This window comes from Plectropomus leopardus, chromosome 17 (genome assembly GCF_026936395.1).
Source record: "Plectropomus leopardus strain MGB_pleo_1.0 chromosome 17, ASM2693639v1, whole genome shotgun sequence".
Taxonomy (NCBI): Eukaryota; Metazoa; Chordata; class Actinopteri; order Perciformes; family Serranidae; genus Plectropomus; species Plectropomus leopardus.
This window is the reverse complement of record NC_142192.1, coordinates 1,574,855-1,646,943: the sequence shown is the minus strand read 5'-3', so window position 1 is coordinate 1,646,943 and position 72,089 is coordinate 1,574,855. Positions and strand designations below refer to the sequence as shown.

The window sequence follows — 72,089 nt, the reverse complement described above, 5'->3', positions numbered from 1 at the left end:
TTTACTCCTCCTCGACAATACTCATGCATATAAACACTAAGCTTTCCCCCAATTGTTCGTGCTTTAATGGTGAAATCATATTTTCCCTGCTCATATTGTCTGTCACTAAAGGCATATTTCAAGTAGCCCTTTTATGTATTTGTGGTCAGTGAATGGTGAAAATGAATGGAGCGTTTTGAAAGTAATCCTTCATCGAGAAAAAACACTGAATAATAATTTCTACTGTGTTCTCCAGTCCTCAGTGCATAAATCCAGCTGACATTTCATTAGCTGTGTAAATGTGGGATGTGCTGACAAACCACAATGTGCCAGGAAAGAGACGCTGTCTGAGCAGTAATGTGACACTACAGACACCCAATGAATTCAACAAAGACACTGGCCACTGGCATGTTTCTAGCCTTTTGTCATATTATTTTTGATTCAGTGTCATTAATGACTTAAGATCACATTCTACTAAGTTTCTTTTTTTTTCATTTAAAAGGATGTGTGTTTTTAGTCATTCCGACAGTTGAACTCAGCGCAGTTGATAAATATGAAAAGTATTTTTCCAGCTTCACCAGCCACACAGCCTGATCTCTGCAGGTCAATAACTATGTATATTTCATCATCACTAGTTCCTTTTTTAAACATCAAGTCCAGAAAAAACTAATAAAAGTGCTGTGGCTTCTCTGAGTGCCAATGAAGTTAGAGCTAGGAAATTGGATTTGGGTTAGGCCGCTGGCAGCTTCACTGTATCCTTTCGAAGTGTTCAATCTGTCAGTCAAAGCTCCTTTTCTCCTGGCCGGGACGTTAACTCGGGGGAATCGGAAAGTTCTCAACTTGGCAACAGTTCAGCGCTGCTCGTCAGCAGGGCTAAATGATACACATACAGTGCCTGCTAAATCTTCTGGATATATCCTGGACATGATGTGCTCTTTTGTGTCCTTTAACCATTCATGGGAAGCACATGTGTGCAGATCTTTAAATTTGATGTCAGGAGGTTAGGTTTTATGCTGCTGATGCATCACCTACACTTTCACACACTAACTATTTCACCAGGGAATCCCACCAACAACATGGATGAATTTGTTCAGGGCCGCAGTTGAAGACAGTCAGGTCATGACCTCTGTGTTTTGTCTGGGATTTTGGGGATTTTAACAATCTGGAGGAAGTTTACATTAAGCCTTTGACTCTTAGGCCAGCATTGCTTTTCTTGTGCTGCATTCAGACGCCTTTTATTAGCGAGCAAACCGCTAAATCCTCAGAAAATTGGTTAGATTTCTCTCAAACCACAGGAAAAAAACATAATAAGCAACTTGTCCTGTTAAAAAAAGGTGACAAAGAAAATAATCTGGGGGGATGATTAGACATCATCAAAAAGTCGAAAAATGTCCAGAGAACTGTATTTATAATTGTCTTAATTATATATTTAAAATTATGTCAAAGGGAAAAGAAAAATACATATTTTTAGTACTTTCTTGGGGTCATTTTCTCTGTTTTTGTTTTGTCCTTCTCTTTCTTTTTTTCAGTTTTTTACTAATTTTGGCTCATTTTTGGGCCATTTCTTGTTCAGTTACTCTTTGCCTATTTGCTCAGCTTTTAAAGTGAAAACTACTCAGAATTCTAGCTCATACTGACTAATAAGCAGTATATTAACATGTATTATATGCTACATAAATTCCACTGTTGCCTATTATACATTAGATCCAAAATAACATATTTGCTATTCACTTAAACATGGAGAAAAAATATATGGAAAATGAGCATTGGCTCTCACTGTTTATTAATGTTGAAAAATTCTTCAGCATATATAGTTTAGCTGATGTTAACGTTGGGATGTAAATAAAGGTTTAAGTGCTCAGTAACATTTATAGTTTCAAGTGAATTGAGAATTATAACCAAAAGTGGCACTACATTTTCATACATTTTTGTTTGTTTATTATTTTCCAATGACATTTAAATTGACTAAAAACAATTTTCAGTCTTCATCATCACTTTTACAATTAATAACTCTAATGTCATCAGACAAGACACTTGTCTATTTAATCTTAATATTTAATCCTATACTTGAAAAGATTTACAATAGATTTATACTTTATACTTTAAAAGAACCCAACAACAAATTCAGCAACAATATAAAGTACAACAACAAGAACAGGACTGAGATCATTTAGTTGCTTCTGTCTCAGGAATATTTAAAAATGAAGAATGACTAACGGGATATCAGTTCTTGAAAAATATTTATGCGATTTTTTGGCTGTCTTTTTGTCTTGTTATTGGTACATAATTATTTAGGACTCAATAATAAGCTGGATAACTTGTTAAGATGAATATTTGTTTCAAAGTAAACAACAGAAAATCCTCTTAAGACCAGTAAGCATAAAGTTGTGGTGCTTGTACTTTACTTGAATGTGTTCCTTTAATGCTACTCTACACTTTACTTCACCATGTTTCTTTTAATTTCACTACATTTTTCTGAAAGCTTTGCTTACTAGTAAACCAAGAACTTTGCATAAAAAACAGGAAGTGTTTATATATATATATATATATATATATATATATATATATATATATATATATATATATATATATATATATATATATATATACACATATATATATACATATATATATATAAGGATGTAAAATTGGAAATCTTACTTCATTCAGGAAGCAGGTTATGTAAGGAGACTCATATTTTTGCACAGTAGTGAAAATTGATCTGTATATAAAAATACATTTTTTGGGGTAACTGTTCAAAGTTAAATACATAATGGACTTCCTGATCTTACCTGAGCTATCATTCTTGCCTTTACTCCTTCTGTGCGAGTCATCTGAAGACAGACTCTGCCGGCCATATTCCTCAGACACGCACGACGCCCCCATGGGGTCACCGCTGCCGCAGCCGGGGCTGGTACCACACAGGTTGGGGCCCCCCGAGTACAGTTCTGGGGCTGTGGCCTCGAGCGGTGGTAGGCAGACTCCATGCCGAGTGTTAGGTGAGAGCATCTGCGTTGGTGCAGGCCAGCCAGGCGGGTGCTGAGGGTGGAGGGGGTGCTGCTGCTGTGGCAGGTGGTCTTGGTGGGCTGTACTGCTGAACACTCCGTTGTCCTCTCCTCCAGAGTAGCCGCAGGGGGGCGAGGAGCTGGGTACATCCAGGTAGGAGACGTGGTCGCTGCGGCCGTGCAGGGTCAGCGGTGACTGGGTGATGACAGGGTGCAGGCCCTGGGCTGGGGCGTGAGGGCTGCGCAGACAACCAAACAAAGAGTGATCCATGGTGGGAGTCCTCTGAACCCCAACTCCTGCCTCACAGACTCAAGCAAAACTCCCAAAACAGCTACAAGAAGAAAGGAGAAGGAGTCAGGGATGTCGGCCGTCTAAATCCCAGCTCCTCTCTGCAGCCTCTCTCAGTTTAGACCTCCAGACCCCCAAACTTCCCAAAGAAAGCCTGTTGTAGGAAGGCAGAGATGGTGGCATTGAAAAAAAGGTCTCTGGTAATCCTGAGCATGCAGACGGCTGACAGGCGGATGGTGGGTAAACAGTGAGAGGCGGAGGAGGATCTCAGATGACAGCAGAGAACGCCAGGACCAGTGTAGAAGGACAGGGAGCTTCCAGGGAAGTTGTGCTGGAGAGGGAGGAGGGAGGGCTGGGGGTGTTATATATAGTCTGTAACCTGAGAGGTGGGCTGGGTCACTGGCTCACTGCTACTGACCACATGCATGTGATCATCCTCCAAAATGCAACGCACAATAAATCTGAACCATTCCTATAGCACTGCCTCAGAAAAGTGGGCAATTTATTTTGGAGCTGAGCTATTTGACCCTGCTGGAACTTTTCTAGGGACTGCGTTTTATCAGCTTTTGTTTTTTAGGCTGTGGAGCTGCAGAACTTAGAAACTGTGCTTTCACAGTCTGTTGATCGTTAGATGGAAATCCAATGAGCTTTACTCTGAAATTATTTGGTAAATTTGCTGAAATATTGCAAGTGATTAAATACTAATAGATGGTTTTCTGAAGTTCTACTCAAATATCTTAGATCAGTGCTGTGGATGGATTTTCCACTGAATAGCAACATTAGGAATTCATGGTAACATTTCACGGCAGATCCACTGAAGACATAACTTTGCCTCATCAGACTTAAGTCTCAGACTTAAAGTATTAATACTTGACTTGAACTTGACTGCTGTGGACCTGACCTCCAAAAGACTTTAACTTGTGACTTCTTCTCAAAAGGACCAAGGTCTGCAAATCAGATCGAACAGCAAATCCAACATGTTCTCATCCCAGGTCATCACATGTTGCCACTTTGCAGTGGACTTCTAAGTCTACATATTATACTCTAAGTATCCTTCTGCGTCTGTATTTACGTTCTGCGATGCTGCTACCATGATGTCAACAAATGCACATGGTGGGATTACGCTGAATATGGTTATGTTTAGGCAACAAATGCACATGGCAACAAACGCCAGGACATCAATAAATGCACATGTTAGGACAGATTAACCATCTGTCTGGATTAAAGAAGGAGGTGCATGATAAACCAAAGATAGAGGATTCATTTTGATAGAAACTGCTGTTACAAATCACCATAAAGCCAGAATTGAACCCAATGCTGGTCATAATAATAGAAAACAACCAACACTGTGTCTTGTATGCTTTGTGATGTCCTGAGAGAAGGTCTCATATGGGGCTGTGTTAGCACCCATAGCATCATGGGTAACTTTTGAAACAACACCATTAATACTGAAAGGTACATACAGGTTTTGGAGCAACATACAAAGCCATTCAGAGGTCTCTGTCAGGGACCTCACTGCTTATTCCAGTAGGATGATGCCAGGTCATGTTTTGCATGTGTTACAACAGCATGGCTTTGGTCATCAGTTTAAACATTAATATAAATATAAACATAAATATATTATCTTTGGTTTGTAAACATAGATCCAAAAGCATTTGCCAATTATTCAGGTAGTAAATGGTTACTTAATAAATACAAATTTATTGCAGCCTGTGACACACGCTTTTCTTTGTCCTTTAAGTGGAAGCTGTTAATGTGTTAGTATGACTATGTACGTAACTTGTATGTACTGGTGGTTGGCTAGTTTTGTCATCCTATAGCCAGAAACACTTACACTTACTATAGTTAGAAATTTTAACCCTTTGTGACCCGGATCAACGTCACTTTTCTTTTTTTCAGATCTCAGATGAAGTACCTTTGAACCTTTGAAATCTGAGCATATTGGTTTTGGTTGTGTAGAAAACACAGGGAAAAGGACAATGAGCAACTTGGCAAGAACATATCTGCAAATTGGTATATTTGGAAAATAATTTTTAGAAAAGATCAGGGAAAATGCAAAAATTAAAAAAAAGACTAGATTTATCATTATCATAATTATATATTTTACAGAATTATCATTATTTCTAATTACTTTTTCAGGTCATTTCTTTATTGCTATTGTTGTTGTTGTTGTTTTTAACTTTTTACAATCATTTTTCTTTGTTTCCCCCCTATTTTTTTGGGACAAATTTCTTGTATTTTTTACTCTTTCTTTTTAGTTAGTATTTTGGTCAAATCCTCTTAACCTGCATTTGAATATTTTTTCCAGTGTTTTTAAAAGAAATCAGTTGAAATTCCTCAGGTTTCAAAGGGTTAAATATAAAAGCAGTTGTACTTATGTACACAATATGGTCTAAATGTGACTGAATGTTCACATTTAGACCATATTTGACAGGATTTGGATTTGCAATACAGGCTTTCAACCAAGAAATTTAGACGTGGTTTCTCAATTAGGCTCTAAAATGATCGGCTATAATTAGCACATTGTAAAGGATGAAAGATCTCACCAGTAAATCCCAGTTAAATTATTATGGGATACAATCAATATCAGCTGGTGAAAAGTGCTCACTTCTGATCCCATTTGAGTGTCTTTTATTGGTGACCACAGTCATTCTTTAAACATCTTTTCAGCAGAAAAATGCTTGCAGGGATAGTCCAAGCACATGCACCACATCCGGTGGTCACGTTAAAAGTTCTGCAGCAAAAATACTGTGTTTACCTAACAAATTAGGATAATTAGTAGCTCTGTAAAGTAATCCTTCAGCGTGGGCCCACAGTGCATATTAATACTGCTCATATGGTTTTATTTGTGCCTTAGCCACAACTGGACTGGCCCTTCAGAGGTGTGTGTTTCTCCTCGCTGTGTGTCAGCTGCCCGAGGCGCGACTAATACCCAGCCTCTAATTTGACAACTCCCAAAGGGGAGGAAGTTTTTCACAGTTGAGTTCACTTCATACTCTACTACTCAGTAATCATTAGGGTGTGTGTGTGTGTGTGTGTGTGCTGAAACATTAGATGGTGTACCTTTCAGATTTTTTTTTTTTTTAACTGCAGACGACATCCCTTCACCTGGCTGTGTCAGCTTTACAGTGTAGTTTGATTTAATCCATATGGAGTGATGAAAGTTAATACCACACCAGTATTTTTTGATTAAAACAGAAAATAACCAGCAGTGTTTCATTTTATTTTTCATGCCAAACAATTCCACATATTTATTGTTTGTTCAGACTCTACTGATTAATGCTGACACAGTACCATGTAGGCAGTTAACAGGCACATCGCTACACCTGGGCTGGGGGAGCTACAGCCATGTCACAAATCTGTGAAGCCCCAGTTAACCCTTTTAACACCTGATCAAAATCAGTTTTCTAGTGTCGAATTCAGATGCCTTTCATCAGCTTTTAAACCTCTGAAACCTGAGAAAAATGGTTTGATTTCTGTCAAATAAAAAGCAAAAAAGATAATGAGCAACTTGTGAAGCAATGTCCTGAATTGCAAATAATTCATAAAAGGTGACAATAGAATGATCTGAAAATGAGTTTGAGGGAATTATTTGATATTATGAAAAAAATAACAACAAAAAAACAGGGGGAAATGACCAAAAGAATATAGATATTATTAATTATATATTTACAATTGTGTTGCAGAAAAAAATTATACATACATACATACATATATATATATATATATATATATATATATATATATATATATATATATATCTTAGGGCTGTCAAACGATTACAAATTTTAATCAGATTAATCACAGTTTAAAAATGAATTAATCATGATTAATCACCATTCGAACTATGTCCAAAATATGCCATGTTTTTTGTATATTGTTGTGGGAATGTAAAAATAAATGACAGAAAGCAGATATATACATTTAACATACGTATGTTTATTTATTTATAACTAATCCAATGTGGTAGGATGGTGTTATTATTATTAACACATAAGTAAAACCACAGGAGGAACAGAACAGAGCTTGAACTGTTTGCAATAGTTTGAAAGGGTTTAAAACAGTACTCAACTGAACAGTCACTTAATGTAGTTTTTAATCATCTGAATCTAGCCTACACTAGGCACTATGGTTCATCCATATACATTTTTCAGTTCACAGAACACACTTTAGATTCATCAATCAGCTTAACAGAAACTATATGCTCTCAGGCAAAGACAAATAAGAGCTCCATTAATTTTTGACGCAGAGCATCAATGTAAATAAGATTAAGACAAACATTCTTTCTGTCACAGACAATACAGTTTTCTTTTATATCAGACCAAAAGAACATGGCTAACACAACATGGCCTACACATACATGTGGTCCTCTTTTGTATTCATACTTCAGCCAGTTGCTGAGGCAAACCAACTTGTCCACATTTTCTGAGAGCAAGGCTGACCTCTTCTTGTTCACAATGTGACCTGCAACAGAGAACAGCCTCTCACATGGGACTGAGGATGCAGGAGTGGTCAGATATTTGCGAGCCAGCAGGGCCAGCTTGCCATGGGCTCCTGCATGAGATGCCCACCACTGCAAGGGACAGTCCTCCATGCTAGTGGTGGGCTCTGCCCTGTACCTTTGTATGGCTCTGTCAGGCTGTACCACTTCCTCTGATTCAGAATCTGAGTCCATCTGCAGGAGAAGGCTCATTTTCTTCTTGGGTGGCCCATCTTCAGAAGTGTGTGGAGGTCTTCTGGGTGATTCTTCACGCAGCATGCCAGCAATCTTGCACTCCAACCATTCTTGTATATAACTTTAATTCCATGGTTCTGTTTCTTGCACTGTTACACTGTTACTTGTGTTACTTGTTTTGTTTTGCACTGCTAGACTCGTACTTTTTATATTTTATATTTTATATTTGTATCTTCTATTTTATCTGTTTTTTTTTCTATATTTATGTTGCACCAACCCACCAGAACAAATTCCTCGTATTGTGTTAACTATACCTGGCAATAAATCTTTTTCTGATTCTGATTCTGATTCTGATTCTCTCTCTTGGGCACACTCTTTAAGTCTTTAAAATGTGGATCCAGGGCTGTTGCAATCTTGAGCAATGCATTGTTGGTGTGTTCCTGGCGAGAGGCTAGGTCTAAATCTCTAAATCTCACCACATATGCAGGGTCCTCATCAGAGACTTCCATACACAACGCAAGTGGCAGAGGGCAGGTAGTACCACAGAGCAGGAGACATAGGCCTCCCCACCCAGAATCCCTGTTAAATATCTGCAGTGGAATAAACACACACACACACACACACACACACACACACACAAGGAGGGACAGAGAGAGAGAGAGAGAGAGAGAGAGAGAGAGAGAGAGAGAGAAAAGGAAAGACAAGTAAATTACTTGAACACAAGTTGTTACATTTAATAATAGATTAACCATTAATAGTCATTTGATAAATTTAATTTCAGCCTACAATGAATGGTCACACTATGATGACGGGCTTACCGGCAGGGCTCTAGAAGGGTCTCCAGTCACTGGAGTTTGTCCCATTCAGGTGGCGTCAGCATAACAAGTTTCTGCTTTTGTTTATCCAGGGTGGCTGTTATTGCTGCTTGATTGCGGATCAAGCACTTGACCATTTCCAACGTGGAATTCCACCGCGTTGGAACGTCCTGTGTAAGTGGCTCCTGCTTCGGTCCAAGTGACAGTTGCTCTGCATTCAGCTCCGCTACGTTTGCTGGGCTTTGCTTGAAATGGCCCACAATTTTGCAACACTTGGCCAACGGACTGACAAATCCGCTGTCAGCGAGACTCACAGTGATGCTTCTCTGTAAGATGTGAGCGATACAGGGCATGTGATCGAATGGTAGAATACGAGCCGCAGCGATCATAATGCGTGCACTGTCAGTCCCTACTGTTGTAACCTTTTCTTCAATTCCCCACGTACGTGCTACAGTTTGGAACTGTTCTGCACATGCCTCCGCAAAGTGACGTTCTTCTGTTTTCATTATAGTTAGTGCAAAGGACGTCAGTTCCCATGCTTCAGTGATTTGATGTGCAGTTACTCCCAGGTAATTGTCATTATTCACTGACGTCCAGTGGTCTCCGGTCAGGGCGACATATTCCGCTTGAGCTAAAACCGCTTCTTTTTTCTTTTTTTCAGTTTCATACAGTTTGTGGATTCTAGTCATTATCGTGCCTCTTGTTGGTGGCTTGGAGGACGTGTCAAGGGACGAAACTTTCAAAACAATGGCGAAGCCCTTGTCTTCAACGATGCTAAATGGTCGACAGTCCTTTGCAACCCATTTGGCAATTGTGTTGGTTAATCTGTCCGAGGAGGACTTGCTTAATGGCCTGCGTTCATTCAGGGTGGTCTGACGCAAGCCAGGCGTTGCACTGGAAGCCCCAACAAATGCATACTTAGCACTGAGATGATACTTTAAGCTTGAACAGCTTCGGTGAAACTGATACTCCTTATTGCAGTGTGTGCAAATTACTATTTGTTTATTTATAGTTCCATCTTTGTTCTTTTGAAAATTTAAATTCCCCATTCAGACGGCCAGCCTGTTCTTGCTCCATTGTAGAAGGATGCGGTGAGTTGAGTGAGTGGAAGTATGGGATTCATGGAGCGGGTCATCTGCGCATGCGTTAAATGCGTCAAATATTTTATGCCACTCCTGTCTCTCGTTCAGGAGTGGCTTGACATTAAGAATGTGACTGTTGTAGCCCCTTTCCCAAAGACGTCTTTGTGTGGTGGCTCTTTATGCACCGACACCAGCCTCAGTCCACTCATTGTGAAGCTCTCCTAAGTTCTTGAATCAACTTTCTTGATAATCCTCTCAAGCCTCATCTCTGTTGCTTGTACACCTTTTCCTGCCGCACTTTTCCCTTCCAGTCAACTTTCCATTAATATGCTTTGATACTGCACTCTGCGAACAGCCAGCCTTTTCAGCAATGACCTTCTGTGGCTTATGTGGTCATTTTGGATTTAGTTTTATGTTTGTTGTTTACTTTTTACACTTATTTTCTGGTAATTTTTGGTATTTTTTAAACTTATTTCTTGTTCATTGTCTGAAATTATATTCTAAGAAAACTGCATAACTTTCCCAGAGAATTGGGGAATGTTATCTAAGATCAGTTCATTTGGGCAGTTTCATCTGGCAAAGATGTTTTTCAATTTAGCTCTTGTGGTCTCATCTGACATATTTTTGAGGAAGACTATCTCGATATAACGTGAAAAATAGTCCACAACTACCAACCAGTTCTGTTTGTTCAGTTTGCATACGTCAGCCGCTACTCTTTCCCACGTGCAACTGGGTAATGGAGTACTGATCAGGGGTTCTCCTTTCTGAGTGGGTTTGGACTTGGCAGTGTTTACAGGTGTTTCCTATTTCCTGAATGTCGCTGCTTATTCTGGGCCATCGCACTCTACACTCAGCTCTTTCTCTGCACTTCATAATACCTCGGTGTCCATCATAAATGAGTAACAAAATCTCAGGCGTTATCTGTTGTGGCACCACTATTCAATCACTGTACACCAGGGGTCTGGTAATGTGAGAGAATGTCTGGAGGTGTAGGAGGCTTTTACCTTGTCTGGTACCCTCACTGCATATTTGGGCCATCCTGTCTGCACAAACTGCTGGACCATCTGCAGTTCCGCATCCTATAGAGTCTGTCACTTGTAAGTTCTGCAGTTTCTATTATCACACCCTTGTTATGTCCAGAAAGGGTATCTGCTCAGCACTTTTCCTGCCACATGCACAGCTGTGGGGTTGGAACGCATCACATGTAGAAATACTGTCTGACACCTCACAGGAACTGTGTGCAGATCTTTATAGTTTATCAGGGGGATCAGGGGTTTGTGATTAAATGAAGTTGCATGAAATTTAAATTAGCAGAAAATGCAAATACTCAATTAAGTGCCAGTGCCTCACATTGCACTAAAGTACTGTACTTGACTAAATGTACTTTGTTAGACTCCATCACTGGATGTTGCTCATTCATCAGTCTGAGCCTGCGTTGTCCAGTGTTGTGGCTCCTCAGAAGAGAACTGTTTTTTCAAAGAGCTGATTAGAGCTCTGTGTGTGTGTGTGTGTGTGTGTGTGTGTATATGTATATACATACATATATCCATGGAATACTACAAAATCAGTGGCACATTTGCGAGTGATGTGCGTAGATTAGATGATACTTCTGCATCATAATCTTTAAAGCCTCTAGAAACCCAAATCACCAACAACTTTCTTAATATGTAATTTAGGGTCTTACATGCATAATAAAAAGCATAACATTAGCCTCAATCCAAGTTTTTCACAGTTTCTTGAAGCTGGGTTGATTTGGATTTTGGTTTGAATTTGATTAAATTGATTAAAGTCAATCAAAAATTCAGCTGTCAGTTGATAGTAATTTAACATGCCAAACTGAAATCCCTCAACTCTCCTTTCAACAGGGTGCGTTCAGAAACACTCACTTATAGCGTTAGAGCGCACTCTGGCACAAACTGGTCGGAGCGCTGTTGGAACGTACCATTCAGTTATCCAAAGCAGTGCACTCTGGGAGTGTCAGAGCGACTCTGAAATGTGATTAATTCATGGAGAAACAGAATGCTCCCTGGCTTCTAACAGCAGCTCTCTCATTTTAGTGCAGAGCGTCAGATTGGATTTAGGAATGCAGCCAGAGTCAGATGGCTGGAACAGATAGAGCTGTACCACGCAGACTCTGCTCTGCCCCATGGCTGTCATCATGGAGACAACAGACAGTTGACAAAGGTGGGATCTGAGGAGGTGTCAATCAAAACCTGATCTGTGTCAGCCACATATTCTGCAGAAATGCTCTTATCCTCAAAATGAGCTGTTTTCAACTTGCTTTTCTAATAGTTTGGGGACATTCTAATTCAAAATTTTGTTGATATTTACTGAGACACTCAGTTTTAATATAATATGTGCATTCTTACTATTTCAAGACACATTTCTATAGGCTTTTTTAAAATCTCATTACTTTCTCATTATTCTGGGGAGGGGAATTTTAAGTGAAGCTTATAGCAGAGTTTCAGGAATAGGACCACACCTCTACCGCACCTCAACCGCACCTCTTCCGGCTTAAATACCCTCCTAACCCGATCTCCCCCTTTCGTTCTCGTTATTCTGCACGAGCGCGTACCGACACACCACGTAGCGTTTCGCTCTCAGTCGGCTGCGGTTCGCTCACTCGCCCCTATTATGGATTCTGTCTCTCTGTCCCCATCGGATGATAACCTTCGGTCGAAGCCGTGACGATGGCCCTCGCCGTCTCCATCTGGCCGTGCAGGCGTCCTCAGGGTCCGACGCCGACAACTTCTCTGCCGCATCCGTGCCGGAGACGCCGACTTCGGCAGCGCAACCGGCCGCCGGCCCCTCGGTTGCCTCCATGGTCCATGTTCCACCTGTAATGTATGGAAATTCCTACAGTGATAGGCGACCTTGAATGCATCATTGTAGATGCCGCGAGGATACACAGGCACGGGAGTTCGGTGAACAAGGTGTGTTTTGTTGGTGTTGTATCATGGCAGCTTGCGTTAATAAAGCGGCAATGAGTGTTCCAAGTTACAAGCGTTCTTCGTCTTATTAGATGTCAGCAGACATTACATGGTGTCAGAAGTGACGGAAAGTGACCAGAACCGATCGACATGGCGATTTAATCCTCCAGAGGAGTTTAAGTTTGCAAGCCCGGGGAATGGCGGAGTGGAAGCTTAGCGGTTTTGGCGCTTCAGGACAGCGGCTAAGCTAAACAGAGGGCGGGGAAGTCCAGGTCTGTTTCGCTCATTTCTGCGATGGGCAGTGAAGCAGAAAATATTCAGCTCATTCCAGTTTGAAGAAGAGGATGACAAGAAAGACTACAACGCCGTTTTGAAGAAATTCGACGACTACTTCATTCCTAGACGGAATTTAATACCGCGAGCAGACATGCTTTTATCAGCAGCCAGCTACCGGTGAGAAAGCAGAAGCATACATAAGAGTACTGTATGAGCTAGCAGAAAACTGTGAGTTTGGCGACCAAAGAGATGAACACATCCGAGATAGACTGGTCGTGGGCATTAGAGACAAGGAGTTGTCTCAGAAGTTTCAGCTCACTGCAGACAGCGCTAGCACAAGTTATCCAGCAAGTCGCCAGCAAGAGGAGGTTGCTAAACAGATTAGCCTCAGACCAACCCACGGAGCTACAGGTGGCTAATGTTAACCGGCAGACAAGGACAGGAACAACACAGGAGAGGAACCACTGCCGCAGCAGACTACAAGCGGTCCCTAAGGGCGTACAGAACTGTGGTAGAGTGCGGCTGTACTACAATAAAAAGAAATGCCCGGCTTTTAAGAGCACCTGTAAAAGTGCAACAAGAGAGGACACTGGGCACGTGTGTGTCGTACCAAAACACTGAGCAGTCACAGAAAGCATGGGACAGTTTCAGTTTCTGGGCGAGGTTAGTGAAGCAGCTATGACAAATGGACTGTTACTCTTATCATTGGAAATGCACCCCTAGCCTTTAAAATAGATACGGGGGCAGATGTGACCGTCATAAGTGAAAAGACATTTAAGACTCTTCCCAAAACCTATAGACTGGGCCCTGCAGAGATACCCTTTGTTGGACCAGGGGTGAGCTCAAATGTATAGGTTGGTTCAGAGCTAATACAGTCTACAAAGGTAAAGAATACACTTTTCCTGTGTATGTGATTAAAAGAAACAGCAACAGTTTGCTCAGCCGCCCATGAAGCAGTAAATATGGGTTTAGTTAAGAGAGTGGAGCATGTCAGCACTGTGTTGGAACCAAGCGGCCTGCTAAGGACTGAACCTGTTAAAATCATGCTCAAAAGAGGATGCACAGCCCATACGCCGTGCATACTGCCAGGCGTGTGCCACTCACACTTATGCCTCTAGTAAAGAAGGAGTTGCTCCGGTTGGAAAATGAGGGCATCATCGAAAGGTGGCCACAGCCCACAGAGTGGTGTGCTGCCATGGTCCCAGTTCTAAAGCCTAACAGGAAAGAGGTCCGGTGCTGTGCAGACCTAAGGAAGCTAAATCGTGCAGTGAAAAGAGAAAAGTATGTGCTACCTACCATAGAGAAATCATGCCACGGCTCTCAGGGTGAAAGTGTTCACATCACTGGGCGCGCCAGTGGATTTACCAAATTCCCCTGCATGAAGAAAGCATAAACTGACCACCTTCATCACTCCCTTTGGGAGGTATGCTTTCATGAACTACCCTTTGGAATAACAAGCGCTCAGAAATATTCCAGCGGAAAATGGCAGAGAACTCTACAAGGGCTGGAAGGAACAGAGGTCTACATGGGCGACATCCTAGTACTGCGGAGAAACTGAGAGATCCACAATAGACGCTTGGAGCAGGTACCCAGAAGTGATAAAGGCGCCGGCCTCAAACTGAACAAAGAAAAATGCAAGTTCAGACAGCGGCAGATTCGTTTCCTGGGGCACATCTTTGATGAAAGCGGTGTGAGACCTGACCCGGAGAAAGTGATTGGCATCCAAAATTCCCACAACCCCAAAATGTGTCAGAGCTCAAGCGGTTTTTTGGGAATGGTCAACTTCATGGGCAAATTCATCCCAGAGCTCTCTACAGAAGGACAACCACTCTATGCACTGCTGAACTCGAGGGTGGAATGGCTGTGGGGACCAAGCGCAGCAGACTGCCTTCCAGAGACTGAAGACAGCCTTAACGCATAAGCACCTGTACTGCTTTCTGATGCTAAAAAGCCCACAGTGGTGTCGGCTGACGCCAGCAGCTATGGGCTCGGAGGAGTCCTGTTACAGCAGCATGATGAGGACTGGAAACCTGTAGCCTACTGCTCCAGGAGCCTCAGGGATGCCGAGACCAGGTATGCCCAAATAGAAAAGGAATGTTTGGCTAGTGTTTGGGCATGTGAGCACTTTGACAAATATCTGTTCGGACTTGACAGCTTTAAACTGATTACAGACCACAAGCCCCTAGTACCCTTAATGAACAGCAAAGACCTTGATAACGTCCCATAAGGTGCCAGAGACTGTTGATGAGACTGATGCGGCTTTAGCAGAGGCTGTGTATGCACCTGGAAAGACATTGGCAGTAGCTGGCGCTCTATCCGGGGCCCTGTGCAGAGTCCGGGTGATGAGAATCCAGCGGACGATGTGGATACACATAGACTCAGTCCTGAGCCATGTTCCAGCATCACCACACAGGATGCAAGAGATCCAGAGACCACACAGCCACCGACCCGCAGCTGCAAGCAGTGAGCCAGTTCATCCAGTTAGGGTGGCCAGATTATGAAAAGACAGTACCAGCATCAGTCGAGGGATTTCTATAAGGTGAGAGGGGAGTTATCAGTGATAGATGGGTTAGTAATCAGAGGAAAACGTATTGTAATCCCCACCTGCATGAGAACAGAGATAGTGGAGAGGATTCATGATGGTCATCAAGGGCTAGTTAAATGCAGAGAGAGAGCCAATCAGTCAGTATGGTGGCCAAGAATCTCACAGGACATAATAACTAAAGTAACTCAGTGCAAGTTTTGCAGGGAGAACAGAAACACACAGAAAAGAGCCATTAGCCAACCGAGCTACCTTCAGACCTTGGCAAAGAGTAGGTGTAGATTTGTGCGAGCACAAGAAACAGTCTTATCTGGTAGTGTCAGACTACTATTCCAGGTATTGAGAGCTCCTGCACCTACCTGTGACCACCAGCAGTCAGGTGATAGAAAAGCTAAAAGCCACATTTGCAAGGTATGGTATTCCAGAGGTTCTAGTAAGTGACAACGGACCACAGCTAGTCTCAGAGGAATTTAGGCAGTTCAGCGAGAAATATGACTTTATTCACATAACATCCAGTCCACATTACGCTCAGAGTAATGGACAAGCCGAGAAGGGCTGTACAGATAGCGAAAGGGATTCTTAGGCAGGAAGACCCCCTCCTGGCTCTGATGGTCTACAGAGCCACGCCGTCATCATCCACTGGAGCCAGTCCTGCCGAGTTGCTGATGGGTCGCCAAATCCGGACAACTTTACCTACACTGTCTGGAAATCTGGACCCGAACTGGCCTGATAAGGAGGAAATCAGGCAAGCAGATGCTGCAGCCAAGCAGAGACAAGCGTACCACTCACGACCGAAGGCAGGTGGGCAGTCTCCCCTGCTGAACCCAGGAGACAGAGTTCTCTTGAAACTGGACAATGAGAAACAATGGTCAACACTAGGTACTGTTAGGTGGAGTCAGTTCCACTCCTAGATCTTATGTGGTGGACACAGCTCAAGGAGGACAGTACAGGCGAAATCGACGCCATTTGTTGAGTGTTCCTTCAGTACCAGTGCACGCCCCTCCATCCACAGAGCAGGCTACTGTGGAGATGACTGAGGATTCTGGGACTGAAATAGACATGGAACAACAAGCACTGACACCTTGGTGGGAGCAGCCCCACGCTCCCCCAGGGACAGTGTGACTGTGACTCGCTCTGGTAGAGTGAGTAAGCCAGCCCCACGGCTGGATTTGTGAGGACATATCTTAAAAAAAACAAAACAAAAAAAAAAAAAAAACTGTGATAACAGTAAAACAAATGAAAGAAATTGACAGAGAAGTGTGTTGTAAATTAAGTAAGATAAGTCAAATGGATAAATCGTATTGTTCATAATTTGTAGTCATGTTCTTATGTAGATTGCAAATTTCATGAGAGATAGAAAAGATTGTTAAGTTGTAAAGAGCCTCTCAGACTAAAGATGTTATTGAATTTGGCAAACATAGGGAAGAATATATCCTTGTGGGGAGATGTAATGTATGGAAATTCCTACAGTGATAGGCGACCTTGAATGCATCATTATAGATGCTTGAGGATACACAGGCACGGGAGTTGGTGAACAAGGTGTGTTTTGTTGGTGTTGTATCATGCGCATAACGTTAATAAAGCGGCATGAGTGTTCCAAGTTACAGAAGCGTTCTTACGTCTTATTAGATGTCCAGCAGACATTACACCACCGGCTCCTCTCTGCTCACCATCCAGATGTACGGCTCGGCCGATGGTTCCTCTGCATTTCCTGGTCCGCCACCCTCAGCGGAAAGACGAGGACGCGGTCGCCCCCGTGCAGCCCTGCGCCGCTGCGGTTCTCCTACTCCATCGCAGCGGAGGATGGTGGCGGCTTCCCGCCGTTGTCTCGACTCTGCCGGCTCGGCGGCCCGATGTCGAGCGACGAGCGCTGGAGCGCCGTGTGGAGCGCGGCGTCACCACGCTCCAGCGAGGTCTCCCGATTGCCAGCCGCCTTTGCAGACCGGGGAATACCGTTTCGCAGAACTGACAACAAGCTTGACATCCTGACATCCGAGCGCTGCTCTGTCAACATCGGCGCTCTTTCGGGTGACGTCATCGCGGCGGCTCCCGTCGTGCGCCATGACGTCAGCACCTCTGTTAAAGGGCCGGTTCGTCTTCAACCACTTCCGGCGGCCGTGCTGAATAGGAAGCGGGGACATGCTGCCACGGGCGTCTCAAGTCAAGTCTAGTCAAGTCAATTTTATTCGTTGAGCCCATTATCACAAAACATGGTTTGCCTCAGTGGGCTGTACAGTTTACAACATCCCTCGGCCCTTAGACCCTCACATCACCCAAGGAAAAACTCCCCAAAAAAAAAAAAAAGTTGTTTTGCCTCGGTCCCACTGGCCGCGGAGGTCAGGTTTGCCTGAGGCGTCTGATGTGTCGTGGCGCCCTCCCACTCCCGCCAGCTCACCTGACCTGGGATTCTCGACGCTGTGTTGCCTTGACTGTTCTCCCTCCTCAATTTGAGCAGCCCACTCATGTTGGACCGCCTGGCACCGGGATGCCAGCGCCACTTCCTGGCCATCCACAGCAGATCTGTCCCCTTAGGGCACCTGGCACCGGGCTGCCGGTGCCCTCTACTGCTCAACCTCAGCAATTGCGGCATTTGTTTCTTGATGGAATTTCTGGCACCAGGGTATCGGTGCCCTCGGCCGCGTATGCTCGACAATCGCACCACTTCGCTCTCGCTGGGGCACCCTGCACCGGGATGCTGTTGTCGCCAGTCGTACACCCACAGCTTCCTGGTCTGTTGGGTTGTCGGCGCCCCCAGCCGTGCAATCCCAGCCACTGCACCAGTTCGCTCTCGCTGGGGCATCTGGCACCGGGTTGTCAGTGCCCCTCACCGTGCATCCGCACGACCCGCAGCAGCCGGCCTTGGTTGAGACTCCCGCCTACGCCTCCCAACCCGTGTGGGCCGGGGTTGTTGGCACCGGGCTGCCACCGAATTTTCCCTCTCATCCTGTGCACCATGTCGTTTCGTCCACGGTTCTGGTCTCCTTTCCGATCATTTTTCGTCGCGGCGGCCTTTGCCTACTTTCACCCTGGCCACGGCCGATCCTCTTTTCCGCCCTCCTGGCGCTTTCGTCTCTTGCCCTCGACCGCTCTCTCACCTCCATTTGAGTGGCCCACTCGTGTTTGGCTCATCTGGCACCGTGATGCTGGCCCTGTAGTAGAGGGCACTGGCACCGGGCCGCCAGTGCCCTCTACTGCTTAACATCGATGCCTGCAGCGGTTCGCTTTGCTGGGGATTCCGGCATTGGGATGCCATTGCCCCCAGCCGTACATGCTCAGCAGCCGCACCACTTCACTCTCGCTGGGGCATCTGGCACCGGGGTGCCGCTGCCCCCAGTTGTACGTTCACAGTGACTTCGACAGTTCGCTCTCGTTGGAGCTTCTGGCACCAGATGCCATGCCCCCGGCCGTACGACCTCACCTGCTGCGCCGTTTCTCTCTTCTTGAGGCATCTGGTACCGGGCTACCAGTGCCCTTTACTGCTTGACATCGACGCCTGCAGCAGTTCGCTTTTGCTGGGAAGTCTGGCTTTGGGATGCCATGGCCCCCGGCTGTGCACGCTCGGCAACCACACCACTTCGCTCTCGCTGGGGCATCTGGCACCGGGGTGCCGCTGCCTCCAGTCGTACATCCACAGTGACTTCGACGGTTCGCTCTTGTTGGAGCTCCTGGCACCGAGGGGCTGTGCCCCTGGCCGTCCGACCTCGCCTACTGCACCTTTTCTCTCTTCTTGAGGCATCTGGCACCGGGCTGCCGGTGCAGCGGTTCGCTTTTGCTGGGGAGTCTGGCATTGGGATACCATTGCCCCCAGCTGTGCACGCCGCAACCAAACCACTTCGCTCGCTGGGGCATCTGGCACCGGGGTGCCGCTGCCCCCAGTTGACGTTCACAGTGACTTCAACAGTTCGCTCTCGTTGGAGCTTCTGGCACCGAGAGGCCGTGCCACCGGCCATGTGACCTCGCCTTCTGCGCCGTTTGTTTCTTCTTGAGGCATCTGGCACCAGGCTGCCAGTGCCCTCTACTGCTTAACATGGACGCCTGCAGCGGTTCGCTTTTGCTTGGGAGTCTGGCTTTGGGATGCCATTGCCCCCAGCTGTGCACGCCTGGCAACCAATCCACTTCGCTCTCGCTGGGGCTTCTGGCACCGGGGTGCCGCTGCCCCCAGTTGTACGTTCACAGTGACTTTGACAGTTCGCTCTCGCTGGGGCTTCTGGCACCGAGATGCCACGTCCCTGGCCGTTCGACCTCGTTCACTGCACCATTTCCCTCTTCTTGAGGCATCTGGCACCAGGCTGCCAGTGCCCTCCATTGCTTAACATTGATGCCTGCAGCGGTTCGCTTTTGCTGGGGAGTCTGGCATTGGGATACTATTGCCCCCGGCTGTGCACGCTCGGCAACCAAACCACTTCGCTCTCGCTGGGGCATCTGGCACCGGGGTGCCGCTGCCCCCAGTCGTACGTTCACAGTGACTTCGACAGTTCGCTCTCGTTGGAGCTTCTGGCACCGAGATGCTGTGCCCCCGGCCGTATGACCTCTCCTACTGCGCCGTTTCACTCTTCTTGAGGCATCTGGCACCTGGCTGCCGGTGCCCTCTACTGCTTAACATCGACGCCTGCAGCGGTTCGCTTTTGCTGGGGAGTCTGGCATTGGGATGCCATCGCCCCTGGCCGTGCACGCCCGGCAACCGTACCACTTAACTCTCGCTGGGGCATTTGGCACCAGGGTGCTGCTGCCCCCAGTTCTATGTCCAGTGACTTCGACAGTTCGCTCTCCTTGGGGCATCTGGCGCCGAGATGTCGGGGGGCCCCAGACGTACGACATCGGCTACTGCAACGGTTCACTCTCCTTGGGGCTTTTGGCACTGGGCTGCCAGTGCCCTCTACTGCTTACCCTCGAAGCCTGCATCCGCATTGTTCCCCGGGGGGCGCTTCCTTTCTCATCCGTTGCCTGTCGCTTCTTCCGTCCCGTCGCTCATGGCCTCCGTCTCTCTCGTTGCGCCCAGCCGCGCCGAGCTCTGGTTCTGGCTCCGTCTGCTCGGCGATTGGAACGATTCTCCTTCTTTATGACGATCACCTGTCTCATCCTCAGGACGTCAACTTTTTCGATGACGCGGCTCCGTCTGCCGGTTTTGGGGTTTTTTTACGATGAAAGTTGGTTCGTAGGCAAATGGCCCCAAGAGTTGGAAGGAGACTGCCAGGTCACTTTATCTGCTCTCCCAAGCTTATCACCGTTACGTCCGTTCCGACCTAAGAGATCTCAAATCGGCTTTTTCCTCTCTCATATAATGCACGCTTTTGGGGATCTGTCGTGCCCGGGAGCCACGGCGGATTCCCACCGAAGCTTCCCCACACCGCACTCAACCATCCATTCCAATAATCCAACATCAATGTTTATACCAAATCTACATTCACGTCAATAAATTGTTAAAATTAATTCCGATTGATGTGTGGTCCTTGCTAGTGAAAGCATCTTTATAATATGGATTACTGAGTGGACACACTGCCCTCTGCTGCTGTGCTCCACACATGGCAGCAGTCTTAATATGACCCACAGTGCAGTAACATAAACAGCATATTTCCATATAATACAATAACTGATCATCGTTATCAAAGGCTAAAGGTTTGATTCCCACGACTTCGTTTTCCTCTCACAGTCAACTGTACTGAGACTGTCAGATAATAGCCTGTAGATGTTAAGGGGATGTTATCCCTGTGGCTGGCCAGTCCTGACTGGCTGTATGCTGGCAAAGCTCAGAGAACGCAGCACACCAGTAAAGATAATGATGATAACACACCATCAGATTAACTACTACAGCCGGACATTTTTATTAATAGTTTTCTGACCTTCACGTGGTAAAAGTGATCAGGAGAAGGGCCTTGTTGCAACCATTGTGTTCACCATCACCCCACAGTATTCACACAGTGGGCGTGTGTGCAATCCATTATAAGATCTTTTTTGCAATGATTAAGTTTGAATCACACATAAAATTATACATAGACTATAACATAGGCAATACACAGGGAACAGAAAAATGGGTTTGTCCATTTTGGGCTACTGTGGACCATGGCAGAAACATGATACATTCCCAGTCCAGAATTTTTACGAATTGGTAAGACCAGAGGTATCAAATTTTGTATATTGAAAAGTCTGTAGCTCTAGATAATCAAAGCTTAGTCACAGTCATCAGCCTTTAGAGACACCAATCGTTGATCCACAGAATAACATAAAAAAAAATCTACCTCTTTCATTTAAAGTATTAAAACTGATCATCATCATAACAAATATTAAACTGTCATATCACTATCCATTCTCAAGTATTTATTTATTTATTTATTTTATAATTATTTTATTTTGATTTTCAAACAACAAAAAACGATTGATACACGATACATAATTATAATAAAAATATCCAAAACAAGAAGACAAACAAAAGAAAGAACAAACAAAAACCCAGACACAAACAAAACCAAACAAAAACAATTACACAAAAACAATAAATAAATACACAACACAAAATTATAACAGACTCACCGTGAAAACTAACAAGCTCAACCTCCTAATTTCATGTCCTTTATCATTACATTAATCTCTATCTTTCAGCGAATTAAATTAACTCCTATTGAACAGTTTAATAAATGTCCCTTATTTTAAGCCATGCTATTTATTTATCCTACTGGATAAATTAAATATAACAACAGCACAAATAATTCATATCCAAACCGTGGGAGGAGCAAAATTACTATGTTAGATCAACACCTTTGTTAAACATATAACTTTATGAACTCAACACTTGTAATACATTTCCCCATATGTTTTCGAATTGAATTGTTTTTTTCAGTGGCTATAAGCTTTTCCATGTTCAAATAAGAGAGGGAGGACATATAAATTTCCAATGTTGTAGAATAAGTTTCTTTAATATCAAAGATGAGAAAAGAATGATCCATTTTTGTGGAAAATGCATATTATTATTAGAAACATCTTGCAAAATACACAGTGATGGGTTGAAATGAAGCTTCGTACTAAGAGCCTCAGATAGCCAATTCTCTATTTCCAACCAAATCTTCTGAATTTTATAACATTCCCAGAACGCATGAACCAGAGAATCTGGGGTTCCACATTTTAAGCAGTTATTTGAGACTTTTCCATCATACTTATGCATTTTATCCCTGGTACAATATATTCTATACATTATTTTATACTGAATCAGGCGTAAATTTTCATTGACTGTAATATCTCTTGTTATATTCCAACATTGTTCCCACTTGGAATTTATATCCTCCCTTCCTAAATCCTGGTTCCATAAACAAGTTCTAGATTTCAACAAATTATCAACCAAATATGACTTCTGCAAAATTTTATAGACTTTGCCTGTTAAGCTGTGACATGTTTCAGAATTGAATATAAGTTTTTCTAGTTCACTATGTTGTCCTGAAAATTCTAAGTCAAAACTATGGAATAGGCTCCTCAACTGCATGTACCTGAAAAATTCCCCATTAGAATGATCATATCTGCTTTTAAAGTCAGTCCAGGAAATGAATTTGTTACCATTCATTAAATTTTCAACTGTTTCAATACCTCTTTCTCGCCATGTAGACCAATTTAACACTTTATTCTGGTGAGTTATCCAAGGGTTATTCCACAATAAAGTTTGCTTCGGCAGTGTTATAGATTCACTTAAAAGACTCTTCATTTTTCTCCATGATGCTGCTAGATTTCTAACCATAAAATTGGCAGAGCTATTTTTTTTAATTTTGGAAAACAAATATGAAAACAGGTTTTGAGGGCTGACCTGAGCATTTTCAACCTGAATCCATTGTTCTTCATCCGTATGTTTAACAATATGGTGTAGGTATAGTGCCTGATTTGCAAAGTAATACAATTCTAAATCTGGGAGGTTAAATCCTCCCATACTTTTTGATATATGTAAAACTTTTCTCTTTATTCTTGGAGTTTTCTTTTCCCAGATGAATTCTGAAATAAAAGAATATGCTTTTTTAAAGAAAATTTTTGGTGGGGTTACAGGGACTGTAGAAAAAAGAAAAAGAAATTTTGGAAGCCACATCATTTTAAATAAATTAATTCTTCCAGTGATATTTAACGGTAGATTTGACCATTTATTCATTTCAGATTGCATGCTGTTAAGTAGTGGAATATAATTATCGTTGTAAATCTGTTTCTTACTAGTATTAATATTACATCCCAAGTACTTAATTTTAGATGTCCATTTAAATGCCTCTCTTAGCGTATTTACTGTATTTTTGGATTTTCCTATTACTATTACTTCTGTTTTTCCTAAATTAATTTTATACCCTGAAACCATTGAATATTCATTAAATATTGTAAGCAAAGGTTGAATAGATTCATCGAAATTATTTAAGTACATCAAAAGATCATCAGCAAATAAATTCAGTTTGTATTGTTCTTCTCCTATAGTGATACCGGTGATTTGCTGATCTTGTCTAATTCTCTCTGCCAGAGGTTCCATTGCTAAAGCAAAGAGAAGTGGGGACAGAGGACAACCTTGTCTTGCACCTCTCTCCAAAGTAAATTCCTCTGAAAGAACACTGTTGGTAAAAATTCTAGCTTTAGGGAATTTATACACAAGTCTCACAAAATTAAGGAATTCCCCTGGGAAATTAAATTTTTCCAAAACTCTAAAAAGAAAAGGCCACTCGAGGCGGTCAAACGCTTTTTCAGCGTCCACTGCCATAACAGTCAAATTTAAATTGTGTTTTTTAGCATGCTGAATGATACCAAAACAAGTTCTTGTATTTGTCTGCAGACACCTGTTTTTAATGAAACCTGTTTGGTTTTTATGTATCAAGTCTGGTAGAATCTTTGAAAGTCTATTGCTCATGAGTTTAGTTAATATCTTATTATCACAGTTGATTAAACTAATGGGTCTGTAGTCAGCAGGTGATTCCCCAGATTTTCCTGGTTTCAGTATAACAGAGATAATTGCTTGATACATAGATTTAGGCAGTGCCTGATTTTCTAACATATGTCTGGTCATTTGAATAAATATTGGAGCCAGTTTACTCCAGAATGTCGAATAAAATTCAATTGGAAAACCATCCATGCCTGGTGCTTTTTTTTAGTAAAAATGTTTTAATTGTTTGTAATATTTCAGCTTCGGTAATCTCTGAACTTAAAATTTCCCTTTTATCCTCTGAGAGTTGTTTTAAATGGATTCTATCTAAGAAGGAATTTGGATCGCTTAAATTGCCTTGTTCAGATTTGTGCAGCATTTCATAGAACGATTTAAAAGTACTATTGATAAGTTTATTGTTTCTAATAAGTGCATCTGACTCGTTGTCTCTGAGAATTATTGTTGGTCTAGACTGTATTGTCTTTACAAGTGATGCTAAATGTTTACCCGATTTATTTGCCATTAAATAAAATGCTTTATTTGAATTAAATCTATAGTTATTGGCTCTTTTTGAAAGTAAAAGTTCATACTCTTGTTTTGCTTTGGTCAATTTGTCCCCCAGTCCTAAAGACTTTTTATGACATGATTCCAGTGTCTTAATTTCTCTTTCTTTGTCTTTAATTTGGGAGTCTAAATCATTTTTCTTCTTTGACGAAAATGAAATTATCATTCCTCTCATGTAGGCTTTAAACGTGTCCCAGATTATATCAGGGGATGGTGTATCCTGTTGTCCATTATTTACATTTGTGTTGATAAAGCTATCAATGTTTTCATTAACATATTTCACAAACTCTGCATCGAGTAAATGTGCTCTGTTCATTCTCCATATGTGATTACTCTTTTTATTTTCCATCGGCACAATTAGACAGGATACAGGGGAATGGTCTGAGATAACAATTTCATGAATCTTTGAACTCAATACATTTTCTAAAGCCGTTTTTGAAATAAAAATATAATTAATCCTTGAATAACTGTTTTTACACTTGGAATAGTATGTTTAATCCTTTGTTGTTGGAAATAATATTCTCCATGTATCTTCCAATCTATTTGTCAATAAAAAATCTTTCAATTTTTTTGGAGGGTCTCTGAAGCCCCCTTTTTTATTCTCAAGTATTTATAATCTGTTTACTTGTCATCACGTCATTACAGTCACAACAGCTTCTACATCCTCCTTGTTTGCTCCAAGTTATTTCTACATACACAAAGACATTGATTTGATTTCAATTTCACAGGAACTTTGATGGATAAACCAGGTAGAGTGACCATAACAAGCTGGTATGACCAGATAAATCATCAAAAATTAAACAAAAACACAACTTAAGCCACCCAAACAAGCTGCTCAATCAGTTTAACCATCGTCAACAGGTAAAGCTGGACTTTTTCAGAGGGGTGATGTATTTGGTCCGAGTCTGATTTTGAATGGCTGAAACTATGTTTAGTAAGGAATTGTTCATAAACGTATACACTTACACTATCATCCATTAAGGTAGCTGTAGACCATGTTTATTTCTCATGCAAACTGTCCAAAAATAAGGATTTATTTTGTTGAAGTGTAAGTGTTGTGCTATTCCTGAGGGTTAGTTCGTGTGGTACACAGAGGCAGCGCTTGGATTTCCAACAGCAGTGCCTGGATTTCCAACATTAGTGAAGGCATCATTACGCCAGGCTGCGTGAGGCGTGTGTGGCCGGGCAAGGACACATAGGACTAGAATGACATTTGTGTAAGTTAGCTATGTAATGTCTACTAGCTTGTTACGAGCGTTAACTCACCGGTGACTACTGTGCAGAACCTCACCTGCAAAACCTCTGCATCTCCACTGACTCCAGCGGGGTTTTTCGTGTAAAAGGTAACATTAAAGGGACGTTTGCTAAGCCGGTAGCTAGCTCGCTGCTAGCCGCTAACTTGCTAGGCTAACTAGCTAGCAGCTAGCTAGCTCGCTGCTAGCTGCTAGCTAGTTAGCCTAGCAAGTTAGCGGCTATCGTTGGCTGTCATGTTAGGCAGTGAGCGCTAGCTAACAGCATGGAAATGTCAACGTTCAAGGGAGAGGAGGAAGGGGAGATATCTTCAGTCTCATGTTATTTGTAGAGAAAACAGTCTGCCACAAATGTGACTAATTAAAGTCATCAGTAGCTGATGCTGTTTCCAGTATGACATAGATGGTGATTGGCATTAACGTTACAAAACTGATCATGCTAATGTAATAAATAGTGGTGTCAGTCTATCCATATTTGTGCAATATATTCAAACAATATAGTAGCCTGATGGTAATGATTTAGCCTTGTTCTTGCCTCAAATAATTATTTTTCACGCTGTTACCATTTGTAATTGTTGCCATGTCTAGAAATCACCAGCACTGTGTCATTGTCAGGGAGGACTCAGTAATGTCACATGTTACATGTTAGGACTGCGACTTTATTTTATTATATGAATTATTGCTTAAATGGGTTATGTCTGATCAATCCTCTTGTTGTCAAATGTCAAAAAACACGACATGTCCTTCTCAATTTTCAAAGTTATGTCTTCAAACTACTCTGCAGAAGTAGCTGTTATTGGTAACGTTACAGCCTGTTCACTGAAAACACTTAGACTTGTGTACATTAGATGCATTGTAAGGATAGAGGCCTGTGAGACATGTCATGTGTGGCATGTTGATGTCCGATTCCTTCAGCCTCAGCTGTCACTGTGGAGTCTCTGATTGTTAACTTGAGGTCTGCTGCAGGTCATGTGCTCCTGGCATAGTCTGTGAAAACCTTAGTAGAAAGACCAAGATCAGGGGAAATCCATCAACTACAACTGGCTTGACTTTTCATTTCCCATATTCACACCATAATAATAAAATGAAACATATATATCCATAAACAGTAAATAAAATAGATGTCAGTTGGCACACCCCAGGTTGAAGAAGCAGCCTGAAGTTCAGTATGTAAGCTAAGCAATGTACTGATGTAGAGGGGTCAGCAACTAAACATATTTTAGCCCACTAAAAAAAATCCCACCCAAAAAACAATTAATATCAGATTAATTATACGTAGGGCTGGGCAATATAAAGATATTATATTGTATCTAGAGTATATTTTCTCTTAGATTTTGGATATTGTTATATTGTGATATGAAATAAATGGTGTTTTTTTTCTTGATTTTAAAGGTTGCATTACAGTAAACTGATGTACTTTTTTTCAACTTAGCACACAGTTATACTTTCAAAAAATGGAATTGCGTTAGTATCTTGTGTAAGTACCACAGTCATTTCTACAATATTGTGTTATCGAAGAGGGAATTTGGTAAAAAAAAATAATAAAAAAATAAATATAAATATATATATATATATATATATATATATATATATATATATATATATATATATATATATATATATATATATATATATATATATATTATATTGCTCTCTTCAAAGCCAGACTCCACTGAGAAAAACAGCAATTTAACATTAAGCTGCTGGTCTACCGCTGCCTCAAGCAGTTGTTTTATTTCTGTTATTCTGTGAATGTGGCATTTAAAAGAGTTAGTTTGGACTTGTAAAAGTCACACAATAACAAAAATAAAATAACTGCTTGAAGCAGCAGCAGATCAGAAGTTCCTGTGTTCAGTGTGCTAAAATTATGATTTTTGACAATGGAGTCAAGTAGTTTTAATGAGAGCATAGCTGGGAAACTGGAGAGGTTAAGGGCTTGCATGTCAGAGGGGAATGTCTGATTGGAAGGTAAACCAGTGAAAACACTCTCTATATAGTGTACACTTAAACTAATATTGATTTTTTTGTTGTTGTTGTTGTTATTGCTAAAATACCTTCTGTTGCTGATTCCTATCTAAATCAAAACATTGCTTAACTTCAGTGTCAGACTTCAGCCTGCTTCTCCTAACTGGGCATGTGCTAACTGACATTTACTGTAGGTAATACACTGAATATGCTTAAGTCCCCAGTACAACCTCACTTCAAATAATCCAAACTGTCCAAGTATCTGCTAATGTGATACCAATCCGGTATTAACTGTCAATCTTTGAAAGCTGACACAATTATTTTCATGGATCGAATGACCGTGTATAATGTGAGAGGTGTTCAATGTCGAGAGAAACCCACAGAGAATTCACACCAACCCTGCAGCTCCCCTCAGCTTTACAGAGCAGCTGTGGGTGTGTGTATCCTATCCTGTATCCTATGAAATACGATCCAGGAAAAGCTGGTCAAAAATAGCTGAATAAAAGCACAGACCTCAGAGTGATTGATAATTAATTATCCAATTGTTGCAGCGCAATGATTGCCCTGTAAACAAATCCTCTCATCTCATAAATTGGTAACAGCAATTATTTTGCCTTTTAGCTTGATAAATGACTCAGTATGCGTTCAAAATCAACTCATTAGTTGAGCAATACAATTTCAGTTAACCCATGAATTTGATAACTAATGATTATATACAGCAGATATCAATATCTTTTTAGGCTGCACCACTTGAGCACCCCTGAGTTAGAAACTCAGTTACCAACACCGCCCTCTCTTTTTTTGTTATAGGTTGGAGGTGGAGAGCCTGCTCCTGTAGTTGGGAATCGTCCAGAGTCAGGGTCTGTGTGTCTTTGCGCTGTCCTCCGTGCTGTGGGAGTAAGCTGGTACCTGGGTTTGCCCCTGTGGTGGATGGCTGTGAGCAGAGGGGGCGTCGCCTTCTGGGTGGGTTGTGTCCGCAGCCATGGCAGAAGGCAAGCCATCAGAAAACAGAGCTGGAGTCTAAGTCAGGTAAGCTGCTTTATTCTGATATCATCTCTTCCATTTTCCATTTGAGTCGTGTTTAAAGGGATGATTTTGATTTTGTGAAGTGGGGTTGTATGGGATACTTCTCCGTAGTTAGTGTATTACCCACAGTAGATGTCAGTCAGCACACCCCCACTTTGGAGAAGTAGGCTGGAGTACCACTATAGAAGCTAACAGTGTACTGCTGTGGGCTGCGCAATATGACGAAATATATCATCTGACGACAGAAAGACTTCTACCATTTCATATTATGCTATATCGTCTATTTTGTTTACCCCATCTGGTAACGCTTTATGTCCATCCGTGTGGCCGAGGGGGCGTAACCACAATTAAATGCAAATCTACCAGCATGGATACTAGGCAAAATACTACTGTGGACGGGGCAGCGGCAAAACATATTTAATTAATTTTAATTTACAACCACTTAAGGCCATTAAGGACAAAATTGTCCACTTCCAAAACCTTTCAGAAAAATAATATATATAAATATGTTTTTCCCAAATATTTTGGCTTGAATCTTTTAATCAACTTCAGTCCTAATCAAAGCTATCAAATGATTAAACATTTTTGGGATTTTAACCCTTTAAATGCCGGTTTGAATACATGATGTCACTGCTGTTTTTGATGAAAAAAAAACAAAAAAATGAATTATTTTCAATATAATAAATGAGGAGGGGCTTTTTTTTTTAAATCACAGTCTTGAATATGTCAAAGATTAGCAACAATATTGATTTTGATGCATTCATAGTTTTTGTGCAGAGTCAGATTTAAAATTTAGGACCCGATAAAGCCACTAAGGACAAAAATGTCCACTCTCAGAAACTGCTATAAAAATACTACAAATTATTATTTTTTTCACTTTTTGGCATTAAGTCTTTTGATCAACTTCAGGCCTGATCAAAATTACCAAACATTTATCTATTTTCAGGATTTTATTCTTTTAAATACCAGTCTGATTACCTGATGTCACTGCTTTTCATGAAAAATACACACAAAAAATGAGTTATTTTTTCAATATAATAAATGAGGGGAGGCTGTGGGATTTTTTTTATCACAGTCTTGGATATGTCAAAGATTAGCAACGATCAGCAGAGTCAGATTTATAGTTTAGGATGCGTTAAAGCCATTAAGGACAAACATTTCCACTTCCAAAAACTGCTATAAAAATATTACAGATTAATATTTTTTCCCAATTTTGGGGTTAAATCTTTCAATCAACTTCAGTCCTGATCAAAATTACCATTTATTTTCAGGATTTTAAACCTTTAAATGCCAGTTTGAATACATGATGTCACTGTTTTTCATGAAGAAAAACATCACATGAGTTAATCTCACAGCCATTCCAGAATATTACAATGCATCCTGTAATGTCAGTGTTTTTATCTTGGAGGAAAGTAGTAAAATTTGTCATTTTTACCGTATACTAGCAGATGGCAATGTTTTCCCATCATAACCCTAAAGCATGACATGCTTGTTATTTCGTAGTTTCTGTGCCTGTTGAAATTTGGAGCCCTGCCAGGCACTGAAATAAATCTACTCAAATAATATGATGTAGGTGTGTTGGTACAGAAGGTCCCAACAGAGTGGCACCATGTGACGAGTTAGGAGTTAGAACATGTTGGGTATATTGAATAATACCTTATGTGCAAGAATGTATGAATGTGTGTATAAGGGGGTGAATGAGTGAAAGAGTGTGTGTGTGTGCGCGCAAGAGAGAGAGAGATGAGGTGAAAATTGGGAGGAGGTGAAAATTATGAAAATATTTCTGTCTCTTTACATGTACACTAGACACACACACATACACACACACACACACACACACACACACATTTCTCAGCTGAAACCACTCTTACCATCTGTAGCAACACACCTACATCATATTAGTTGCTATATATTAGTTGTTTATTGTAGTGCCTGGCAGGGCTCCAAAATGCAACTGAAACGGAGATTAAAAGCATTTCATGCATAGGGTTATGATGGGAAAATGTTTCCATTTGGTAGTGTACAGTAAAAATTACCAATTTTACTACTTTCCTCCAAAATAAAACCCTGACATTACAGAATGAATCATTATATAAAGGACATTTTTGTCCATAATGGATTTAACATGTTTTTAATTATAAATCTGACTCTGCACAAAAAAACATGAATGCATCAAAGTCAATGTTGTTGCTAATCTTAGACGTAACCAAGAGTGTGATTTAAAAAAAAAAAAAAAACAGCTTCCTCTCATTTATTATATTGAAAATAACTCATTTTTTGTGTGTTTTTTTCGTGAAAAGCAGTGACATCATGTAATCAGACTGGCATTTAAAGGGTTAAAATCCCTAAAATGTATAATTATTTAGTATTTGTGATTAGGACTGAAGTTGATTAAGAGATTTAACCCTAAAAAGTGGGGGGAAATATTTATATATAATATCTTTATGAACATTTTTGGAAGTGGAAATGTTTGTCCTTAATGGCCTTAAAGGGTAGTACATTTGTACACAGTGTATTGTAGACCCATTACAAAAGTTGAAATTGGAATTTTAAAATTTATCAAGGAAAACACCTTCTTACAAAAAATCATGTCATATGCACCAACACAGCCAAAATGATTGCAAAAAAATCAATATCAGTGTAAGTGAACACTATATTTGAATATTTGTTCTGCTTTACCTTACACCAGGCAGGTCCAAAGTCTGGCCCGGGGGCTTCACTATAGCAGGGTTATAGACATGCATAAGGTAGGAACAACACAGGCAGATCTAAGGTGTTTTCATAAGCAGATAGTAAACAAGCAAAGAAATGGTCAGCAACAGATATTTCTTGCTGGTAGCAGTGGCAGGGCTAGGTAGCACTCTCTGGAGCAGATAATATTTTTCCCTGAAAGAGGAAACAGTTGTGTTTGTTTCATTTGTATGTGATTTTTAATTTTTAAAATAACCCATATGATACGAGAAACAGTTGGAGCCCAGGAGGAGTGTAGTGGCTGAGGTAATGGTTTCAACTCAGCAAGGTAAATCAGTAAACATATTCTAAATCTAGCATTCACTTAGACTGATATTGATTTTCTTATAATCATTTTAGATGGCTAAAAATTTATTGACACAACCTCTGCTCAGCACCATCTGACTATATGTAGGTAATGCAAGGATTTCCCCCCAATAACTTTAATTAAAGCCCTTCAAAGTCTTCACTACATATTTTAGATGCATCTCAATAGACATGATTGTTAACTGCGACTTGACTGGTTGGCCGAGGCTTTAGGCGGTAACTCTGGTTACTGAATGTAATAAAATACAACATATTGGGCATAGGCGGTATGTAATGTATGTACCTGCATACTAGGGATTACACGGTTTCTGGTTATCATGATAACCGCGGTGAAATTCCCTGACGGTTAGTAATATTTAATTATCATGATGACTGTGCGTGATCACCTTGCTTTGAAATCAAGGTAAAAACTGATGGGCGGAGTCCCAAATGAACATCCGCCAAGCACCAAATGTAATAAAATCTCTGGAGGTTATTCACCACACTGGTGGGTAAACTTTTGTGCCAAAATAGGCACGTATTAAACTCTGATGAGAGTCTCCGGTGCGTTTTTAGGGGTGTGTGGCTCTGTTTCTCTGTGCAGCTGTTCCTGTGCTCCCTGTGTCACTCACACACCTGCGTGCTGCTGCGAACTCATCTCGAGCGCTAGTAGTTCCGCGGCTCTATATACAGCAGGAGACATCAGCTGATCACTAAACTATCACCAGCAGCTGGTCTGCTGGGAGCTAACGCTGCGTGCATACTGATGAAGGTTATGACATATTAAGACGGAAGCCCCGTAGTTTGAACCAACACAGCAAACTCTTTCTGCATCTCACATTGACAGCATCCATGCAGTAGCTGCATTTCTTCCGTTCTTACCTTTCACAATAAAAGTCCTAGATGGACACACAGCATCACAGCTTGCCAGAGGGAACTCATTTACACACCAAGGCTGTGGTGATGAGATGTTAAATATATGCATTACTTTTACTTCAGATTTTGCTGTGGCCTATTCTTTACGTTTGCATATTATCTCAATTAAATTTACTGTGTTTTTATGAGGAAAAAAAGGCAAGTTATTATTTTGGCTGGTAAAAAATATGCTTGGCTGCTAGATTTTTTTCTAACAGCCAAATTGGCTGATGAATCAAAAAGCTAATTATGGCCACTGTCAGATTGTAATGCCTCCAGCGAAGTTGGCAGAAACAATCCACTACAGACGCAGAAACTTTGAAGAGTTAACACCCCCCCACCCCATTAGCTTTTCAGACTTATGGGGTGGCTGTGGCTCAGGGGTAGAGCGGCTCGTCTTCTAATCAGAAGGTCAGTGTGTTGATCCCCGGCTCCTCCAGGCAACATGTCGAAGAATCCTTGGGCAAGATACTGAACCCCAAAATCACGACGCTGCGTTATTAGAGTGTGCTTGCGTATGAATGGTTGCTGTACCTTGTACGGTAGCTTTGGCCGCCAGTGTGTGTATGTGTGTGTGAATGGGTGAATGTTGACATGTAGTGTGAAAGCACTTTGACTGGTCAATAGACTTGAAAAGTGCTATACAAGTACAGTCCATTTACCATTTACTAATCAATTTAGAAAAGTGATTTTATCTTCCTATTTTCCTTATTAAACAGAGAAATACCTTTTGAATTAACTTTATCTCGGTTACTGAAGACTGACGAGACTTGATTAAGCTGTTTTTGGTCTGAAATGTTGACTCCATATAGGTTGGGAGGGGCTCTTCTGACTGTTCCAAAGTCCAGGCTTGAAACTAAAGATGGCCGTGCCTTTGCCATCAGGGCCCCTCAGTTTTGGAATGAGGTGCCTGAGGAGATAAGGCTGACAAAGTGACTTATTTTAAATCAGTTCTTCAAAACACATTTATATAGCCTTGCTTTTGTGTGTTGTCATCTAGTTTAGTTTGTCTTTTAGTTTATCTTTTAATTTATTCTTTTATTCTGTGTTGATTGTGGTAATTGTATTATAAGTGGCCTTAGTTCAGCATTATGTTTGGCTGTTATGTTGATATTGCCACTGTAAGAAATCCTCCTTGATTCTGCTGTGTTTGTCAAAGCACTTTGAAAACTCTGTTTTTATAGGTGCTATAATAATAAAGTTATTATTAATTAGGGCTGGAGCAATGCATCGACGTAATCGACGTAACTTGCGAGAAAAATTTTTTTGTTTTGGCGCTCATGTTATCAAGTTAGAGCTGCACACTGCTCACCTGAGCAGCACCTGTCAGGCGCGTCTGAGCTGCGTGTCAGCTGCAGCACATCTAGAGAAACAGTGCCTCGCCGTTTTTTTATGCGACGCTCTCGTTTGTCGACTCTATAAGATTTTATACTGCAGTTTAAAGTCTCTCTCTGTCACAGAGATGAGGAAATACAAAGATGTTTGTTTTACCTCAACTTCCTTGTTTCCCTTTCAAAACAAAAGCTATCTGATTGTGTCTCTGTGGACTGAATGCCATCAGTTGCTGATGCAATGCAGGACGGGGTTGTAAGCTGTGCTGGAGCTTGTATAACTTCATAAATGAGTGGAATATGTGCTTATTAATATGAAACTACAGCACTCATATCAGCAGGCAGCGGTGTGCCTTAAGGCCCAGTTAAGGCTGGACTATTCTGATGCAGAAAGAATGTACTAGTTATAATTATTTCTGTCAGAGAAAAGTTAAAGTGTTATTTAAATAGCACTAATTTTATTGTAAGATGTTTTGTTGGACTGCTAGATTTGAGGTTTGTTACTGTAACAAAGAGTAACTGTTTTTTTACTCCTCTGAAAAGTAACTTGAATTTTACATTGTTTTATTCATTTTGATTTTTGTTTGCTTAATGTAGATTGCACTACATTCCTTTTACTTGAGTGGAACAAGCTCTTGCATTGATGTTATTTTGGAGGGACTTTGTATCAGACTGTAAAACACAGATTACCAGTTAAGACTGGGCTATTTTTTGTTGGGGAATAACACCCTGCAGTGTATGACAAGTTTTAAAATGTTATTTTTGGTAAATTTGGTGTTATATTAATCGAGTAATAAAAGAATAATAGTTAGATCAAAAGAAAAATAATCAATAGATAGATAGATAGATAGATAGATAGATAGATAGAATCGATAGAATAGAATCGATAAAAAAATAATCGTTAGGTGCAGCCCTATTATTAATTGCTCCATTCACTCATCAGAAAACACACAGAGTAAGTCATCTTGGTTACTCTTGTTAGTAATCTAGTTAGTAGGTCTACTGTTCCAGCAATCACCAGCTCTGGTTTGGTCCAAATAAATCCTTAATTTACCAAGTTGGATGTAAGACACATGCCGTTCTTCCCCATGCTCTCTCTGCCTGCTGCCTGCTGGCTGTTTTCAGTCCTGTAACTTCTCCCTCTAGCACTAGGTGTTGCTGTGTCTTTCAGCTCAGCTGCCTGTTCACCAGTAGAGACCGAAGACTGAGCTCTGGTGGTGCGTGCTGTGCGCAACATACAATGAGTTCAACAGAAAGAGGAGGGCCTGTATTTATGACAGTATTACAAAAAATACATTCAGAATTTCTAAATGCCCTGGTACACTGTAATACTATGATACTGCCCAAGCCTATAACACATCAGTCAATTTATAGCTGCATATAGGTGTATTTTCCTGTATTTGACAGAGATTGGGTCGCTGTTTCCTGCCAGTTTCCTCCAAGTCTTTGTGCTGAGATAGCCTAATCATTATCCTTGACCTCTCTCTGTGCTGGATGCACAGGGATGAAACAAACAAATCAAAAATAAATCCCTTATTTTCTAATTTGACTATATAATAGCCAAGAATAATTGCTGATAACTTTTTTTTATTTATTCTTTCAGAATAAATCTTTTGATATTTTGAAAATATGTTCACCCTGAGTCTGCTGTGATTCTTGGGTGCAACAAACACAGTATGTATTAACAAGTGTTGTTCTTTTAGCATTGTATGTAGAGGATATTCTTATCATGTCCTTTTCCCTCTTTCAGGCAGTCGACTGGCAGTGGATCCGTCAGACACGCCCCCTGAGCAGTGCATCATGGGCCCTGGTGCCCCCCAACAGCCTGAGATATCAGAACATTAAGCAGCCGCTGCTGTCCCACCCGTTCCACCATGCTAGCCAGCCTCACGCAGGAGGTTACAGCGAGGAAGACTGGGAGGAGTCTCTCAGTGTGTGTGTGCTGGTGCGGCAGGGCGAGTCAGACGCCCTTCATACCCTGCTGGAGATCCCTCTCTTCAATCACAGAAAACTGGGAGATCTCCTTGCTCCTGGGGCTCACAAGTCCTCTGAGTTCTCCTTCCCGCTGACCACGGTGGATGGTAGCAGAGAGGATGACATCAGCGTTGACAGCCTAAAAGGGAACAGTGTTGATGCTGTAAAGAGAGAACATGGCTGCTTTAGAAGCCTGTTTGAAGCAGAGAGGTGTCCGGCACCCTTCATGTATGGCTCTCAGTTTTATTGTTTTCATTGCCCCGGCACGGAGCCGCTATCAGGCAGCGGGCTGAAATCTAGGCAGGATATTGGACATGACGACAAGCTTGTAGAGCTGCCTCTGCTGCCTTTCACCTCTCTATGTAGCCCTGTAGAGAGAGCAGAGGGGGAGACTCAAGGAGACAGTGAAGGAGAGGAGAAAGTGGCCCACATGTATGAAAGACTGCGGATAGAGGTAAGAATACACACTGTGTGCACACACATGAATTAGAGTTGCACATGGCACTGTGACTTCGAAACCCAAACATCCTGTGACATAAAATGAATGACGTGCATACAGAAAAGCTATGGTTATTTAAATTTTAGTGTAGCTTCACAGGTGTCATTAATTAAAGGACTTTATCATTGCTAACCAATGTTAGTCTGATATTCGCAGTGTTACAGTTTTTTTCCCCTGTATGTGTTTTTCAGATTTATAACTGTCAGTGCCTTACATTGTATGTAACAGTAAGGGAAAAATCTGAAAATTGAGGATAAACATTGAAATATTTGGAGAATTAGTGACTTTAGAAAAATATTTGCAAAAATAATAGTTATTGCAAAGATGTATTGTCTTGCCTCCACGCTGGCAATAGCATAAAGTCATTATGCTTTTGGGTTGTTTGTCCTTCCGGCCCATTTTTGTGAATGCAGTATCTCGAAAATGTCTTGAGCGATTTTTTTTTTTTTTTTTAAATAAGCAAATATGTCCACTTGGAGGTAAGGATGAACTCATTAGATTTTGGGGTTCATAGGTCATTATGACCTCATCTGTCTCATTCTCCTTGAGGGATTTGTTTTCAAATTTGGCACAGATGTTCAAGTGAATTCAAGGATAAACTAAATAGAGTTTGGTGTTTAAAGGTCAAAGTCACTGTGACCTTGCATTTATTTCGTTTTTTGTGAACACAATACCTGAAGATGGTAATTTCCTCAAATTTAGCACAAACGTCCACTTGGACTCGAGGATGATTGATAACAATCCCATAGTCAAAGGTCAAGGTCACAGTAACCTCATAAAACATGTTTTTAGCCATAACTTTTACCCTCAAAGTTCACACAAATGTCTCCCAGGATATAAAGATGAAGTTCTGGCATTGTATATCCAAGACGTCAAAGGTCAACTGTGACATCATAATGTTCTGCAAAATCACTTTTCTGCTCATGACTCAGCATCATAACTCAGGAACAGACAGGGAGACAGCGTCTGAGGCATTCAGCATCTGAGGGATTCGGACACTGAATGCTGACACTAATCTTGGGTGCCCACCTTGAAACTGTGCTGATTGTAGAGATCTTCTGTGCTGTTTGGGGAAACATTTGTGTTTTCACAGACATGGATGTAAACTGTAAGTGTGACTTGACTGGTGTATGGAGGCATACGACTGCATGGTGGTAATTCTAGTTTTAATGCACATTGTCTGTTTCTGATTTTCTTTTTATTAAGATGATAAAAAGTTGTCTTCTGCAGCATTTAACAACTAATGCTTAAATGCATTCTAAGACAGGTATGTGAGGGTGTTTTTGTTATTCTAAATTTCGACACTAGGATTTTCTCTTTACTGCAAATGATCTGTATCTGTAATTACTCTACTTGAATACTAATAATTGGTATAGGTATAAGCCCTGACAAAAACATATTGTTGGACCCCAAGTAGAATTCATAGGCAAGCTCTTGTGTTGAATTACTTTAAATGCAGTTGTGCTAAAAGCACTAACCACTTACAGTAAAACTGTACCTCAATATTGTTTTGCAGCTTCCAAATTTCTTTTTGAAGAACCATGATTACAGCATGTACTCAAACGATATGGAATTCATCAACGGCCTCATAAATACCAAGACCAGGTAATGCTGCTTGTTCAGTTTGGGCTGATAATGATACATCACAGAAACACTCTGACCAAATACTGTATATAAGTTTTCACTGTGATGTTTTAATCACTTCCTGTGTGGCCTGACCTTTGCGGTGTGTGTTATTGCAGGGGCCGTAAGGTGTACCAGCTGACCCTCACCCTGTGGCGCATCCTGTGTCTATGTTACTACGCCAAAGCTCAGCTGGAGGTGCTGAAGCTCACCAAGCACATGGAGGACGGGACCATTAAGGCTCGCTGGAGGATCAGGGGCCTTCCCTTCCACACTCTGATGCTACGCTTCTATCGCAAAGACAAATCTCGTCTGTACAGGTAACACACAGCAGACTGGAACTGGTGCTGTTACACAACGGGGGGACTTTAAATTCACTGTTTTTGTCTTTTCTGTATTAAATATGCAGTATACATAATGATTGATTTCAGGTATTAATGTTATTTTTTTACTTTTGTCACAATGGTATATAATCTAACCTAGTTCAATTGTCATCTGTTATAGGTCATATGATGCATTCTCTACTTTTTACATTGGACAAGATGGACTCATACACTGTCATAAAGTTGAAAAGGTAAGTAGCAAACTTAAGTACTCGCAAACATACAAACCCAATTCCAAAAAAGTTGTAACACTGTGCAAAAGCTAAATAAAAACAGAATGCAGTAATTTTAAATCCTGTATGGTGTATATTCAATTGAACGCAGTAGAAAAAAAAAATTTAATACTAAAACTGGTAAAACTTTACTGGAATAAACTCCAGGCCGACAATAGCTGTGGCCAGAGGCAACATGTTTTCATGTTCATCCATCTGTCCCATTTTCATGAAAACAATCTCAAGAACCCCTTGATGGAATTTCTTCAAATTTGGCATTAACGTCCACTTATACTGAAGGATGAACCGATCAGCTTTTGGCGGTCAAAGGTCAAGGTCATTGTGTCCTGGTCCGTCCCATTCTCATGAATAGAAAACCCCAAGAACACATTGAGGGAATTTCTTCAAATTAGACAAAAACCTTTACTTGGATTTCAAAATGAACTGGGGCTGGGACAATTCATCAGCGCAATTGACATCCCCCTTTATGGAAATTCAACAATTTGCAAATGTGCATTGACGCATTGCAATGTAGTAGGCTGCACCAGGATTTCACCGGAGAGCCAGCAGCAGCCCCCGGCTGCAGCTGAAATGACTTCTCACAGGAGTACACCACCTCTGCACAGACACATGAAGTCAGAGCAGCCGGAGTGCTTTGACAAGACGGCAGCAGACAGCACCGTCCTGTTTACTTTTTGTCCCCCAATCAGGCATGATATATTAGGATTATCAACACATGGAACATGTTTCTGTGTCACTTTCTGCACTGCCACTAATGTTATACCATGCGTTACTAAAGGTTATTTAAAATAATAAGAACAGGACATAATGACACAAATGACAGTTTGCGTAAATCATCTGGTTTAAGCTAGTACACCGGACCGGACCAGCAAAGCAGGATGCCCAAGTATAATTCAACATTTTGACTGTAGGAGCCGAGGATTAAGCTGCTGCGACAGGCTGTACCTTTGAGCCGCAGCTGCAAATTAAAAAATCTCATTGTCATCCTGTCAGCATCTCTTGTTTTATTGACCCCTTGAAACCTGGAGCGAGATAACTTTTCTTGTGCAGCTTTCAAATGCCTTTCACAAGTCTTTAAACCTTTGAACCCTGAGAAAAGTGATGTGAGTTTTTTAAAAGGACCCTATTATGTTCATATTCAGGATCATATTTTTATTTTAGGGGTCTACTAGAATAGGTATACATGCTTTAATGTTTCAAAAACAAATCATGTGTCTCATACTCTACTTATTGTACTTACACTTTTTACTAATTTCTTGCTAATTTTTGTGCTATTTTTCCTCCCATGGCTTGGTGCCTTCATCCCATGTTTTTGAAATGAATTAAGCCAATTTGCTCAGGTTTCAAGGGGATAACCTGTAATATCCCAGTTATAGATGAAACTTCAGTGTTTGTTCAGTGAAGATGTCTTAGCTGTACAGCTGTTTATGCTTCCTGTGTGACTGTCGTCTGTCTGTGTTTTGCAGGTGATGCCGGTTCAGCCCCCTGTCCTGCCCAGAGTAACATCTCTGTTGGCGGGGGCTCTGGTGGCGCTGGGAGTGCAGGAGCACCGACCTGCTCTCAACCTGCTGCCCCTCCTCCTGTCTTCGCTGCGACAGAGCAGAGACTGAGCTCAAGATGATGATTAGAGGAACAATTGCCAGTGGAATCCGCACTGTGTCCAAGGTCCATGTGACTCTGAAAAGTTTCATTCATTCTCAACATAGGAACACATTAAAATGGAGGGTTAGGCTCTCTATCCTAAAGTCCCATAATGTTTCCCCCGAATTAAATGCTAAGTCAAGACGTCACATTGCTTTTCCCTGGTCTCATTTTCATATAGCCTCTGTTTGAAATAATGACAGCGGTTAAAAAAAACCCAGAATTGGGTTTGCAGGTATGAGTCACATGACAGTCATCCTGCCACTGCTTTTCAAAGTTTCAAACTGAAAGTACCAAACAAAAACCAGACCTTTTTCAAAGACTGTTTTTTGTCAGATCTGCCACTTTGAAATTTGAGGATGAAACTCACCCTTTCCATTCTTAGTTGTGAATACGATGTTAAACTCAACATTGCAGATGTTGACAAACATCAGAACATGATGACAGAAATCTCAGATGTAGGTCTGAGGGGGAACATGTGCAAAAATTTAAAAAATGTTTAGGTGTGGTCCAAATAAATCCTTAATTTACCAAGTTAGATGTTAAAAACTTGCTTGTTGCTGGCTGTCAGTTGTTTACAGTCCTGTAACTTCTCCCTGCACCACTAGGTGTCATTGAGTTTTTCAGCTCAGCTGCCTGTTCCATCAGTAGAGACCAGAGAGTGAGCTCTGGTGGTGCATGCTGTGCCCTACATACAGTGACTTTAAAAGTAACAGGAGCACCTGTATTTATGACAGTATTGCAAAAACATACCTTTGGGATTTCCAAGTTCCCTGGTATACCATAATACTGCCCAAGCCTCCTGACGACCTGTATGTTGGTTATTTGCACATGCTGATTGTTGATTTTTGTGACAAATTGCCACTGGCACTTAAATTGGCAAACCAACACTCTAAATTGTGCTCACTATTTAACACGCTGTGTCTTGTTTGTTTGAACTTTATACAAACAGAACTGTTACAAGAAGATTTGTGGTTTTAGTTAAAGTTACATTCTTGGACTTTTTTTTGACAAACAATTACTGTTAAAGTATTGGACAAATTGATAAATTACTTATCAATTTGTCCAATACTCTAATGTTTGTGTGTTGGTGAGTAAAGTTTCTGGTGTTGATCTCTGATGTTACCATACTTGGCAATCTCAATATGATAACAAGACTTGAGGATGCTTCACCCTACTGTTGTTGGTCAGGAAATAGTTCCAGCTCGTAACTTCTCCTAAAACTACACTTTGTAAATTGAAATTTCTGTTTGTGTATAGTATAAACTACAGCGTGTTAATCAGTGAGATTTTGAGGTGTTGGTTGTTCTACCAATGACCTGCGGACAGGGCTAGGGTGGCTGCTTTTTTCCTGATTCCAGTCTTTATACTAAGCTAGGCTAACCATGTCCTGACTCCTCTCTGGTTAACACACAGACATGAGATATCAGTTTTTTAAACCAACTCTGGATGAGTGAATTTTCCAAAATGTCGAGTTATTTCTTTAAAAACTCTGTTTCATTGTGACAGTTGCTGCATGCAGATGGCTGATTCCCAACCTGAGGCTGGGCCTGAACCAGCAACTCAAGAGGGAATGAGCTGTTTCTGTCACACTAACTAGCCTGTTGTTTGGTGGAGTGAGAAAGAAATTTGCCAAAGTAAGGTTTGCAGTCATTTGCAGTGCAGCAGTGGATTCTGCCTGTTCCCTCCCTCCATGTAGCAGTCCTAGAACATGTAGAATACACTTAAATAAAAGAACATCACCTCTTCATAGACTGAAATTATGACAGAGTCTATTAACTCTTCTTAGTATCATTAGGGAAACTACCACAAACATGTCTCAGTGCAATAATGGGAGGTTTATGTTTTGGAAGGGTGTTGTGGATATAGTTCGGTTGATTAAAGATGTTATAATGGTTGAATCCACAAGGCCTATTAATGTGAACCCGTGCAGCTTTCATGGATGATGCACATAATGACTGAAATGTGTTTGTGCTTTTCCTCGAATGCTGGGTTCACACTGGATGCAGAAGCGGTACGATATGTTAATTACTGGGCAATCGCCTGGCCGTTCACACCAGGAGCGCTGGTCAGCAGTGACTTGCCTTCTCCTCTCCTTTCTAATCACACAGAGAGCTCTGTCACTGTCTCTCTGTTCCTGCTGGCTTGTGTGTCTGTAAATGTGTGTGCGTCGCTGTGTGCCTATCTGTCTCTGTGTCTGCACGTCTCCCTCTCTGTTTAGACACTACTGATAAGCATTGTGGATGCACTGGATGCATATTTTATCATTTATTATGATCAGATCATGTCTATCATATCTTAAATATCCTTTATATAGTTTAAATAAAATGTAATAGACTATTCTTTGTGCTTTCCTGCTTAATTTGTGGCACGCAGAGAAAATAGACCAGACAACAAAATTTTAGCTGTGTCCAGTGTGACCTTTCTGACCTCTCAACACAGGCGCGGAAAGAAAGCAGCCAGCATTTGTGGAAAATGGGCACACTTTACGGACGTTCAGCGTCCAGTGTGAACATAGCATAAATGCTGTCACACACTTTAACACTGATTTGACTGCTGCAGAGCTTTCTGTAGATTCTCTGTTGGAGCTCTTTTGGCTCAGCTGAGATTACAGTGTGTCAAAAAGCCTTTCTCGCCCTCCCCCCAGTTGATTTGTCTCGTTCTTTTCCAAAGCAGCAACGTTCACGATTCTCACAAATATCAAAGAGGTTTAAATTCCTGAGGTGTCCATGATCCTGTGTGTTTGTGAAAATATAATCTATACAGGTCCCCAGAAATGCAATGATTCTCTGGAAGGGCATATTAGCACTAACAGAAGGAACATCTTCTTATCAAAGTCTGTCTTAAAGTCACAGACTTGTTGAATGGAAGCCATGGAGAGTGTGTGACTGTGTATGAGTGCGGAGTTTGATCTGTCATGTTTGGAGAGGTGAAAGCAACTTAGTTGCTATTTGAAGGCATTAGTGGTGTATGTTGTGGCTGTTGAGAAGTATTTTTCAAATCATATTTTTTTAGGACACGTTAAAGCACCTTTGCCACGTTCAGGCCCACCGCAGGCCTCCCCTGCAGCCTGCAAGTAACAGCCAACAAAGCACTGGACATCTGTTCATTTCCAACACAGCTCAACAACCAGAACTCTAGTGGTCAGATTAACCCTTCAAAACCTGGATCAGTATTAATTTTCTTGAGCTGCATTCAGATGCCTTTCACAAGCGATGTAACCCTTTAAAACTGAGCAAATTGGCTTGATTTCTTTCAAAAACATGGGGGAAAAAAAGATTAATTTAGAAATGTCCCACAAATTGCAAGAAATTAATGAACGTTGACAAGAAAATGTCCTGAAAATTAGTTTAAAAAGTCGGGGACACTAATTAGAAAAAACGAGAAAAAAAAACTGCATCTATGAACATTATATATTTAAAATTACGTCAAAAAGTCACTACTATACTTGAAACAAAAAGTTTATTTATTTTCTTTTGCTTATTTTCAGGTAAATTTTTTGTATCTTTTCATAAACTGCCTGTTTTGTGCTATATGAGCTGCTCATATGATTTTGAAAGAAATCAAACCAATAACAGACTGACAACAGTTTAGTAGTTCAAATGCCTGTAGAAGAGCTACATCCACAGTTTGGTTCTCAGAGAGTCAGAAAGTAGCAGTTAATAGTTAATGATAAAAACAGCAGCAGCACAGCGTGGCAGTCTGTTTGTAGCTCAGTCACTGTAAGTGACTCAATTGCCAGTTAATGCATCTGCCCTCCTTTGGTGTTAGGTTTAGTCAAATATATTTGACCAAACTTGACTATAGTTTTTGTGTTTTTGTGTAAATTTAAGTAGCAGAATGACTGGCTGACGCAGTTCTACACAGATCAACAAATCCCATGTGCAGAACAAACCTACGATATGTTAGTCCATCTCTCAGTCCCATGCTCACTGGTTGCTGCTGAGGATGTAAATCTTTAAAAACACCTTTCCATTAATCTACAGTGAGTCAAAATAAAATACACTGATCAATGACCATCGGCTTGGTGTGTCAGGGCCTTAAAAATCTAGGAGTCTTCGAGGATGCTGCACTCCGAAATACCTCTGTCATGCTAATCTGAAGGTGTGTTTAGAAAAACTCATTTTGAGTGCTGGAGGTTACTCTTGCACAAACTGGACCATTCGTAAATTTGGAGCGCTGTTGAAATACACCATTCGGTTATTCTGGGAGTGTCAGAGCGCACTAGACACTGTCTGGGGAGACAGAGCAGCAGAATGCCAAACAGAGTGAGCATGTGATTAACTACACAGTTTGTATAGATAGAATGCTCCATTCCTTCAAAAATCAGCTCTCTCATTTTAGTGTAGAGTGTCAGATTAAATTAACAAGCATACCTTGAATAAGACTGAGAATCTGGCTCAGCATGTTAGCACAGCCATTATGGAGCCTTGCTTGTTTGACATCCTATCGTCCCCACCTCATCCTGACGAAATTTTGTTCTTCTTGTGTGACTTCGTAAAAAGTCGTATTAGCCAGCTGTGACCATGACGGTTTCCATTAACCTTCAAATTGTGAAAATCGAAATTGTGAATATAAAATAATGTAAACTCGTCAATTTTGAAAAAACTCCCATTCATCGCAAAAAAAAGTTTTTACACTTGTATGAGATGGTATTTCAGGTAATTCAAAAAAGACATATTGGAGAAAACTGCAATGAAAACACTTTTTTGGCTTTTCTAGGTCACAAGATGCTATGGCTACGTGCTTGTTGGTAGGAACTGGCTCCCTCATGATGCAGCAGGAGCGACAAGAGGTGTTATTGCACCACATAACAGTTAAGCATATTATCCACAATTCCTCTGTGAAATCATGGACTATCAGCTCTCAGAAATCCCTCATATGTGGCTGCTCCCACGTATAAGGGGCTTACCTTTCTATAATGGCTTCATAACACGCCTGTGTCGCCTTCGATTGGAAATAATGACGGCTAGTGCAGTGGCTGCAATAGAAATAAAGCTGCTGATGTTTTAAACATCCATCACCATGCTTCTTGGAATGTTATCACCAGAGGAGAAGTTCAGCAGAACATCACTCAGTGTAAACGCAGTCATCTCACAATTGTGTTTTGTCGATATTTCAAAAATATCACTTAAGGTTTGCGCAGATCTGTAATTGAAACCTAATTTTCAGTTTCACATTAATACTCCTGACAGTTTTGTGCCATTTCACAATTCAATAAAGGAATATCTATATTAAGGCCTGGCTTTCTTGTACCTTGTGGACACTAGAAATTCATCGGTCAGCTCTCCTTCAGATTAACAGCCATTCAGACCAATAGCTCAGTAGCTGGAAACCACAGAGACAATGCTTTGTAAAATGCTAAAAAAATGCATTATTGTCTTTCCAAGAAAAACTTTACAGATGACACACTTGCTGCTCGGCCCAATGGAACATGAACAGACAGACTTGCAGATGGACTTGCTCAGTATGAGAAGACTATACAGTGTGATAAATGCTGCCAGCTGTCCCGTAGAAAAGACATGGCCTGTAATCAATGTGACGGTTAGAGAAATACATCCGTTTGTCATTAATTCTTAAGTGAAAGGAACCTCTCTGTACATGAGCAGTTTGTATTGACCTCATGAAGTTGTACCTGAATGTGTAGCTGTACATACTCTGAGTGGGTACTTAACTATTTGTTGTGACTCCACTGTAACTCTCACACAACTTAATAATATTTAGTGCTTCTGGAAAGCGAGCAATAAAGCATGCTGTCAGAGTAGCTGTGGTCCATCAGGGGATAAACATTCTCCGCTGCGTGTTTATGACTCATATCTGTATCTAAACATGACTCGTCAGGCTCTATGTTGCTTATATTCCACATGTTCTGCTGCAATAACTCCTGTGTGAATCCCGGTTGTGTGAATAAAGTAAACTTATGAATAACAAAAGACATTGGTAGTGTTATTTATTATTTTTGGGTGGTGATGATGATGTCAATATTTGTCCAAATATCATAAGAAACATCATAGTGCTATTACTAAACAAAAATCACGAAAGACATCATGTTAGAGTACGTCGTCCAAAACTCATGACAAAAGTCTTAGTGAAGTACGTTGTCAAACTCATGAAAAACATCATAGTATAGTACAATGAAGAAAAATATAAATGCAACATTTTTGTTTTTGCTCCCATTTAACATGAGCTGAACTAAAAAAATCTAAAACATTTCTCTCAAATATTTTTCACAAATCTGTCTAAATCTGTGTTAGTGAGCTCTTCTCCTTTGCCGAGATAATCCATCCCACCTCACAGGTGTGGCATATCTAGATGCTGATTAGTCAGCATAATTATTGCACAGGTGTGCCTTAGGCCATCTCAGGGAAGCTCATCTGCATGCTCATCGTCCTCATCGGGGTCTCAACCTGACTGCAGTTCGTCGTCATAAATAAAAGGCCATTCTAAAATGCTCAGTTTTATCACACAGCACAATGCCACAGATGTTGCAAGTTTTGAGGGAGCGTGCAATTGGCATGCTGACTGCAGGAATGTCCACCAGAGCTGTTGCCCGTGAATTGAATGTTCATTTCTCTACCATAAGCCGTCTCCAAAGGCGTTTCAGACAATTTCGCAGTACATCAAACCGGCCTCACAACCGCCAACCACGTATAACCACACCAGCCCAGGACCTCCACATCCAGCAGGTTCACCTCCAAGATCGTCTGAGACCAGCCACCGGGACAACTGCTACAACAATTGGTTTGCATAACCAAACAATTTCTGCACAAACTGTCAGAAACCGTCTCAGGGAAGCTCATCTGCATGCTCGTTGTCGGGGTCTAAACCTGACTGCAGTTCGTCGTCTTAACCGACTTGAGTGGGCAAATGCTCACATTCAATGGTGTCTGGCACGTAAGAGAGGTGTTCTCTTCACAGATGAATCCCGGTTTTCACTGTTCAGGGCAGATGGCGCCCAGTGTGTGTGGCATCGTGTGGGTGAGCGGTTTGCCGATGTCAAAGTTGTGAATCGAGTAGATGGAGTGGCCCATGGTGGCGGTGGGGTTATGGTATGGGCAGGCGTATGTTATGGACAACAAACACAGGTGCATTTTATTGATGGCATTTTGAATGCACAGAGATACTGTGACCAGATCCTGAGGCCCATTGTTGTGTCATTCATCCACGACCATCACCTCATGGTTCAGCATGATAATGCACGGCCCCCTGTTGCAAAGATCTGTACACAATTCCTGGAAGCTGAACATCCCAGTTCTTGCATGGCCAGCATACTCACCAGACATGTCACCCATTGAGCATGTTTGGGATGCTCTGGATTGGCGTATAGTTCATCTTGATAACAAACAAAATAGTATACTATGTCGTCCAAATTATAGAACAACATAGAATAGTAAGTCAGAAACACCATAGTATAGTAAGTCGCCCAAAAATCATAAAAAACTATCATTTTACACTCGGTCGAGTGTACCCGAGCATTGACTCTGACTCACTGGCTTGCTCACATAAGTTGCCCGAATTGAGTGCTCGAGGCAAACAGTGCTCGTTTCAAGGAGCAGCCCGTGGCCTTACTGGGCGACACCATATTTTGTTCCGGTGCTCAACCCACTCACGGAGATTGGTGAGCATAATTAATGCCTTTCTATGAGGGATTCCTTCTACTCAGCACTTTATTGAATGATTTATTGTACTATCTGAATTATTCAGTATACTGTAGTTGCTGGATATAAGGTTTATTTACAAGGTCTATTCAGTGAATTGAAGCATTCTATTTTGCACTTGTGAAAAAAAAATTAAACAAAATGTTGTTTAATTTTATGAGCTAAATTGTTACATTTATAATTTGCACTGTTAAATGGCATGTACACAAAAATAAGTTAAGATGCAGATAAAAGGAATTTGCAGTATTTCATATTATTTTAATTTAAAAAGTTGATGTTAATATAGATTCCATAATGTTAAAAACAGGTAAAACAGACTGTTTAAATTTGTATCTCCTGATATTTTTCTGACCCTCTCTGTTGACAGGTCAGGTTTTTTGTGTTAGTTTGTTTCTTCGTGTGGACCCGTCCAGTGAGATAGATGGTGAGCCTTCCCACCTGGATCTAGAGAGAGACCAAGATATCCTGTGGTCACTGGACAGGTTTTTCTGGACTCTGACTCTGCGGTGTGGCAGGACCAGTATCTGCAGACACCCTCACACTCAGCCCCACATACAACCCGTCCCTTTCTTCAATCATATCATCCACATATACACTTAACCATCTTCCATGGAACTCTGAATCCCCCATACTTACCCTGTTTTGGACATCCCAAGAACCTTGGACTTATTCTTACTTTTTTGACTTTTTCTTTGGACTCGATCCGACATACTACCTCTTTATTCCCTGGAACTGTACATTGGTGGCTAATGTATAGGATATTCTCCTTAAGTGAATGGTTTTTGTAATATAAACTGATATTAAGTTTATTTTGGTTATTGTGAACTGTGAATTGGATCAGAAACACTTGAATTTGAAGTAACACAAAATTCAGGTGAAATGGGTGTACCCGAGAAAGAATTGATATGGCCATCGGATACCTGATAATTGCCTTTGTGATATAATACCACCCTGTTGCACTGTGAAGCATGTTTCCATTTTTCTACTAAAGCCTTTATATTTCTACATTTACGTTCTTGCCTCTTGAGTCTCATTTAAACACTCCACTGTACTCCAGCAGCCGAACCTACTGGTCCATCTAAATCTTAATTGAAGTAATACTCTCCATACCCTCAAAATGTTACGTATAGTATGTCGTCCATTATCATAAAAAACGATGTAGTATAGTATGTCATCCAAAAATCATAAAAACAACATTAATATGTTGCGCAAAAATCTATCCATGTCTCTATCTAATCTTGCTATATTATAATGTATAAAACTAGTAATGAAAGTTTAGAAATAAATAATAATAATAATAATAGATAAATAAATACATTTTATTTCTATAGCGCATTTCTAAACCAGAATTACAAAGTGCTCCACAATACCAAACTACAATGTAAGAAAACAAAGTACAACATCATTCACATAAAATACAACGTGAGTCATATGTTATATTTATTGTATTTTAGATACATTTTAAAAAATAAATTCGCTTCTTCGTGGCAATAATTGGAACTAAGAGGAAAGTGCATTTATTCTTTTTTTTTTACAGCCTAATTGATATGATTGATAACAAAATATAGGCTGTTATTCAGTTAGTATACAAACATAACACACACAAACAAACAACCAAAATACCATACACTTGAATATTAAAACATGTCAGTGCTCTTTAATGGACAAAGTATGTTACTACATCACACTTATTAAATTAGCTCAGATTTTACTCTGTCATTTCTTTTTCAACAGACGCATCTGCTGATACTGGTTTAACCTGTTTCGGGACAACTTCACCTGATTTAACGGCCAAAACGATATATCACTCAATTTTACGTGCCTTAATTTGTTCTGCAATATCGCAATCAGTGTCTAAACTGTATGACTCTACAGCTCAGTGATATTTTCTGGAATATCCATCCATCCATTTTCTTCCGCTTATCCAGGGTCGGGTCGCGGGGGCAGCAGCCTAAGTGGCCTCCTCAGCCACTTCATCCAGCTCTTCCCGGGGGATCCTGAGGCGTTCCCAGGCCAGCTGTGAGACATAGTCTCTCCAGCGTGTCCTGGGTCTTCCCCAGGGCCTCCTACCGGTGGGACATGCCCTGAACACCTCACCAGGGAGGCGTCCTGGAGGCATCCTAATTAGATGCCCGAGCCACCTCATCTGGCTCTTCTCAACCCGGAGGAGCAGCGGCTCTACTCTGAGCTCTTCCCAGATGACCAAGCTTCTCACCCTATCTCTAAGGGAGAGCCCAGCCACCCTACGGAGGAAGCTCATTTCGGCAGCTTGTACCCGCAATCTTTTTCTTTCAGTCACTACCCAAAGCTCGTGACCATAGGTGAGGGTAGGAACGAAGATCGACAAGTAAATCAAGAGCTTTGCCTTTCGGCTCAGCTCTCTCTTCACCACAACCACGAGATCGGAGCAGAGTCCGCATTACTGCAGATGCTGATCCGATCCGCCTGTCGATCTCCCGCTCCATCCTTCCCTCACTCGTGAACAAGACCCCGAGGTACTTAAACTCCTCCACTTGGGGAGAATCTCGTCCCCAATCCGGAGGGGGCACTCCACCCCCTCCAAGAACCATGGCCTTGGATTTGGAGGTGCTGATTCTCATCCTGGCTGCTCCACACTTGGCTGCGAACCGATCCAGTGAGAGCTGAAGGTCACGGCCTGATGTAGCCAACAGGACCACATCGTCTGCAAAGAGCAGAGACCCAATTCTGAGGTCACCAAACCGGACCCCCTAAACACCCTGGCTGCGCCTAGAAATTCTGTCCATAAAAGTTTTGCACAGAATCGGTGACAAAGGGCAGGACTATCCAGTGGACCCTCCTCTCTAGTACCCCCGAAGTGACCTTACCAGGGAGGCTGAGGAGTGTGATCATCCTGTAGTTGGAACACACCCTCCGGTCCCCCTTCTTAACAAGAGGGACCACCACCCCAGTCTGCCAGTCCAAGGGCACTGCCCCCGATGTCCACGCAATGATGCAGAGTCGTGTCAGCCACAACAGCCCCACAACATCCAGGGCCTTGAGGAACTCCGGGCGGACCTCATCCACCCCCGGGGCCCTGCCACCGAGGACCTTTTTGACCACCTCGGCAACCTCAGCCCCAGAGATAGAGAAGCCCACCCCCGGGTCCCCAGGTACTGCTTCCTCACCAAGGTGTGTCGGTGGGATTGAGGAGGTCTTCGAAGTATTCCTTCCACCGATCCACAACGTCCCGAATCGAGGTCAGCAGCATCCCATCCCCACCATACACAGTGTTGACAGAGCACTGCTTCCCCTTCCTGAGATGCCGGATGGTGGTCCAGAACCTCTTCGAAGCCGTCCGGAAGTCGTTCTCCATGGCCTCACCGAACTCCTCCCACACCCAGGTTTTCGCCTTGGCGACCACCGCAGCTGCATTACGCTTGGCCTGTCGGTACCTGTCTGCTGCCTCCGGAGTCCCACAGGCCAAGAAGGCCGGAGAGGACTCCTTCTTCAGCTTGATGGCACCCCTTACCGCCGGCGCCTCTCACCAGTGGCAGCTCCAGAGTGGAAGAGAGTCCATCCCCTCTTGAGAAGACTGGTTCCGGAGCCCACACTGTGTGTCAAGGTGAGGCCGACTATATCTAGTTGGAACTTCTCAACCTCGCGCACCAGCTCAGGCTCCTCCCCCACCAGAGAGGTGACATTCCACGTCCCCAGAGCTAGCTTCTGCAGCCGAGGATCGGACCACCAAGGTCCCCGCCTTTGGCTGCCACCCAACTCACATGGCACCCGACCCCTATGGCCCCTCCTACGGGTGGTGAGCCCATGGGCAGGAGGTCCCATGTCACCTCTTCAGGCTGTGCCCAGCCGGGCCCCATGGGTAAAGGCCCGGCCACCAGGCGCTCACCATCGAGCCCCACCCCCAGGCCTGGCTCCGGGGGGGCCCAGTGACCCGTGTCCGGGCGAGGGAAACACTGGACCATTTGTCTTGTTCATCATAAGGGTCTTGTGAGCTACACTTTTTTTGTCATAAAATACAATATGTGAGTCATATGTTATATTTATTGTATTTTAGATACATTTTAAAAATAAATGTATGCTTCTGTACTTCGTGGCAATAATTGGAACTGAGAGGAAAGTGCATTTATTCTTTTTTTACAGCCTAATTGATATGACTGAATATAGGCTGTTATTCAGTTAGTATACAAACACAACACACACAAACAAACAACCAATATCGGCTGATATATCTGTCTGCTCTGCTGACATAAGGGTCATATGGTGATGCAATGGAAAATTCAGTATTGGCAGAGATGTCTGTCAAAAAGCACGACTGATATTTGGGTCAGGCCAATAAATGAGCCTATATTTTCTTGGAACAAATAAATCAATATCAGTAGAGACATCTGGCAGTTTTCTAGAAAAGTTTCTTGCTTCTTATTGACAAAGTTATATATATTTTAAGATGATTTTTTTCTCAGTTTATTTAACAGTGAGAGCCACAAATTTCACCCTCACAGTGGCATCATTACGATCCATACTGTGGGGATTGTGTACTGTATGTATATTAAAAATGTCCCCACAGTCTGTATAGAGGAAGCTCATATGTTTCAGTTGCGATCATGTCGTGATGTTCTGCATGTGTGAAACAAAGAGATCCAGTCTGTTGTCTGACATTCAGTGAAATGACTTCCATGTGTTTATTTCAGAATCCTCATTTAAGGCGTTTATGAGACACTGCATAAAGATGAAAACGGACAATTGGGGGATGTCAGTACAAATCAATGCTCCATTGTGTCATGGCAAGTCTGCAACCTGAAAAAAACGACATAATATAGTATGTCGTCCGAAAATTGTCAAAAATCAAACCATCAAAGTATAGTATGTCATCCAAAAATCATAAAAACAACATACTAAAAAAAATGTTATAGTTGGGGTAGTCAGACCCTCAGGAAAGCTGCCCAGCCTAGCAGATTTTTTTTCCTAGTGGCCACTTGCAATATTGCAGCAAAAAAATCCCCTGCAGCCCAAAACCATTTGCCCATAGACGACCCCTGCAAGGGAGATGTCTGTTAAATTGTTGACAGGACGCCTCCAACTGCAAACAAGGTCAATTATGACTCATTCTGAATGAATTCATTCTGAATGTTGGAGCGATGGTGTTTTTATATTTCTAAAACTCCTCTCTAGCTGGGAAGAGCAATTTAAGAATCTATGACATCATCACAATGTTGGGAACCGGTGGGCGGGTCCAGGGGGAGAAACACTATTGTGCATATTAAGTGACCCAGAAGTTAGAAAAGTTCTTTGTTGTATGCACCAGACGAGCAACTCCATAGGAATGGATAGGCACCATCTTTGGTCTGCTGTCTGGGTTTTATTGAAGGCCTCGGCCCGTCTTTGTACACAGTCTGTGGTCTCTTCAGGTACAGATTGTGGTGTTTCAAAGCATAACGACAGAAAATCTCGCTTTGCAACAAAAGTAAAACTTGAATACAAAGAGTAGATTTTTGAAGCCTTTCCAAAACCCCTACTTAAGATGATCCAAAACACTTTCAAACACCAAAACCTAAACAAAAAGCAGCATCTAAACCCAGGTGGAGGTGTAGACAAGAGGAGGTGGCTGAGTGTGGTGCAGGAGGAGTGAAGGAGTCTCCGTGTGTCTGCAGAGACTGTGTCAGATCCAGATGAACACACAGGGGTGATAGTGGACTGGACATCAGTGAAGATGATCTCACAGCAGCTCAGACTGCAGCTCTGAGACTCATCTGCCCTTGTTGTGATTCCTCCGTCATTCACTGCTGGATGAAGCTTTCACTTCCACCTGATGAGAGAAGATTAATATTAATAGATTAGAAGAGGTCATAGAAGATTAATAATATTATTTTTATAAACAGACAAATGTAACCACTGGTACAGTTATAACCAACTTATGGTCCGTGGGCAAAATCTGGCCCCCGATTAGTGCAAAGAAACACCCTAAAAACCCTAAGAGTGCTTAAAATCCTTAGAACATCCTAAAATCCTAGTAATGTCCTAAAATTCTTGAAACATCATAAAATCCTAAAAATCATAGAAATGTCCTAAAATGGAAGAACGATTTCAAAGCAACATTTAGAACATGTTATTGAGGTCTGAGATTACAGAACATATTTTTTTTTATGAAAATGTAATTTGATGTGACCTCACATTTTAACATGTTTTGATGTTTATAAGAGATGTTACCTTAACTGTAAGAACATTCTGGGAACTAAAAGAAAACTTGCCATTACTAAATCATTGCACTGGTTGCATTGTACCATTCTCAGAACCTTTTTAGAACCAAAAATTGTTAGCTGGGAATGGATGAGGAATGGCTGATTGATGAAGTTGAACTGAATATGAATCTTATTGCATAATGGAAACCTAAATAAGGAGTCAGCTGGCTGGAGGGAGATCACAGGCAGCTGATCAACAACCATATATAATCAATATAGCTAACAAGCAACTTGCTGTTAGCTATATTGATTATCATCTCCAGTAAATATGACAAAAAAAAGTACAAACATATAAAGATAGTAAGCACTCATTGGTCTTTCAGGTGTCAGTTGGATCTCGAGCACACAGCTGTTGGTTTGTTTACATGATGCAAGAGACGTTCATATTAAATGGATTCACTGTGGACTAATTCCAACCTTCTACTTACTCCAGAGTCTCCAGTCTGCAGTGAAGACTGTCCACAAGATCACACAGAGGCTTCACTCCTGAATCCTGCAGCTTGTTTCCTCTCAGCTGCAGCTCTGTCAGATGACAGGGGTTTGACTCCAGAGCTGAGGCCAGATAAGCACAGCTGATCTCTGACAAACTGCACAGACTCAGTCTGTGAAAGAATAAAAAACATGAAAACATTAGATGACAAGTTTGAAAAAAGTCATAAAAGCAAAGTGTGTTTAGTTTAAAATTCTAGTATTCAGTCACTAAAGGTTTCATATAGCTTCATAAAAATGTTGGAAAAAGCAAATACTGAATATATTTGTTATTGTGTGATATTTCAAAACAGAGATGATTATTTTTTAAATTGTACTTATGTATTTTCTATTATGATTTATTTAATATGTGGAATAAAAGATAAAAGTCAAGTGTTCAAGAGGTTCAGAGGGAATTATACAGTGATGGATTTTTCTTGTTACAGTTACAGTTTTAACCCTTTGAAACCTGGACCAACATCACTTGTATAGTGCTGCATTAAGACACCTTTCACAAGTATTTAAACCTTACAACTCTGTGCAAATTGGTTTGATTGCTTTCAAAAACACTGTCAAAAGGTCATGCGCAACTTGGTATGAAATGTCACGGAAACTGCAAGAAATTAGTAGATTTAGTTTCCAGGTACTTTTTACCAATGCCTTGTTAATTTTTGCATAATTTCCTCTTTAGTTACTCAGTGTCTTCTTATTGATTTTGATAGTAATCAAGCCAATTTGCTCAGGTTTCAAAGGGTTAAATATGTTGTAGCTATACATTGCTCTGTCACAGTCAATTGACTAAACCACTGAAGAAGAAAACAGACTTTAGCATTAAAATACTCTGTGTAAATCAGTGTAATATCAGCCTCATGTCTGAAGTATGGCATAATATTAACCTCAGCACAGAAAAAAGAAAAATTACCTTTGGAATATCCTGTTAGACTTTTGTCTGACATTTTGCATAAGTGGCGTTTTTGGAGTTCTGCCCGAAAACATGATTTGTGAGGTCAGTGAGACTACTGACCACAAAATTCTAATCAGTCCATTCTTGAGTCCAGGTTGACATTTGCACCAAATTTGAGGAAACTCCCTCACGGCCTTCTTGTGATATTGTGTGTTTAAGAGAATTAGATGAATGCAAGGTCACAGTGTCCTTGACCTTTGACCAACAAATTCTAATCAGGGTATTGTTGAGTTCAGGTGAAAGTTTTTGCCAAATTTGAAGATATTTCCTAAGGGTGTTCTTGAGATGTTGCATATTCTGACAGCATAATGCCTTCAGTCAAGGCTATCACTGGTGCAGAGTTATATGTCTGCAGTTATGTGTTACCACAACTTTCACATCATATTAATCTCAGCACTGACGTTACAAAAAAAAGCATCTGACCTCAGAGTCTCCAGTCTGCAGTGTGGACTCTCCAGAAAACCACACAGCAGCTTCACTCCGGAATCCTGCAGGTCGTTGTTGCTCAGCTCCAGAGTTGTCAGATGGCAGGGGTTGGACCCCAGAGCTGAGGCCAGAGACGCACAGCTGATCTCTGACAAACTGCACTCACTGAGTCTGAAGACAGAGTACATGACATGATAAAAATCCACTTATAATCCAATCAGATGTGTTCAGGCTTAGAATATGTAGTTCAACATTACCACATCCTTATCAATACACTTTTTCCTAAAATGAGCAGAATGACTTCATCAATATTCAGGTTAGTTAGATGGACGGAAAGACAGACGGATGGACAGATTGATAGACAGATAGATAGTTTCTTTCAAAAACACAATTCTTTGGTGATCACAGTATAAATTTATACAAGAAACATGTATTCGTACATAAATTCAATTAAATTGTTAATGAAACATATTAGATCTGTAGCAGTAACAGCCAGTGAACTGACCCCAGAGTCTCCAGTCTGCAATGTGGACTCTGGAGTGCTGCAGACAGCAGCTTCACTCCTGAATCCTGCAGCTTGTTTCCGGTCAGGTCCAGCTCCGTCAGGTGGGAGCAGCTCAACCTCAGAGCTGAGGCCAGAGAAGCACAGCTGACCTCTGACAAACTGCAGTCCCTCAATCTGAATAAAGATAATATATATTTGTTCAAAAACCTAAAGCAACGTGACAGAAATGTGCTGTTGATAACAACTTTCTGCCCCTCCACATTTCACTAAGAGCTTGCTATTGTTACTAGCCATTCAAGTCAAATCTACTCTGTAAGAATTACAAGAACTGTGGTCCAGTGTTTAAATACTATGTCTTCAAGTCAGGTTGTCCAAGTTCACTGTGACTTTAAGTGTTCCTTTTTAATTAACGACAACATGTAATCAGTTCTGACCCAAAAGGTAAGGGAAGGGAAGGGAAGGGAAGGGAAGAGATGGGATGGGATGGGATGGGATGGGATGGGATGGGAAGGGATGGGATGGGTTATGACATACACGCAGATTTGTGTGTTTATTTTTGCCTTTGCTATATTGTGATTAATTCACTAGAAATAAAAGCATGCTGTCCGTTTAATGACTGAAGAAGGATAGACTCTAGCATGAAGATGCTCAGGTATGTTAAGATGAGAGCACCCTAATAAAAATGAAAAACTCTTTCGTTTTTGTGTTTAAAAAATGCTGCATTCATATGATAACATTGTGAAAATGTTCCTTGTGTACACACATCCACAAAAACAACTGAAAACATTGTAGTATGTATGTGTAACTTTGTAATGACACACCATAGAAGAACACTACGCACCTGTGCAAAGTACAGCTGTTACATCACCGTTCTCACAGGATAAGTGCATTGCCACTTAACAAAGCAACAGAAGATTGCACTCTAGGTTTCAAAAGTTTGCGTTTTCAGGCTCCCAGGTGTTGTGTGAATTAAAGGCCAAACCACAACAAAAGTTCACTGTTTCATGCAAGAACTGTTGCCTTGTTGCCACAGCTTTCACATCATATGAGTCTCAACACAGAACAAAAAAAATTAAAGAAAAAACAAAAACAAAAGGTGCCTTACCTAAGAGTCTTCAGTCTGCAGTGTGGATTCTCCAGAAAACCACAAAGCTGCTTCACTCCTGAATCCTGCAGCTTGTTGTCACTCAGCTGAAGCTTTCTCAGATGGCAGGGGTTAGACTTTAGAGCTGAGGCCAGAGAAACACAGCTGATCTCTGACAAACTGCAGCTCCACAGTCTGAATAAAGAATGAAACATGTAACTTTAGAAGACAACGTTCCTGCTCCAAAGCATTTAGTGTTTAATAATGTGTTCAGAGCTGAAGAAGGTTTAGAATGTATAAGTTTAGAATGGAAAGTCTTAATCCAACAGAATGCAGCTTTAAAAAAGTAATGCTCTCCATTATAAATCACAACATGCTGCTACTTCAATAAAGACAGAGTGACTTCACCTCTTAAATTCTGTCACCTCCATTGGCTCCATCTACACAAACTCAAACTCGTGTCATGTCTACACACACTCAAAAACCCACAGAAAATGAATTTAGACTCCACTCAAGAGTCAGAAATTGTCAAAGATGTCAAAATGGTTCAGGATGAAGTTTGGGAATACGTGATCAAAGTCTACATTTTTCTTCTTGGAATAGTGGAGTCATAAAATGAACGCATCTCCTGTTAAAATCATTCAATTATACAGCTTCCTAGAAATATCGGACAAAGCAAATATGCAAAAATATTTGATATTGTCTGTTAATTTATTCATTACCTGTACCCATCCATCCATCCATCCATCCATCCATCCATCCATCCATTGTTATCTGTTTATCCAGGGCCAGGTCTCAGGGACAGCAGGCTGAGCTAAGCCATCCCTCCCTAACAACGCTTCCCAGCCCCTCCTGGGGGAGCCCTGAAGCATTCTTAGGCCATACGAGATATGTAATCCCTCCAGCGCATTCTTGGTCTGCCCTGGGCCCTCCTGCCAGTTGGCCATGCCCAGAACACTTCTAACGGAAGGCGCCCAGGAGGATCCTGATCAGCTACCTGAACCACCTCAACTGGACCCTTTTGATGTAAAGGAGCAGCGGCTCTACTCCGAGCCCCTTCTGGATGTCCAAGCTCCTCACCCTATCTCGAAGGCTGAGCCCAGCCACCCTGCAGAGAAAACTCATTTCGGCTGCTTTTATCCGCAATCTCATCCTTTCAGTCACTACCCAGAGCCCATGATCATAGGTGTGGGTTGGAACATACTGTAGATAGACTGGTAAATCAAGACCCTTTTTTTTTTTTAATACTTCATTTTTATGGAAATGCCCAAATATACAAGAGAACATGTTGAAGCAGTCAGTTGGTCACTTATACATTCATTCCGATATCATGCAATAATGGCTCAGACATCAGCTTGTGAAGTCAAAAACACAATCCATTTTCCCAGTATTGCAAAAATGTATCCACCCCGAGATTTAGCGAGAAAGTCATTCTCTCCATATTCTGTATAGTATTCACAATATCTATCCAGTCAGTCACTGCTGGAGGAACTGCCTGCAGTCACTTTGGTGTTACAGCTTTCTTGCTGGCCACTAGTAGTATCTTTAACAGATACCTGTCTTGCATTAATGGATAAGCTGCGACATTTCCCAGATAGATTGCAGGAAAGGAGAACTCAATTCCAACACCAAAAAATTGAGAGCTTTGCCTTCTGGCTCAGCTCCTTCTATACCACGACAGTCCGACGCAACTCCTACATCACTGCGGACCCTGCACTAAATCGCCCATCCATCTAATGCTCCATTCTACCCTCAACAAGACCCCGAGATGCTTGAACTCCTTTGCTTAAGGCAGCAACTCTCTCCCAACCCAGAGGAGACAATCTACCGTTTTCCTGCAACCATGAACCATGGCCTCAGATTTGGAGGTGCTGACTCTCATCCTGACCGCTTCACACTCGGCTGCAAGAGGAGATGTGTTTGGTTTTATGCCAAGTATGCAGACACATCTCTCACTTTGGTCATACAAGGACCAGATCCCATTCAGGTCTTACAGATAGAGACAGACACACATTCACACCTATTTAACAAAACAAACAAATTAGCCTGCATGTCTTTGGACTCAGGGCATATTCTTGGAGCATATCCTCAGGGCGTATCCTTGGGACATATCCTCAGGGCGGGAAGTATCCTTGGGCAAGATACTGAACCCCAAATTGCTCCAGATGCTGCGTCATCAGCGTGTGCGTGAGTATGAATGATTACTGAGTAGCAGGTGGCCTCTGTCACCAGCTTGTGTGAATGGGTAAATGTGACATGTAGTGTGAAAGTGCTTTGAGTGGTCAAAAGACTAAATGGTAAATGCATAGCGCTTTTCTACTTTGGGAGGTAGCAGGAGAACCAGGAGAAAACCCACACTGACACAGGGTTTTGTTGTGAGGGGACACTGCTAACCACTGCCCAAACATGTCCCCCTGACAGTTAGTATAGAGGGCATTTGTATGTTTTATCAATGTGTTTTCATTACCATTTATTTGAATAAACATGATGGGAAATAAAGCATGAAGACCCTCAGTGTGGAGCAGCATAGAGGTTAAAAAAAGTGTCTGACCTCAGAGTCTCCAGTCTGCAGTGTGGACTCTCTAGAAAATTACACAGCAGCTTCACCTCTGAATCCTGCAGCTTGCTGTTGTTGCTCAGCTCCAGCTCTGTCAGATGGGAAGGGTTGAGCCTCAGAGCTGAAGCCAAACATGCACAGCTGATCGCTGACAAACTGCAGTGACTCAAACTGAAAATGGTACAATTTTTAAATTAAAATCATGCAAAACTTTTTTAAAAAAATCCCCAAACACTATAGCCTAACTTCCCTTGGAAAATTTCTGACCTTTTGAAAGCCTACCCTTAGCTCTGGTTTAATTCACATAACACCACTTCAGGTGTGTGAGTTTTCTCTGCAGCAACCATATCAGCTTCTGGTGATCCGGACAGTTCATAACGTTACCTTTATTGAGCTTTGCATTCTTATATTTCTTTTCTATATCTTACCTCTCTCTCTCTGTTTACACAGAAGCTCACACTGTCTGCAGCATGTTTTTATCTGCTACCATCGATCTGCAACAACTTTATTCACATCCCTCATCAGTGCTGACATCATCTTCATCGATCACCCCTGACAAACATTTTATTTCTGTACTTTTATTTCTCTAACTAATATTCAGCCATGTGAAAAGACAGAACATTTCTGAAATCTTAAAAAGTATTTTCATGTCTGCTCAGACAAATCATGTTAAAGTGTGAACATTTCAGTCAGTGAACTAACCTGAGAGTCTCCAGTCTACAGTTTGAACTCTCCAGTCCAGCAGACAAAAGTTTCACTCCTGAATTCTGCAACTTGTTGTGACTCAGGTCCAGCTCTCTCAGATGGGAGGGGTTGGACTTCAGAGCTGAGGCCACGACTTCACAGTGAGTGTCTGAGATTCCACAGCGAGAAAGTCTGTCAAGACACATAAATGACAAAATATCTTAGCTTTTTTTTTTCAAAGGTTGACTGCTTTGGGGCTGCTGATGGGTCACAGTTGCGATGACCTTAACTTGAGCTGAGGTTTTTTTTAAGAAGAGCATGTAATATTGTGTAACATCCTGCATGCAAACTATGAAATGACTCTTCAACCATTACAAAAAAATAGCAATATTTGCATAAAAGCAGTTCTTTAGGTCTTTAGAAATCTCCTAAAAGATTATAGATGATACAGATCTTATTTAAAACTCTTAAGTACTGCAGTAAAAAATAGGGTATTACTTGCATGTCTGATTGTATAAGAAGCCTTGTGTTACTCATATAACAAAAGGTGAGTTTCCATTGCAGATTTGAATAAACTTAAGTGATATTTTCAAATGTCATTAAAACACAATTACAAGATGACTGTGTTTCCACTGAGTGGTGTTCTGTGACTTCTCCTCTGGTGATAACATTCCAAGAGGCATGATGATGGATGTTCAAAACATTAGCAGCTTTATTTCTATTGCAGCCACCACACTAGCCGTCATTATTTCCAATCCAAGGTCACGTAGGCATGTGCGGGATGATTCGCTCAACTTTTGAAGAGTTGTGCGATGCAATAACACCTCTTGTAGCGCCTGCTGCACCATGCCGGAGGGAGCCAGTTCTTACCAAAGAGCACATAGCCATAGCATAATGTGACCTAGAAAAGACAAATAACTGTTTCCATTGCAGCTTTGTAGAATATAGCTTTTTCCAATTGCCTGAAGTACAACCTCATGCGAGCGTAAAAAGCGTAAAAAAATTTTTTTAATTGACTTCTTTCCATTAGGCATATTTTATAATACTGCATATCATTTTAGTATTTTAATTTGCTTAATTTGAGGATTGATGGAAATCTGCTTAAAGACTTTACTACATGCACTTATAACTGCAGTGAGACAGGGACACACTCGTCTTACACCAGCCACAGCCTGAGAGACATCACCATACACTCATACATACACTCATACACCCATACATTCTGATACGGGATTCGAGGTGACTGAGATCATAGCAGTGAGTGGACACACCCTAAAACGACGTACTGTCTGATCAAACCAACTCACACAGGCCGCCAAAGAGACTGTTATCAGACTTTCATTTCACTGGAAACACAGAGTTCATGATGCTAAGCAGCTGGTCTGCGCAAAACATGAATACCAGGTCTCCAGAGTAGCAAACTGGTATTGAGGTAAATGTTGAAGTGTTGCTAGGCAACAGCGGTCAATTCCAGGGATTGCAAAATTTAATCTGTTGTCACCCATTACTGCTAGCTTATAAACAGTATTTGTAGGACTGTTATATGATAGCAATATCACACTCAAGGTGGTGCTGTTGTACCGTATATCATCATGGCTGTGACTATCTTCAGCACTTCAGGACTAGTCCTGACAATGGCGGCACATGTAGATGCAGCTGCCAGTAGCTCCTCAAGTCCTTGCTACTTTTTTGCTATATTTTTCTATATTTGCAACTCCATGGACCCTTCTGCTGAAGCATGACTTTTCAACAATAGAGAAGCACTTATTAACATCGGGAAAATGTTGATAAGTGCAGACTGCAACAGGATCCCCACCAACAGCATATGCTGAGCGGCCAGAGAGACCAGAAGGGAGAAATGAGACCGAAAGCCCTGGAGGAAGAGAAAGGAGGAGAGCTGACATCAGAGTGAGGGTGACCCGACTTGAACCAAGAACTTCTCCTCTACCAAGCCTTCTTCTTGCTGATGCTCGCAGAAGAATAAAGTGGATGAGCTGAGATTGGCTCCTCAGCAACAGGAAATCAGAGACTGCTCTGAGCGTTAACCCCTAACATCATGGAGCAAGCTGTTGCACTGGATGGGCAGATCTTGTTCAGAGCAGACAGGTGACAAGACTCTGATGCAAATTCAAACTATACACTGCAGGAATTGAATGATGCCACCAGCAGCAACATGCCAAGCAATTGGATGGAATTTTCATAGTAGCTGGTGATGAGCTGAAGGTATTAAGATGTTGCAGGATCAAGGACAAATTTTAAAATCATTTTTGACTGATAAGTCTATTTTTTACTTTATACCTTGCACTTGTCCTGTGGCCTCGTGCCTATGATTGAATCTCAGCCGTGATGATATACAGTACAACATCACTCCCTCTAGTGTGATATTGCTTAACCAACAAGTAGAACAGTATTTTAAGAATAATTAGAATTTTATAGTGTGCATATAATTCAACTCCTAATAAACAAATCTACACTGACTTAAAATGTTAATCACATCAGACTTACAGGGCCTTTCTGCAGTTTCTCACAGCTGGAATCAGTCTGAGTCGTCCCTCCGCTGATGCGGTGTACTTCTTCAGGTCCAATTCATCCAGAACCTCCTCTGACATCTGCAGCATGTAGGCCAGAGCTGAGCACTGAATTTCAGAGAGTTTCTTCTCTGATCTGTTGTCTGACTTGAGGAACTCTTGGATCTCCTGATGCACTGAGTGGTCGTTCATCTCCGTCAGACAATGGAAGATGTTGATGCTTCTGTCAGGAGAGATCTCCTCTCTGTTCATCTCCTTCAGGTTTTTGATGGCTCTCTGAATGTTTTTTGGATTGCTCTTTGTCCAACCCAACAGGCCTCCTAACAGTCTCTGGCTGGACTCCAGAGAGAGGCCATGAAGGAAGCGCACAAATAAGTCCAGGTGACCATTTTTACTTTCAAGTGATTTCATCATTACTCTCCTCAGGAAGACATCCAGGGATGAGTCAGTGTAATTGATATAATTGCAGTATTCATCTCCGTTTTTTTCAAAATACTTAGAAAACTTGAGAAAATACTTTGAGTTTGGGTCTCTGTGTTTGTAGTTCCAGTCTTTTCCCAGGAAATTCTCCAGTACCTCTGTGTTTCTCTTGGTATAACAGTGAAACATGTAGAGCGCAGCCAGAAACTCCTGAACGCTAAGATGGACGAAGCAGTAGACTGTTTTCTGAAAGATCACACTCTCTCTTCTGAAGATCTCTGTACAAACTCCTGAGTACACCGAGGCCTCTTTGACATCCAGACCACAATGCTCCAGGTCTTCTTGGTAGAACATGATGTTTCCTTTTTCCAGATGTTCAAACGCCAGCCTCCCTAGCTTCAGAAGAACTTCCCTGTCAGCCTCTGTCAGCTCCTGTGGACTTGTCTCGTCATACTTGTGTTTCTTCCTCTTTGTGTGAACCAGCAGGAAGTGTGAGTACAGGTCAGTCAGGGTCGTTGGCAGCTCTCCTCTCTGCTCTGTAGTCAACATGTGCTGCAAAACTGACGCAGTGATCCAGCAAAAGACTGGGATCAGACACATGATGTGGAGGCTCCTGGATGTCTTGATGTGTGAGATGACTCTGCTGGACAGCTCTTCATCACTGACTCTCCTCCTGAAGTACTCCTCCTTCTGGGCATCACTGAAGCCTCTTACTTCTGTTATCCTGTCAACACATGCAGGAGGGATCTGATTGGCTGCTGCAGGTCTGGAAGTTATCCAGATGAGAGCAGAGGGAAGCAGATTCCCCTTTATGAGGTTTGTCAGCAGCACATTCAGTGACAACTTTTGTGTGACATCAACCAAGACCTCATAGTTGTGGAAATCTAGTGTAAGTCTGCTTTCGTCCAGGCCGTCAAAGATGAACAAAACTTTACAGACAGCGAGCTCCTCTGCTGTGACCTTCTGTAATGTTGGATGGAAAACATGGATCAGTGTGAGAAGACTGCACTGCTCATCTCTGATCAAGTTCAGCTCCCTGAACGAAAGCAGAACCACTAGACTGACATCTTGGTTTTCCAAACCTTCGGCCCAGTCCAGAGTGAACTTCTGCACTGTGAAGGTTTTTCCAACGCCAGCAACACCGTTTGTCAGAACAACTCTGATGTGTCCCTGTTGGTCAGGTAAGGCTTTAAAGATGTCGTGGCACTTGACTGGAGTGTCATGGAGGGTCTCCATCTTAGAAGCTGTCTCAAGCTGCCAAACCTCATGTTGGGTATTAACCTCTTCAGTCTGTCCCTCTGTGATGTAGAGCTCAGTGTAGACCCTGTTTAGGAGGGTTCCACTTCCTGTTTCAAGATGTCCTTCAGTCACACGTTCATATCTTCTCTTCAGACTGATCTTATGCTCATCTACAACCTCCTGCAGATCAACTGCTGAAAAAGAAGAAAACAAATGTAAGACTTAAGACAATTTTGGGAATCTGGTAATTATTTCCACGAAACCAACACACAAAAATAAAGAAATGTTTTTAAATTCTAGGATTTTTATAAAAACATTTTTATGACATCAGCAGAAATATGTAAAGTCTTACTTTGTACAATGCTGGTCTGACTGCTGGTCTGCAGTCCAGGTCTTCTTCTGGATCTTTGTCCACACTGAGGACAGGGGGAATCTCCTGTTGAAGCAGACTGGTCCCAGTATGACGTGTTGCTGGTGGAGACTGGATCCTTCAGGATGTCCTGACACAAAGCACAGCAGGACAGCTGATGCTCCACAGAGTCGTGGCTCCTCTTCTTCTCTCTGTGGAGAATACTTTTCTTTAATACTGTGGCTCAGAGGTAGAGTGGGTCATCCTCTAATTGGAAGGCTAGTGTTCGATTCCCAGCTCTTCCACTCAACATGTTAAAGTATTCTTGGTCAAGATACTGAACCCCAAATTGCTCTTGATGCTGCACCATCAGAGTGTGAGTATGTATACATACTTACAGAGTCGAAAGTGACTTGAATGGTAGATTTTTATTTGCTCAGACTCAATAAATTTTTTTGCTTGTGTATAATTTCTCTTCAAAATATAGCATGGTCCTGCAAAAATATTTTTTTCTGTGTTAAAAACCCTTGTTGCTCACTCAGGAATAACACACAAATATCATTTCATATTGCACAGGAAAATATTTAACTACTTGTACACAGTGTCCTTACTTTTTTGTAACTAGGGTTGTACACTGAATTTGAATATTGAACACAGGATCAGCTGCAGGTCAGCTTACAGCAGTAACTGTCTCTTACTTTGTGCCTGAGGGTCCAGGTTCATTACTGAAGGTTGGAGGAGTGATTCTGGACCAGTCACTGCTCACAGACAGACAGCTGGGTACTGGAGACTCTGCTCTCTGCCTGTGGAAACAAATGTTTTACTCATGATTATGATGTGATAATAACAATAAATATATGCTACATATACATGTCTTATGTTGATTAACCGAACCAAACACCAAGTCCTACACGTGGGGTGTGAAAATCATCTCAGTATAGTAGTACTAGTGTAGTTTATTCAGCTATCGGGCTCCTCTTCTGTGGAACCATCTTCCACTTTCAGTCCTGAAGACAGACACTGTCTCCACATTTAGCAGCAGACTGAGGACTTTCCTTTACGATAACGGGTATAGTAAGGGCTGGCTAGGGTTTGTCTTGGATCGGCCCCTACTGTGATACACTGAGCTGAGGTGTTGCATTCTTGCTTGTGTGTCCTTGTCAAGCAGTCAGTGCACCCTCTCTAAATTCAGAGGGTCTGTTAATGCAGCAAAAGTGGAACTTTTCATTTTTTCCTCTGCAGTAGTGTCTGGAGCTTTGAAACTTGTTGGCAGGCCAAAGTAAAACAAACGGTTGTCTGGTTAGGCAGACCAACGGCCTCATGTACAAAGGGTGCATACGCACAAACACGCGGCGTACGCCCCTTTCCATGATCAGTGGAAATGTGCCGTGCTCCACGCCAACTTCATGGCTGGCGTCAGATGTTTCTACTGCTTCTTATCCGTTGGCGAACTTAGAGGTGATATACTGTTAGGAAACTGTTAGTAATGTCAAAACAATTACTCCTCTGATTGATGTGCACATCAGAGACACACTGATGACCTTTTAACACATCCACCTGTCGGCAATTAGATGAGTGGATATAAAAACATGCGCAAAATGGTCCAGAAAATAATGTTAACAACAATGGCAGCTTTAGCATTATTACAGATATTGCGAATGGTGCAGTGTGAAGAGAACGCATATTTAGAGACTGAGAAGAATTTATGGGCACACGATGATGACTGGCTCATCAGCTGCTTCAGGTTTCTGAGGGCAATCCTCTTGGAACTGTGCGCAGAACTCTGGCCAGTCTTGGAGCGCGACGCAGCAAGGAGCCATGTGTTGCCCATACAGGTGTTGAGCCGAGCCATGACAGCTGTGTGGGATGGAATTGTCCTCATGTCAGCAGGTATATCAAATTCCCGTACAATGCAGTTGAACAGGCCAACATTAAAGCGCATTTTGCAGCGAGAGCCGATTTTCACACACATTGCTATAAAAGCACCATCACAGGGTGAATATATTTATGTTAACAGGAAACATTTTTCAATGCACAGATCATATGTGATGCACAAATGCATTTAACAAACATTGTTGCAAGGTGGCCTGGATCAATGCACGATTCATTCATTCTAACGACTCTATTGCACGTCTGTCCGTCCTGGAAGAGGGATTCCTTATCATCCTCTGCCACTCTTCCTGAGGTTTCTTCCTTTTTTTTCCCCATTACAGGGGTTCTTTTTTGGGAGTTTTTCTTTGGGTGATGTGAGGGTCTAAGGGCAGAGGGATGTCGTACACTGTAAAGCCCTCTGAGGCAAACCATGTTTTGAGATAATGGGCTCTATAAATAAAATTGACTTGACTTGACTTAACGAGCAGTATGGTTGAGAACAGGCTACAAGCTGGCTGTGCACGATGGGTGGCTTCTTGATGACTAAATAATTAATTAATAATTAATTTGTTTAATTGTCCTTTTATCAATCCCCCTGAGCATGTGCCCCCCGAATATCATCCTGTCTTCACAGCATAATTACTTGTCAGTGGTTCAAGTTAGTGATTGTTTTTTGCTGGTTAAACTACAGATTACGAGCTCTCCAACAAGCCCCTGTTTGTTTCTGGGTGTAAAGTAATTATGTCAATAAACACGTGCACAAAGTTTAAAATTATTATATATTATATTGATCAGCCTCACCGTTTGCCCGGCGCACTGCTGCGTTCATTTACAACAATAGCAGTCTATGTGATCCATGTAAGTGGTGCGTAAAATCAACAAATGGAAACTGTAAATACATTTTGCACATAAAATACACATTGAGAATCCTAATTGCAGGGCCTGTTTAAATTAATCTGCGTATTTAAATGGAAGCGTGGAGAGGGAGGAGTCTGGTACTCCTACACGTGTGCTCAATTCCACAGTAATTGGGATGTACAAAGGAAATGTGCTTGCATTCACGAGTTCGCATAGTTTCATACATCTGACGTTCCCTGGATTTAAGTGTATGCCATATTTCAGTAGGAAATCCATCCAATTTTTTTTTACATGAGCCCCCTGGTGTCTGCACTCAGCCAAAGATCATCTGTGATGGAAGATGCTCCCCTCTGTAACACCACTGTACAATCAGAATGGAATGAGAGTTTCCAAAAACTCAGAGAGACTTGAACCTCTTTTCTCTAGCTTAATGACATTCTTCCAGTAGAACTTTAAATTATATGAGATCAATGATTTAATCACATTATGATTAAAGAACGGAACATTTCAGGCCAGTTCACAGTGGAAACAGTCTCTTACTTTATGTCTGATGGTCGGGGTTCCTTACTGAAGAATAAAGGAATATCTTTGGACCAGTCACTCCTCATGGACAGACAGCCAGATGCGAGAGACTCTGCTCTGTCCTCTTTATCCTCCAAACCATTCATCTTCTCTAGGAGATAAACAGACAGTTGACACACTTGTATAATCTCTGAGAACAGATCAAAGTTTTGACCATTTCTCATACTTAATACTAATTAGCTCTTGAGAAACAGTCCTCCACTTGTTTCAGTCTGATCCAGAGTCAACATCTTAAGATGTTCTTTTTTACTCTCCTACTGCAGTTATCTTTATTTGTTTGACATAATCTAGCCTTGAGATTACAGTAAAACCCAAAAGTAAACTTGGGAAAGTCTCACTTCTGTGTATTTTATCTGTTCTCAGAGTTGAGAAACCTCTGAGAAACCTTTGAGCACAGCAAAAGAACTCCTGTTGATTTTTTGTCTTTGCTCCTTATATGTCCTAAGGGGAAGGGGTGAAATAGATCAGAATTTGTATTCTCCCAGTAAGAAACTGATTTATTTGTCTTAGACCAAAAAGAGACGTATCCATACTGTATTCATATTCTTACTTGAACTACTTCCAAGATTGCTTTAGTGTAATTCTCAAAGGTCTTATTACAAAAATAAAAATAGATAAATGAAAGCAGCTGAATTTCATCACTATGGATCAATAAAGTCAAGAAAATTCAGATGAAATTGATGGCAAGTTTGTTCTCTTGTTACTGCTGGCTGAAATTTACTGGAAATCTGGCAGTGAGAATTTACTGTAAAAATTCTGATTTTGCAAAACAAAAGTGTGTCTCTGTGTGTATGTATGTGTTATTCTTATTCTGGTATTATATATTCTCTACTACTATATTCTCATCAAGCTACTTAATCCAAAAGGAACAGCCTTAACTGAGCTCCCTTTTGTTGTGTAATTATGTTGATCTCTGAACTGTGAACCATAACAGTTTAAGTAATCAGAACTTCATTCTGTAATATTTTTAAATCTAACTTTATTTGGGTAAGGGTTTTCACTGTGAGAAAAGTTGTTTCGTCCAAATGTTTACAGTTTTGGTTTTTTTTTTAGATGAAACACAATAACTTACAGTATCTTGATCATTAAAAGCTGTTTTGTGTAGAGAACTGTTATACCAGCAGGTGGCAGTCTAACTGACAATGTACTAAAACCAAAACAAAAAAAAACCTAAAACCAAGTCATGAATTTATTCTTCTGACAAATTTTACAAAGTAAAAAAACAAAAACTTCTCCCAACAGCTGTTAATCGAACACACTGCAGAAATAATAATCAGTGGATATTGTTCAACTTTGTAACTGCAGATGAATCAAACTGTTGAGCTCATTCCAACTTTTTTTCCTTCTACATTTCACAGCAAGACAACTGATGAAGAGACAGTAACATGATAATGTATAGTATTAATACTCACCGTGTTCCCAGCCTGCTGCTCTGTTGACTTAAGACTGAGTCTGAACTACCTGCACAAAATACTTTCACTTTCAGCTGTGTCCCTCCCCTCTCCGTTTACCAGAAATCATAAAGACATCTGTCCAAGTGTGTGTGTGTGTGCGCATACTTAGGCAGCCTTCAGAGACACTGTGTTCCTATTTCAGGAAAAGCTTTTTTGGGTCGGGTAAGGGTTAGGATTAGGGCGCAACAAGGGGCATGGGCACCGTAATTGACTGAAAAAAAAAACAAAAACGTGAAATCAATACCCAAGTCGGTTAATTAAAAGCCCCTTGTAAAAGGATTTAAAAAAAAAAAAAAAACAACTTAAAATGAGTAAATTTAGTTAAGAAATGGAGGTTTAAAAGGACAGATGACAAAAGCAAGGAAGCAGGAATTTTGGTTCTTATTACAGTTGTAAAAGCTCCACGGTCTTAAAAAAGATATTTATCGATGAAAAATCAATTTGAAATTTACCATAAGCCTGACTTAATTGCTGACATGTTAGACATGTTTTTATATAAACTTGTTTTAAATGATATTTTTATATTGTATATTAAAATTTTCAATATGTACAATATATTAAGCATAATTATCATCTTTGATAATTCTAAATACACACAGATTGTGGGCTTGATTGTGATGACAGCTCATGGTCTCTGACTGATATTTTGAAATGTTTGTTGTTCATTTACATTACCTGATCAAGGTCTGAGGACAGAAACATTATGTGTTTACCAAAGTGTATTGCTTAAAGTAAAAAGACAGTGTGCATGAATTCTCTTTTCTTCTTTTATGAAAAGCAGATGTAAAACAGCTCCTGTTTAGGCATGTCATAAATCTACCCGTGAGTGCTTATTATCTGCACAGACATTATCTGTTACACAGTCACCTTTGTACAGGAGCAGATTCCAGAGTGTACCAGAGCTTCCAGGTCACTGGTTTATGATAACGACAAAGAAAATCCAGCAGAGCTGAGATAATGTCTGCATCTACCCCAGGTGAACTGAAAACCTTCTATGCACAACTGTCCTGCTGAGGAGGTGCAAAGGCCCTGGATATGGATGTTTTTAGAATGAGACTGACAAGGTCACAGTGACCTTGACCTTTGACCTTTGACCGCCAAAACAGATTGGTTTATCCTTGAATCCATGTGAATGTTTGATAACATTCTCTGAAGACATTCTTGAGATAATACATTCAGAAGAATGAGAAGGAAGCAAGTTAACAGTGACCTTGACCTTTGACCTATTACCAAAAATCTAATGAATTCATCCTTGAGTCCAAGTGAATGTTTGTGCCAAATGTTCACAAATTTCCTCATGGTTTTCTTTAGATATTGTGTTCATGAG

General features: G+C 41.4%; 3 protein-coding genes across 6 annotated transcripts in view; 1 reads left to right on the top strand and 2 right to left on the bottom strand.

Moving 5' to 3' along the window:
* Window positions 1-3,596, bottom strand: part of meox2b (mesenchyme homeobox 2b) — a 19,258-nt gene extending 15,662 nt beyond the window's left edge. Inside the window, exon 1 of the mRNA XM_042507100.2 lies at window positions 2,772-3,596. Within this exon, the coding sequence (XP_042363034.2) occupies window positions 2,772-3,255 (484 nt within the window). The 5' untranslated portion in view covers window positions 3,256-3,596. The remainder of the gene's footprint in view (window positions 1-2,771) is intronic.
* A 22,552-nt stretch (window positions 3,597-26,148) lies between these two features.
* On the top strand, window positions 26,149-46,832 carry c17h6orf136 (chromosome 17 C6orf136 homolog). Its single transcript, XM_042506615.2, has 7 exons — window positions 26,149-26,366; window positions 29,049-29,267; window positions 36,297-36,974; window positions 38,536-38,624; window positions 38,762-38,962; window positions 39,147-39,216; window positions 40,725-46,832. The coding sequence occupies exons 2-7, from the start codon at window positions 29,169-29,171 to the stop codon at window positions 40,866-40,868; spliced, it is 1,281 nt and encodes a 426-aa protein (XP_042362549.1). The 5' UTR covers window positions 26,149-26,366; window positions 29,049-29,168; the 3' UTR covers window positions 40,869-46,832.
* Window positions 46,833-53,191: 6,359 nt separating this feature from the next.
* Window positions 53,192-70,824, bottom strand: LOC121957611 (NLR family CARD domain-containing protein 3-like). Of its 4 annotated transcripts, XM_042506281.2 has the most exons (12): window positions 70,721-70,823; window positions 69,267-69,399; window positions 66,695-66,799; window positions 66,000-66,208; window positions 63,966-65,841; window positions 61,479-61,652; window positions 60,771-60,947; window positions 58,241-58,414; window positions 57,136-57,309; window positions 56,628-56,801; window positions 55,201-55,374; window positions 53,192-54,339 (listed from the first exon to the last, which is right to left on the bottom strand). In XM_042506281.2, exons 2-12 carry the CDS (start codon window positions 69,392-69,394, stop codon window positions 54,330-54,332), a joined length of 3,375 nt encoding a protein of 1,124 aa, XP_042362215.2. In that variant the 5' UTR covers window positions 69,395-69,399; window positions 70,721-70,823; the 3' UTR covers window positions 53,192-54,329. The 4 variants fall into 4 exon arrangements, with proteins under 4 accessions (XP_042362215.2, XP_087946577.1, XP_087946578.1 ...); XM_088090451.1 differs by lacking the exon at window positions 53,192-54,339 and having other exon boundaries at window positions 55,197-55,374; XM_042506287.2 differs by lacking the exons at window positions 53,192-54,339; window positions 55,201-55,374; window positions 56,628-56,801; ... (2 more) ...; window positions 60,771-60,947; window positions 61,479-61,652 and having other exon boundaries at window positions 63,962-65,838; window positions 70,721-70,824.
* Between the last annotated feature and the right edge of the window lie 1,265 nt (window positions 70,825-72,089).

Coding starts and splice junctions, on each gene's coding strand:
- c17h6orf136 (XM_042506615.2), top strand. CDS start 29,169: ATGGCTGTGAGCAGAGGGGGCGTCGCCTTCTGGGTGGGTTGTGTCCGC. Junction 38,625..38,761: donor CTCATAAATACCAAGACCAG/GTAATGCTGCTT, acceptor GTGTTATTGCAG/GGGCCGTAAGGTGTACCAGC. Junction 38,963..39,146: donor GACAAATCTCGTCTGTACAG/GTAACACACAGC, acceptor CATCTGTTATAG/GTCATATGATGCATTCTCTA.
- LOC121957611 (XM_042506281.2), bottom strand. CDS start 69,394: ATGAATGGTTTGGAGGATAAAGAGGACAGAGCAGAGTCTCTCGCATCT. Junction 60,948..61,478: donor TGTAGACTGGAGACTCTCAG/GTTAGTTCACTG, acceptor TACCATTTTCAG/TTTGAGTCACTGCAGTTTGT. Junction 57,310..58,240: donor TGCAGACTGAAGACTCTTAG/GTAAGGCACCTT, acceptor ATCTTTATTCAG/ATTGAGGGACTGCAGTTTGT.